This window comes from Lygodium microphyllum, chromosome 13 (genome assembly GCF_053477565.2).
Source record: "Lygodium microphyllum isolate KBCC chromosome 13, Lygodium_microphyllum_v1.1.10, whole genome shotgun sequence".
In the NCBI taxonomy this organism is placed as follows: domain Eukaryota; kingdom Viridiplantae; phylum Streptophyta; class Polypodiopsida; order Schizaeales; family Lygodiaceae; genus Lygodium; species Lygodium microphyllum.
This window is the reverse complement of record NC_141147.1, coordinates 131,345,588-131,417,676: the sequence shown is the minus strand read 5'-3', so window position 1 is coordinate 131,417,676 and position 72,089 is coordinate 131,345,588. Positions and strand designations below refer to the sequence as shown.

Below are 72,089 nucleotides of genomic sequence, written 5' to 3'. Positions count from 1 at the left end.
GTATTGGACTTGAGCATAATCTACCAATATTTTTAGTCAAACCATAAGAGAACTTAAAGAGACTTTTAGGTCATTAATGGAACCCCTAAATTATGGACCATAATGTCTAATAAGAAATCTTCTCATATTAAATCTATCAAAATTGCGGATCTAGAGCATGGTAGGAGCTATGGGGGATAAAAAATGAGTATATAGCTCATGATGACATAGACTTAGATAGACTAACTATTACACAAGTGAATTAGGTTCCAAGATAGATTAGCTTGGACTCATAAACACATTCTTGTGTAAAATGGACAATGACACTAACAATGACTCAAACAGATAGTACCATTACCTTATATGAGTGTCAACCAAGTATATGCCTTAATAGCTAATTGGATACTACCATTCTCCTCACAGTGCATATGGGATTCTAAACATCTCTTCCTAGAGCATACATCAATTGTCTATCTTCTAGCCTCTCCAAGGCATAGATTTAGCCTCTATGGGCACACATCTGGCCTCTATGGCGAAGCATCATTTGCTATTCTTAACACCCCCCCCCCCCCCAATGATGAGTTCATACACCTGCTAGCATTTGCCCCCCTACATGCGGACATGGACCTGGAGACTAGCTCTTTGGTAGCCTTAGTCAAGTCAAGCTTGAAACTTTAAATTTTTGGTAGGGTTTGTTACATCCACTATGGGAAGCAAATCTACTAAGGGAATATGAGATCCACTATGGGAATATTCTTTACTGTCAACAATGGATATTTCTTTATCTTCTTCATGCTTCTTTGGCATCCTTTACTTTTCTCGATCTTCTGGGTGTCTTTGATCTTCTTGGGCTCCTTCTTGGTCCTCATGCTCTTCATTATCTTGTGCTCTAGTCTTGTTTGTGAGGTCTTCTTTCTCAGTGAGTTTGAGATGGGTACATTGCTGTGACTTGATATGACTTGTTGAACTATTACATAAATCTTGGGATACGTAGCTTTTGGGATTTCATATGGATTTGACTCATGGCTTGACATTACATTGGATTTTCTTCTAAGATCATACAACATCTTATCCCTCATTTTGCTTGCTTTGTCACTCTTTACTTTGCTTGCAGCTTCTTTGACTTTGACTTTGCTCTTCTTGTCCCCCTCAAGCAAAGATACCACCAACTTTGAGGCAATAGAAATGTCTTCAAAGTCTTCAAATAAGATTATTGATTGCACTTTAGTATGGGTAAATGCATTTCTTTCTACAAGTAGGTCAATCAAGTCTTCCATGTAGTTGAAGTGAGTAACAATGATTTTGTCACTTTTCACGAAAAGCGTCCTTATAAAATACTTGATTTTGGTCATTTCCATGATGAAAATTGTCTCCAAAAAACTGAGAATATTTTTAAAAATTACACTTCAATGTGTCAAGGGACACAGGCAAAATAGTATCAAGAGATACTAGCTTGATATCAGGTTTGATGTTGCCTAATTTCAGGTGGTCTTCTTGATCTTCGGGTGGGTTGCTCCGAATCTTCTTCCTGAAATTTGACTTGTTGGAAACTTCAGGTCTCAGCGGTAGGAACTTGGTTCAAGTGGCAGGAGTGAGAAAATCTAAGAAAATATGAGCTTGAAGCTTGAGTGGCCATGGAGTCCACTGTTAGGGTTTCTAAATGTGACTAGTTTTTCTTCTGATGCAGCTTGTAGGAGAAATTTTTCTTGAAGATATTGTCTCGAGAGAGAGCTTACATAGTAAGCTTTCAAAGCCCTATGCTCACAAGATACATCACACAGTGCAGGAGACGATTCGTTAGTACAAACATCATGCAAGCACAAACAGGGTAGCGATGGACAATCCATGCAATGCTGGAGTTAGGGAGGCTCAATGTCATACTGTGATGTACCAGGAAGGAGTGCCCTAAAGTGATGAAGAGATCCACAAAAGAAATTGTGAGCTGAAATGGCCTCTACTGTGAGATCGAAGAGCTCAATTGACTTTAGGTCATGTTTGGCTATGGAGGACACATAGAGCAGAAGTTGACACAGTTGACAATGCTCGCTACAGATGACCTAATGTTGAGCTCTAAGGTGATTGAGAGGAGCTCTAGGAGTAGGAGTAGAGATCTCCAGAAGAAAGTTTGTCAAGATCTTGTTTAGTTGAAGATATCTAAGAGCTTCAAGCAGGGTAGGAGAAGAAAGAGTAGGAAATGGGATTCTAGACTTGCCCTAATCTAGGGACTTGAGCTCAAGCCGAGCTAGATGAGAGTGAAACGAAACTAGAGGAGTAGTGCCATGTCCCACTGAGCTCTGATACCATGTCAAAAGTGAGGATCTAGAGCATGGCAGGAGCTATGGGGGATGAAAAATGAATATACAACTCATGATGACATAGACTTAGACTAACTGTTACACAAGTGAAATAGGTTCCAAGATAGATTAGCTTGGATTCATAAACACATTCTTGTGTAAAATGGACAATGACACTGACAATGACTCAAACTGATAGTACCATTACATAATATGAGTGTCAACCAAGTACATGCCTTTATAGCTTTTTGGATATACCATTCTCCTCAGTGTGCATATGGGATTCTGAACATCTCTTCCTAGAGCATACATCAATTGTCTATCTTCTAGCCTCTCCAAAGCATAGATTCAGCCTCTATGGGCATACATCTGGCCTCTATGGCCAAGCATCGTTTGCTATTCTTAACAAAATCTCAATCAATGTAGAAAGGAATTAAGATTAAATTGGCATGTTCCTTATCACAACTTAGTAATTTTCTAAACTATATTGTCTATAATCAATTATATATATATATATATATATAATCCAAATAAAGCAAAAAAACTATAATATTTTATGTATTTCTCTCTTTCACTAAAGTAACCAAACCATCATTTCTCCCCTCTTTTCCCCTTCTTGAAGGGAGAAGCCCAAGTGGAACCACGAGCCAGCGGAAATAAGAGAGGTGTGAGCTATGGTGGATGGAGCAAGAGAACAAGAGAGAGAGACTTAAGATGTGGGAAATCCAACCATCACAATGTGTGACTAGCATTCCCTTTATTCAAACATCACTGAAAGAATAAATGATGAAGTAACAATGATGGGCAACCATCACTTGCAATGTGCAAGTGCAGATACTATCAGTGTAGTAATACACAGACAGCTAGGCACATGTGCCTTTATCCCCAATAACCTCCTAGTTAAAGGCAAATGTGCCTTGAGTGAATAGGAAATAAGAAAAAAAAACAAAGTATAATGTGTACATAGAGTATAACAGGATGAGGAATAGAGGTCAACTCATTCAACGCCCACCAACTTCATAAGAACGGAAAAACACTCTACTAAGAGACTTTTTGTGAGTAGATCTGTAGGATTTTGGTTAGTTGATATCTTGACAAGGACAACAGACTTGTCCTCATTGACCTCTCTGATAAAGTGGTACCGCACCTCAATGTGCTTCATCTTCGCATGGAAGATTGGATTCTTGACTAACTAGATAGCATTCATAGATTCTAAATGCAGTGTAGGGACCATGTCAGTTATAACAAGGTCTACCACCAACGGCCTAACCAGAGAGTCTCCTTGCCATCCTCAATATGGTGGCAACATACTCGGTCTCTGGTAGTAGAGAGAGCAATACATTTTTGCACCCTAGACATCCAAAAAACAACACCCCCAGCAAAGGTAAACACATAGCCAGAGGTGGATTTTCTAGTCTACATGTCTTGTATAATCAAAGGCAGTGTATCCCATGACTCATGTATCCGCCCATTTTTATATATGAAAAAGGCTCATGATGGGAGCCGTTTGATTTTGACACTAGAAGATCTTTGACATGAAAGGCATGGGATAGGCCTCACATATTCTTGGGATGCGCATTACATGTGACCACTCTCAAGGGCTCCTTTACTTATCACAAAAGGAGTATATCCGAAAGGTCCTTGAGCGGTTTCATATGCAAGATGTTAAGCCTATTGGCTATCCTTTTCCTTCTCATGTGAAGACAAGCCAAGCCGATTGTCCCCCACAACCTAATGAGCAAAAAGCCAAGATGGCCAAGATCCCTTATGCATCTACAATGGGCATTTTGATGTATGCCATGATAGCCACTTGCCTTGACATAGCTTTTTCAGTGGGAGTTGTGGCATGCTATATGGCTACACCTGGTAGGCGGTATTGGGGTGCCATCAAGGGTATCATGAGGTACCTGAAGGGCACAAAAAATATGTGCATATGTTATGGTTTTCCACTTGATCAATTGATCTCCTCTTGTAGCAGTACTATTAACTTTTAGATTGCAAAGGAGGTGTGGTTTGGAAAACCTCCCTCGTATGCTCACTTGTGTATCTTTGGTTGTGAGGCTTTCTACCATGTACCCAAGGATGAGTGCACAAAGATGGATCCTAAGTCCATGAAATGCATCTTTTTTTGTTATGGCAATGTGGATGAGATGGGCTATCACCTATGGGATCCACAGGCGCTCGAAAAGTCATCCACAAACATGATGTAGTTTTCAATGAAAAAAATATGCATAAGCAACCTAAGCAGATAGTTGAGATATGTAGGGTTATATTTCAAGAGGAGCCTCCTGCTCCCATACAACCAACTAGATAGCCTGCAATAGTATTTGATGCTCCAATGGCCCATGACCATCATATTCGACAAAATGTGCAACCTCATCATTCTTATCTTGAGATGCTGTGCTAGAGCTAGATGTCCTCCTAAGCGGTTTGAGCCCTCCGTTGATTATATGACAGTGACAAATGTAGGCGAACCTCTCACTTATGATGAGGCCATGCACCATGGTGATAGTCACTCTTGGGAGAAAGCCATGCAGTCAAAGTTTGGCATTTTACAAAAAAATCATATGTGGGATTTGGTTTCTTTGCCTAGTGAAAAGTGTGCATTGCCATGCAAGTGGGTGTACAAGTTGAAGAGTACCCTTGGATGTCCCAAAATTGCCTATAAGGCTAGATTGGTTGTTAAGGGTTTTAAACAGGAGTATGATGTTGAATTCAAGGAAGTCTTTTCTCCTATAGTCAAGATAACTAATCTACGCGTCATACTAGCATTGGTTGCTCAATTAGATCTGAACCTTTATCAGATGGATGTTAGGGTAACTTTCTTACATGAGGACTTGCATGAGGAGATTTATATGTAGCAACCTAAGGACTTTGAGGAAAAAGGTAGGAAACACCTAATGTGTAAATTGAGAAAGAGCCTTTATGGGCTTAAGCAGGCACCTAAGGAATGGTACCACAAGTTTGATACTTTTATGCATTCATAGGGCTATACACGTAGTGGTAAACTGTTATGATGAGCATGTCTGTCTAAGCATACTATGGACCCTTTCCTATATTGTTATACTCATACATTCAACCATACCATTATGGGGTGGGGTGTATGGGATGGTCAATTGATGCTTAATACCATTCTAGAATGGGGTGTATTGGATGGTCAATCATACCATTCTAGGGTGGGGTGTATGGGATGGTCAACTAATTAAGCATTGGTTGCTCAATTAGATCTAAACCTTTATCAGATGGATGTTAGGGCAACTTTCTTACATGGGGACTTGCATGAGGAGATTTATATGTAGCAGCCTAAGGGATTTGAGAAAAAAGGTAGGGAACACCTAATTTGTAAATTGAGAAAGAGCCTTTATGGCCTTAAGCAGGCACCTAAGGAATGGTACCACAAGTTTGATACTTTTATGCATTCACAGGGCTATACACGTAGTGGTAAACCATTATGATAAGCATGTCTGGCTAAGCATACTATGGACCCCTTCATGTCTTGTCATGCTCATACATTCAACCATACCATTATGGGGTGGGGTGTATGGGATGGTCAACTGATGCTTAATACCATTCTGGGGTGGGGTGTATGGGATGGTCAATCATACCATTTTGGGGTGGGGTATATGGGATGGTCAACTAATTGAGCATTGGTTGCTCAATTAGATCTGAACCTTTATCAGATGGATGTTAGGGTAACTTTCTTACATGGGGACTTTCATGAGGAGATTTGTATGTAGCAGCCTAAGGACTTGGAGGAAAAAGGTAGGGAACACCTAATGTGCAAATTCAGAAAGAGCCTTTATGGCCTTAGCAGGCACCTAAGTAATGGTACCACAAGTTTGATACTTTTATGCATTCACAGGGCTATACATGTAGTGGTAAACTGTTATGATGAGTATGTTTGGCTAAGCATACTATGGACCCTTTCATGTATTGCCATGCTCATTCATTCAACCATACCATTATGGGGTGGGGTGTATGGGATGGTCAACTAATGCTTAATACCATTCTGGGATGGGGTGTATTGGATGGTCAATCATACCATTCTAGGGTGGGGTGTATGGGATGGTCAACTAATTGAGCATTGGTTGCTCAATTAGATTTGAACCTTTATCAAATGGATGTTAGGGCAACTTTCTTACATGGGGACTTGCATGAGGAGATTTATATGTAGCAACCTAAGGGATTTGAGAAAAAAGGTAGGGAACACCTAATTTGTAAATTGAGAAAGAGCCTTTATGGCCTTAAGCAAGCACCTAAGGAATGGTACCACAAGTTTGATACTTTTATGCATTCACGAGGCTATACACGTAGTGGTAAACTGTTATGATAAGCATGTCTGGCTAAGCATACTATGGACCCCTTCATGTCTTGTCATGCTTATACATTCAACCATACCATTATGGGGTGGGGTGTATGGGATGGTCAACTGATGCTTAATACCATTCTGGGGTGGGGTGTATGGGATGGTCAATCATACTAGTTTGGGGTGGGGTATATGGGATGGTCAACTAATTGAGCATTGGTTGCTCAATTAGATCTGAACCTTTATCAAATGGATGTTAGGGTAACTTTCTTACATGGGGACTTGCATGAGGAGATTTGCATGTAGCAGCCTAAGGACTTGGAGGAAAAAGGTAGGGAACACCTAATGTCCAAATTTAGAAAGAGCCTTTATGGCCTTAGTAGGCACCTAAGGAATGATACCACAAGTTTGATACTTTTATGCATTCACAGGGCTATACACGTAGTGGTAAACTGTTATGATGAGTATGTTTGGCTAAGCATACTATGGACCCTTTCCTGTATTGCCATGCTCATTCATTCAACCATACCACTATGGGGTGGGGTGTATGGGATGGTCAACTGATGCTTAATACCATTCTAGAATGGGGTGTATTGGATGGTCAATCATACCATTCTAGGGTGGGGTGTATGGGATGGTCAACTAATTGAGCATTGGTTGCTCAATTAGATTTGAACCTTTATCAGATGGATGTTAGGGCAACTTTCTTACATGGGGACTTGCATGAGGAGATTTATATGTAGCAGCCTAAGGGATTTGAGAAAAAAGGTAGGGAACACCTAATTTGTAAATTAAGAAAGAGCCTTTATGGCCTTAAGCAGGCACCTAAGGAATGGTAACACAAGTTTTATACTTTTATGCATTCACAGGGCTATACACGTAGTGGTAAATTGTTATGATAAGCATATCTGGCTAAGCATACTATGGACCCTTTCATGTCTTGTCATGCTCATACATTCAACCATACCATTATGGGGTGGGGTGTATGGGATGGTCAACTAATTGAGCATTGGTTGCTCAATTAGATCTAAACCTTTATCAGATGGATGTTAGGGCAACTTTCTTACATGGGGACTTGCATGAGGAGATTTATATGTAGCAGCCTAAGGGATTTGAGGAAAAAGGTAGGGAACACCTAATGTGTAAATTGAGAAAGAGCTTTTATGGCCTTAAGCAAGCACCTAAGGAATGGTACCACAAGTTTGATACTTTTATGCATTCACAGGGCTATACACATAGTGGTAAACTGTCACAAGGCTATACACATAGTGGTAAACTATCTGGCTAAGCATACTATGGACCCTTTCCTGTATTGTCCTGCTCATACATCAACCATACCATTCTGGGGTGGGGTGTATGGGATGGTCAACTGATGCTTAATACCTCTCTCATCATAGAAGTGCTCAAAGGCTTTAGAGACATACTCACCCCCATTATCAAACTGTAGGCATTTCAGTTTTTGTACCTAGATTGGTTCTCAACCAATGCAAGCCAACATTGAAAGGTAGCCAAAACATCAAATTTTATCTTTATGGGATATGCCCTAGCCTTATGTGAGTAATTATCAATGAATGTGACAAAGTAATTCACACCTCCTAATGACTGACAAGGCATAGATCCATAGACATCAAAATGAATAAGAGCCAAATTCTCACCCACGTGTAGAGTGCTAGACTTCTTATGCATACTATGTGTCTACCTACCATACAAACAATGATCACATGACTCAAATAGTTAAGGGGCAGAAGATATTACAAAATGATTATACATTTTCATTCCCTTTAAGGACATGTGCCCAAGGTGACGATGCCGAAGAGATACATGTGGAACTGCAGCCATAAACAAAACATGATCTACATATCCAAATGCAAACAAGGGACATAAAGTGCCAAACTTGGCACCACATGCCAGAACAAGATTCCCATGGGTGATCTTCCAAGAAGAATCCCCAAAGGAAATAAAGTAACTCTCATTATCCAATGTGCCAAAAGAGATAAGACTCTTCGTGAGAGCCAATACATGTCAAACATTATGCAAAGTAAACATATTGCTGCCTGAACCAAACTGTAGCTGGATATCACTAATACCAACTATCTACAGCAATGCCAAGTCATTCCCCAAACAGACAGATCCAACCATACTACAATAGGAGTGGAACCACTCTCTATCAGGGGTCACATGAAAGGAAGCCCCTAAATCCATCAACCAACACTGAGTAAAACTAGGCAAGGCATTAGTCAAATGTGACTCGTCCAAAGAAGAAGCTGCGAGTATGTAATCATCATCAGAGTTAGGTTGATGCACTACATTAATCTCTTCAATCTTAACACTAGACTTAGTAGGGACAATGCTACAATCGTCAGACTTGTCATGTGCTTTTCCTTTGCCCTTTTTCTTGTGCTTGTCAATGCACATTTTATGGCAGTGTGCCTAATATGTCTTGCTTTCCCACAATAATGGCATGTCAAATCAGACTTACATCCATGGGACTTACTATGAGACTGTCTACGGGACTTAGAATCACACTTCTACAAATCTCTACCATGTCGGTCATTCCTACTCTTGCCATCATGGCAACCCCAATAATAGTGAAAGCATGAGAAGTATGAGAAGGATCCACATTCTTTCTATTTATCTCCTCTGTTAGGAGTGCACCCTCTGCATCAGACAATTTCCACCCATTTTTGGGCATATTTGCACATACAGTAGTACAGAATGTGTCCCAAGACTTAGGCAATGTGACTAGCAAGAACAAAGGTGGAAGATTGTCCTTAAAGTCAATACCCTATGATGACAGTTGGCCAATGATAGCATGAAACTCGCTCAAATGCTAAGAAACACTAGTGCTTTCCTTCATACGAAGGTCCATGAGCTACTTTACCCAATACATTTGAGAAGGAGGGCTTTGATTATCATATAAATTACGAATTTTCTCCCAAAGATCCTTGCAGACTGCCCATTTGTGACAATTCTATAATAAACCGCTTATTGAGGGACAGGATGATCCTGGACCTACAAAGCTCATCTAAGTCATCCCATACATCTTGATCTTGACCTTCATGCTTAATGCTCTTGCATTTGATTGGCCAAATCTGAGATTTTTGCATCAAAACCTGCCAAATTTGGGTCTTCCAATAGCCATAATTGTTGCCATCCAACTTTTCAATGTTGAAGATGGCACTATCATTTGAGTGATCAACAATACTGCATGAAAAAGAGGCATAGTATAGACCAAACAAACTGTTATAATACGTGCAAAAAGCCCTAAAACCACTATCAAGACAAGCTAAAAACAAGAGGTACACACCAAATAATGAGTTGTCCACAAACTATGACCAAAATAGCATCAAATGGAGAGGATCGCTCTCATAAATAATACTACAGTCTTCTACAACATGCAAGTAAAATTGAAGTAGCTCAAGGTCAACTATAAGTAAAATCCAAAGCTCAATGTAACATCCAAGTGTCAAGTAAGCGGCTCTGCTAGAACAAAAGTTAAATGCCAGATGAGAAAACAAAGCTCATATCCTCATGTGAGTGGCATCCAAGCACCCAAGATATATCAAGTACATAGCTGGGAGCATGAGGCCCAATAAAAGCTTCAAGCCTGTAAGGTCATAGATCCCTAAAGCATCCAATGAAGTAACTAACGACCAATGTCAAATTCCCTAAGCTCAAATCAAATCTCAAATGCATTCAATAGCATAACCAAGCACAGAGCTTCAATGTCATGCACCAATATATCCGATAGAATGTCCGAATAGTAGGAAAGAGCATTAGGAATGGATTGTTCTTGTTAAAAGCTTGTTGTCCAGTGTATGTACAATAGTAAAATGACAATCAAGACTGAGCAAAAGTGACCTCAATTGAAATCGAAAAGCATTCTGGGAGCATGGCCAAGCATGTGGCATCAATGATAGACATCAATGTATCATCCTAAGTAGCCGGGAAGCATCAACAAGCAATAGGCATGTGCTTTCATTAATAAAATATCCTTCAACCCTGCTTATTATAGTTGTAAAAATGATAGTAAAACTAAGCCAAATATAGGCTCAAATCATTTCAATACATTGGCCAAACTTTCCCCATGTGTCTAGCATCAAATGATCATCTTGGGAGCATCATGTAAGCCAAGAGCATGACATTTCCCAAACAAATAACATTCAACCCTATTATGATAGCAGTGATATATTGGTGCACAATGCACACAATGGCACCAAGGGTTTGCTAGTTTCTAGCATCATCATTTATATTATATATTATTTCATTTTATTTTTAACTATTTAATTACTTACTATTTTCATTATTTATTTTATACATTCTTTTTAACCTATTTTTATAGAAATAATTATTTATTTTATTAATATTTTCATTATTTATTTTATTAATTATTTTAAAACTATTTTTGGAAATGAATAATTAAGATTTTAAAATATTAATAGTATAAGAGTAGAGTCCTATTACAAATCCTATTGTTATGAAGCTAGAATCATGATCATTGTTTAATTCTTCATATGAACAAGCACATAAACACATGCATAATCACATATATAGGCACACACATATGCACTTAAACATATATGCACCCCCATGCATATAGGCACTCGTGCATTTGTATGCTCAACCAAGCATAGTCACACACACGACCACCCACATGTATATACATAAGGCCTCATAAATGCATCAAAAAATATAAAACATTACATTATATATGTACCACCACACAAGAATGAGAGGCCATAAACATAAAATAGTATCTCTATCCTCACCCCTCAATTGATAAGATATATGTCTACACTCACCCTAGCACCTCTCAATATCTCTAGGCATGGTAATATATAATAAAGTCATTTTTAATACTATTGCCCAGATAGAGTTGCTCTTATCAAACAAGTAAGGTCTAAGAATTATGAATTCACTAAGTATCTTGATCACCCAAATCCTAATCATGTGGTTCTATGCTCAATAATTGAACGTTACAGGAAGTCTAATAGTGTCTATATCTTACTTATGCACTTAGGGGATTGATTTGTCAACATTTATGTTGAATTTACACTACCTATCTACAACTATCATGAAGTTTGAAGTAGTTTACACCTCATGTGAATGTAGAGTGATAAGTATTTGATTTGGGCAACTTAGTGGATAATTTAAGTGACCTCGTAAAAAACTAGAAGAGAGATTTCGAGTTTGAAAACACACTGGGGCTACCCCCATGAATTACATCATGATTTTAAAGCACTAACAAGCTTCCCTTAGTTTGTTCCCTTCAGTCGGAATACTAAAGAGAGTAGACTTAAGCTTTTTTTGTGCATGCAAGAACTTATCTAGGATCTTTTGGACCATGATGGACTATTCTAATCAGGGCAAACAAGCTATCAACTACTATTCATGAGGATCTACCTTGAATCTAAAGAGATTATTACTCTTAGTCATCCCAAAAAGAGGAACTGTCTAAATAGTTTTGAATTTTTCTTGTTCGATTGGTACAGTCAATTGAAAGTTGTGATTTTTAGGTTGAGAGAAGGGTCTTTTAATGCTTCAAAATAGGGTATTATTGGTCTATATAAGCTATATAGGGACAAACTATTCTAATGCAAGTTTGGGCTTGTTTTTTATGGTTCATCTCATGTATGAAAAACAAACACTAAATCATACAAACTAAATTAAATTGGGTTTTCACTGAGCCATAGCCTCAATTTTATAGTCTTGATATGGATGCATATATTGTACAGGGATTGAGCTCAAGCTCTTAATTGATAAATATATTCTATACTTGGGTTGCATATGTCTAGACTTGGATTTATGTTACTTCTTGTCTTCTTCTTCTACAAATTTTCTTTTCTCTATATTTCAAACTCTTCTTACTCGAGTTTTGACAGCTTTCAACCATACATGATAAATATCTTGATATCTTTAGTGAACTCAACGTAAAAGGCCAAAGGAATATATTTGCAATATGAGGGACTATAGGTCATCTATAAGATCATATCATAAGGTAAGGTAATTATCACATATTTTTATCATGTATTTGTAGCAACACAACAAATAACAATAGCTACATGCAATATTTTGCAAAGCATGTGTCCATCGTGACTAAAGCACTACTGGTTATTGAAAGCCAAGTTAAATTTTTTGATGGTCAAATATTTCCAATTACTTGAAGAGATAGGCAAAGAATTTGGATTTCTTTGGGATGCCTACTCATAGGATGAGTCAATATTTTGTGTGACTTGCAACCCATGCATTGAAGCCGTGCATAAACAAGATGCATGCAAAAAGGGCTACATGGGATGGATTTAAGAAGGCTCTAAAGGAAGAGTATTTCATAGAAGATACAAGATTGGTTACTTATAGAACTTTCATGGAGTGGATTCCAAAAGCTAGAAAGCATTGGTTGCTACTACACAAATTTTGTGCGAGTTTGAGTGCAAGTATGACCACTTGGAGAATACAAAGTAGTAGGCTTTAGAATCTAAAAATACTTAATTGGTTTTCTAGTTAACAAACTCTACATTGCAACTGAGCTTGGAAGAGCTCTTAGAAGATGAAAGGATTGAAATTTGAATGATAGGATATTAAAGTTGTTGTCTCTATGCTTGTCAAGTGGTAAAGAAGAAGATCCATGATGCATATTGGGCATATGTCTTTAGATTCACACAAGGTAGCTAAGCATGCAGATAAGCAATCAGTTTCTACAACTGCCCTTGTAAAAGATTATGTGATGGATGGATTGGTTAAGGGTATGCATGGCCTACGATTGATGCTTGCAAAGCTAGAGGAAAATGGATGGTTTACAATATTAAAAACATTGATTTGAGAAGGCTTTATATGTCAATGTATTTGGTGTAATAGGATTGAGTATGAACGCAAAGATCATGGGATGTACAAAGATGCACTAGACAAGAATTTCTTTTCCTTAAGGATGGGAAGATTCATCTTGGTGAGACAAGTTTATCACTTAATCCAAATTGTGGAAAAGCATAAAATGCAAAAAGTGATTGATGGCATGGTTGTAAAGAATGCATATGCTACAATTGAAGCTTCTACCCATGCTTTATAGATTGAGAAAGTTTATAGTTATATATTTATGCTTGGCAAGAAAGTAGAGATTAGGACACATATTATACGTACAACCAAAAAGAGAAAAATTCCTAGAGTAGACTTAAATGAGATATAAAAGAATATTTGGAAAAAGATAGGTTGGGATGCTCTGGTAGATTCTTTTTCTATTAATACTTATCTTGCTAAGTCTCAGAAAACCAAAGTTACTATGGAAGAAAAGAAAAAGAGACATGACGGAAATCTATGTATGTCAAAGAGAGGGCAATTAAGAGAAGTGGTAGATCTTATCTACCTTCGCCTCTTAAGGCCTTCACTTGAGCATAATATGAAGGATGTTTCAAAAGAAAAAAAGTGTGAACATACCAAACCAAAGGAAAAACAACTAGGATATAAATGACAATCAAATATAAAAACAACCAATTATTTGAAAAATATCGTAAAAGAATGCATCGTAAATAGTAACATGGAAATTATCCTAGGAGAGATTATCGGAATTTCTAAGAGAGAGTTTCACAAAGAGATCATTGAAACCATTAAGAGAGAATGACAAAAATTTGGAAACCTGACACATGCTATAATTGATGGAGAAGGAGAGCCACGATTGCAAGGTATTCATGTAGTGCATGATGACACTAAAGATGCTAAAATTGAATTTGTTGATGCTGAATGTGTAATTGCTAATTGTAAAAAAGTAGCAGCTAAGGCTAAAAAATATAGTGGTTTATAGCCATACAAAAAAGAGAGTGTGTCAAATGTACTATAGTGATGAAGAAGCTAATATATATGATACCTAGAAGTCATTATACATGAAATCATTGGGCTCATGCAAGCATTGAGAAAATAGTAAAAGTTGAGGATTTGAAATACATTTCATTGCTCTTATTGATTATAGCTCTAAAACCAATATTATGGTCAGAATGTTATATGAGAATGACATATGGCTAGTGGATCTAGAGCATGCATGGAGGATGCAGGCAACTACCAATGATCTAACAGATTTGTATGCAACTTGTCCCAATGTAAAGATTATGAGTGGGGATGTCTAAGATAACTACCACTTATTTGTGCAAGATTCCTCTTCTTAGCCTATTATCCTTGGATAGCCATATATCACAGGTGTATGCATGGAGAAAAGGTACTAGATGATGGGTTAGCATATGTAAGAATCAAAAGCCATGATGGCAAAAGAGTTGTATAGTTTCTTAGTTTTGTGTGAATCATCCAAGGAATCATGATATGCTAAGGGATTATCGTTTGCCACGAAATGTGAAATAATTCAAAGATTCTTATGAGCTAGGTTTCCAATAGGCATCACTATAAAGAAAGAGTACAATGGTATACAATGGAAGAAGCTCTCACCTCATATAGTATGTATAGAGACTTTTTCTACAAAGTTTATTGGATTTTTAGCATGAAGTTCTCTATCTTTTCAAAGGATTGAGACTATAAATAGGGTTGCAAAAAAATGTGTTTTCAAGGAATGGAAGAACATGGATTGTTGGAAGCTAAAAAATGCATGTATGGGATGTATGATAGGCTATCTTATATGGATACAATAGCAAATTGTTAGCTAGTAGCCAAACTTTTAACTACACTAAAATCTAAACTAAGATCTAAAAATAACATGATAGAGGTATGTTCTTTGGGTATGTACCATGTGATAGTAGAGTTTGGGAAGCATGATTATATATGCTAAGATAATAGGACTAAAGTTAAGATTGATACAAAGTATAAGACTGTGGATAAAAAGGTGAAACTAATTGCATTACCCTTGCCTCCAAATAGTGAGAAGATGATTGAGTTGGGTTATCATCAACTAAACTTGAGAGATCTAGAAAGGGACAGTTGAACCCCAATTTACTATTGCAGAACCTCTCAAAGAGATGAATCAAATGTGATGACTTTCTTTTACCTACAAAAGAAGCAATGTTTTGTGGATATATTTTCTAGGCATGGAAGAGCTTTTCCATTTCAACAATGATATGGGAGATGAAAATGCAAGCCTAGAAGGACCACAAAAGGGGCAAGATGCATGGGAGATGGGAAAACCCTAACCCTAATTTTCTTATAGGATGTGAAGCATAAAACATGCTATTCATGTGTATGCAAATTTTGAGTTCTTGCCTTCTTGATTTTCAACACACACACACACACACACACACACACACACACACACACACACACACACACACACACACACACACACACACACACACACACACACACACACACACACACACACACACACACACACACACACACACACACACACACACACACACACACACACACACACACACACACACACACACACACACACACACACACACACAAAGAGAGAGAGAGAGAGAGAGAGAGAGAGAGAGAGAGTGTGTGTGTGTGTGTGTGTGTGTGTGTGTGTGTGTGTGTGTGTGAAGCCTCCTTGTTCTTTTTCTTCAATAATCTCTCATGCTTATGCTCATGATTCTTCCTTGCATGCAAAGGATGTAGGGGTTTGTGAGCAAAAGAAGTGCACTTGTGGGTCAAGAAGATAATGGTTTTTACACATGGAAGATAAGAAACCATGTACCATCTAATGAGGAAAGATCTTTCAAAGATATTCCAAGAACCAAAACTCCTAATAATCTAGCTTGGAGAAGAAATAATAATAAAGCGCTCAGGATAATACCATGGGGGCTTGTGAGATGATGTTCTTCATCACATATCAAGGATTAAAAATGCAAAAGAAGCCTAGGATGAGTTGGATAAAACCTTCGACTCACAAGCTAAGAATTCAAATATATCTTTAAGCGAGCAAACTAACTCCCAAATTGTGCATATATTAGTGTAATTGTGATTAGAGACATTGACAATACTGGTAACAAAAACATGGTGTCTTACATGGCACAAATTTGCAATTGCAACATTGTATATGCATGTGAGTGGATTGTACCTTCTTGTTTATGTGTATATCCTTCACTAAGTAATGTAATTTTAATGTATATCCTTCACCAAGAAATGTTACCTCACAACACATGCTAAATGACAACATCATATGCATGATTAAAAGCTCACATTTTTCTCTCTTCATACACCATTTCTATGGTTGAGGCCCTAGGCCAAGCAGGGTCACTATTAGCCCCAAAGGGCCTATTGTGAGTTGTTGGCATCCCAAGGGACAAAATAGGAGAGGATATAATGGAGTACAAGCAACTCCCTAAAGGAGTTGGAGATGAGTATCCACAAACTACAAGAGACATTGATGCACATATGCCCAAATGAGGGCTCTTCATGAGATCCACATGCAAGAGGATGAGTACACAAGTTTTCAATATTAATTTACATAAATAATTGATTGTTTGCATATGTGTATAAAAGTATACCATTTCCTAAATCGTAACTTGTGGATCTAATAGGACTCCTTTTCCAAAGTGACTCAATACAACATAACAAGATCCTCCTCTAGGCAATGTCACACAATAGGACCTCACTACATGGTAGGACTTTATCTATAACTGCTTGGATATATAATGTTCTAAAAATTAATTTTCTAATTATCTTTTTGTGTGTCCATGTGAATAGCCTCCCCGATGACAACTATGAACCTCGACGACGGCACCTATGTCTACCACACCACAAACATCATCTTCATTAACTCCCCACATATCTGCCACACCCTCACCAAGGGCCTCAGATAAGCTCTAACCACCATTCAGTACCTACATCTGCTCATATGGAATCACATGCGACATCGACATGGATGGGAAAATCATACCCCTTGGAGACAAACCGATCTTTCATCAATGCATGGGACATTTAGTGGAGCTTTACATGCCTGCCCTAAGTCCATATACTTTGGTTGTACATACCAATGACTTCTTCTAATTGTTTGAAATAGTATCATCTTGTTCTAATCTATCTCATTACAATGCACAGATCCACTAGAGCTCAACAAAAGTTTGTGATTGCCTAGCTAGAATGAGAGTTTGGAGTGGATGGAGCCAAAGGAGACTACTAAGCAAGATGGTACAGCTTGTACGACATCAGGGGACAATGCATGGTTAGTGTCTCTTGCATGATATATATATATATATATATATATATATAGAGAGAGAGAGAGATAGAGATGAACTAATGAGAGAGAAATAACATGAAATGAAATGATATATGAACATCTGCAAAAGGCCAAAATGACATATGAGACCATGAGTTACAATCATATGCATGATGATATAATTGTCAAAGCAAAACATGTAGCACACAGAGCAAATAAGAAGGAAACTAACCAAGGCTATGTGAAAAACTATAGAACCCTATCTACTAACTAAAATAGAACTATAGATTTGATCTATAGGGAAGTGGAGCTTGTAATTTTGTTCTTCTAAGGCATATCTATCTATCTATGTGTCCCTCAAACCAACAAGGTATTTCCTCAAAGTGTGTCCTACATTTTTGAATATCTGCATAGGATCAAGAAGACGAGAGATTTTCAAATCCTTCCAATAATCTAAACAAAACCATATGGAGATAGAGGGAACTAGAGTGGATCATCCTTGATGGTGCTCATTATCACTGTCACATACAAGCTCTGACTTTGGATCAATGATTGGCCCTTCGGTCCACTTTCTGTACAAATCCATACTAGTCATCTATGTAGTACTAGACATCACCCATTATTGACCTTTCCATTGAAATGTCTAGCTTGTGTGTTGCAATGTAGCAAATGATCTTTGGGCAAGAATCAACTATGCTAAAGATAGATATTTTTTTAAAGGTGCTTACTATGCATAGATTTCAACCATCGCATATGGGACAAGCTTTATAACCCTTCATTGAGCATCCTACATCCATTGTAAAACATTGAGCATAAGCATAAAATTTTTAAAAACAGTATTACTTAATGACAACTTCATACTTACACAAAATCCATAACTAGAGAAGTGATGTATAGTCCATGCTAGAATTTCATGAACTTTAAATCTTCTTTCATCGCCTTGTTTTCATATGTCAAGCACGTCTATGTCTCTCCACAACTCTTGAAAATCATCAATAAGAGGCGCCAAATATACATTAATGTCTCTAACTTTGCATTTTCCTAGAATTATGAGACACAATAATAGGTGCTCTTTCTTAAAGAAAATAAAATGTGGCAACTTGTAGTTAACAAGAACCACTGGCCAAGTAGACCATCTATTTGAACACATAGAGAATGGATTTACATCACCCAAGCCAGCACCCATCTTAATGTGTGGTGGCTCTTGTTCAAATATTGGCCAGTTTGAATTGATATGCTTGAAGGAAACACAATCCAACGGAATTTACATAATCACATTTGTACTTGCATTCTTTGCTCCTCAATCCATTAGTCTTACTAAGTCTAGGGTCCGAAATATGTATTATATATGGGATGCCAATGAAAAATGTTGAAGTGCTTTGCGAGGAGTCTTTATGCTCATATCTTTATAACAAGATATTTCACATTTTTGGCATCTCTCCCCGCTTTCTTATTCACCTCTATACAAAATACAATCCTTAGGGCATGTGTGCATTATGTTCTAGTTGAGTCCAAGCTTGGTCAGCATCTTCTTCACCTCATCTCTTGATGTAGAAAGCACATTGTTTGCGGGTAAAAACTTTTGAGATAGTAACCTACAACATTTTGAAAAAACACCACATTTAGATTTAAATATTTAAGTGACTTCTTAGAGTAATATTACTTTCAAAACACTTTTAACATTTTCATCACATTGTGTCAAATCTGATACTCACAATAAGCACTAATAAAACACACGTGTGATAATAAAAAATTGGCATATTACATTGTTTCTTCTTGTATGAATACAAAATGGCAAGTATGCCATGGTCCCTGAAAATAAGAGACCTATGGGATTCCATGAGGAGTCCTATATCTTCTTGAATGAGAGATGTAGCTACAATTGACATTTTTACAACAAAGAGTATGCTTTTTGTCACTGCAATAAGTTGATTTGCAACTTAAATCTTGTATCAAATTATAATTATATTTATTCACATCTAATGTAACTTTCATGTCATTTTGATTTTGCCTAAAGTGATTTAGGAGGCAACATAGTCTAGGGTGGCAACAAGCGGTCTCTTATCTCACCTAGGTCTCATGGAGAAACATGGCTTCATAGTAACTACTTTTGCAAGTATATGCTCATAAGTTCTCATAGTATAGAGATACTAGCTATAGAATGGACAAAATGAAAAATAATAATAGCTTTTTACTTTGTACATGTTGACATTGTATACATATAGATTTATATTCACATATTCACCCTACTTTAGATGTTCTTGTCTATTTTAGTTTATTTTATTCAAGCGTATTCAAGTTTAATTTTTGAGATGATGAATACTAATTAAGTAGAAAAAAGCATGCCATGATATATCATACTTTTGTTTTTATTCAATCGTCCCCCTAAGTGTATTTTGTACGTGTGTCACTATACGAGAGAGAGAGAGAGAGAGAGAGAGAGAGAGATTTGTTCTCCGAATTTGTCACCCTTTTTTTTTTTAACCATAGCATCCTACAAGTGATGCCCAAACATTAAATGTCACATAAGTCATTTAAAAAAATTATTTGCATTGCTTAAGCAATGCAATAAATGACACTTAGGTGTCGCTTAAGCGATGCAAACATCATTAAGTACGTCACTTATGCAACATGACAATAATGACACCCATACCAACATGTGATACATCACCTAAGCAACAAAAATTAACATTGCTATGGCCATCCCCTCTAGTAGTGGTGTGAGGTGGTCATATCCCAATCCCTAGCAAGAATGGTATTTACTTGCTTAATTATTTTGTTTAATCATTTCCAAAGCTTCGCTCTCATGGTTGACACATGTGGAGCATACACCAACACAACATGTATCACCTCTTCATCCATTTTAATCTGAATTTTGAGCATAGCTCCATCTTGCTTCTTCCATAACACTATTGGCTATAACTCTTCTCGAACTAGCATAATGGTGCCTCCCCTTCCTCTCTACTCAACAACCGTTTTGTACAAATAAATCAAACACACCCTATTCTAAATAGCTTTTACAACCAAAAATAATATTGTACCTTTTGTAATAAATATATCAAAATAAATCTATCATACATGTGTGCATGCAAAGTCCTTCTGTTGATAGGCACATACAATATATATTGTTTCATATAATATTTTTCCATGCTGTGAAGTGCATAAATTCCACACATTGAAATGTGTACTCCAAAATAATAATTCCACTTAACTCCGTCTAATTATCTGCTCATCGCAACACAAAACACATTAGTATCCTTCCATCTATCTCCAGGCATAATGTGACCAATATCTTACACATGTGTTCGCACAATTAGTCACGGATTACACTGCAATTAAACAAAATCCACAATAATTAAAATCATCTAAATTTCATAAATTCCACAAATAAATATCATTCCATAACAAACCTTGCCCATGAAGAAAAATACACATGCAGTAAAATCAGCAAACCTCTTCTTGATTTAGCACCATTGCGCATGATGTCTTAGCAACCCAATAGGTCAAATAGATCGATCGGCATGGCTGTGTCACGCAGAAGAATCCTCCGAGTAGATGGTCAGTATTTAGTTTAGCATCAGCACAGTGGAGCCAGTGTTCAGTCTCAGCGCCATATCATGGGAGTCCATCATGATAATGTCAGCGCCCTAGGTACCAATCGATTAGCCACATCACTTGCGTCGCGTTGCGATGGAGGCTCAAACCTAAACAGGCACAAAAAGCTTCATACACAACAGATCGGCCAACAGTGCCTGGAAGCCAGGGATGATAGGAATGAATTATATGCAGGTAGTGTCTATCTGCAATTGCTCTTGCCGACATCGCTACCTCAATGGGCGGGCTGAGGCACCATCGGCTGATGCCTTTGCATCATGCCCATCATCAAGAAATAGGTAGATGATAAAGCCCGTATAACGGCTTTAATCAGAAATAACCTCAAAATGCTTTTATCCAGCAGGTCCTGCTAATCGAGAGCCATATCCATAATCAATTAATTAAGCCATATTATTGCATAGTACAAAAAGTGCTAAGACAATTTAAGGAAAACATTTTGTAACCCATGCCAGGGAGGAATATGGACGAGACGAGGCATGTTTACAGTCGATCTTCAAGCATGTTATCCACCATGATATACCAGTTTTCAACAAGGGTGTTTAGTTTAATGGTTAATATAGATATAGATTCACCCCGGCGGCATATATATGAACTTTAGAACTGTCTTATACGAGGTGATTAGCCAATGCGGTGGGAATCTGATCATGGGCTTTCAGTAAATTTAGAACTCTCCTCTATAAATGGATGGTGGATGGCGCAGCAGATCCAGCCTGGAGTTAATATCGAGCCGTTTCCATATGCTGAAGCAAAGCTTAGTGTGAGAAGATGGGACACCCAAAGAATAAGTCACCAGGCATGATTTGTGACTTGGCACCATACCCACCAGTGTGTATGTCGCAACGAAGCAGTAGCAATACAGACTAAGGGTAATCCATACAAGATATTGACAAGGATTATGATCATGCTTTCGGTATTCCATTGCATAATCTTGACCTTCGAAAAATGTTTCCATTAGAAGCAAGGCCGTGAAAACACACCCATGAGATACAAGAAGCCATTACACGAGTATGATGATTTGAAGAGGTTACACCTAGTACCTGCAAAATCAGCCAGGTAGGTTGTTAATAAGGACTGATGCATGCAAACCTATGTTATAGGTGTTGGGAGCACAATCCGATTGCCATCCCTGTCACCATGTCCAGCCACATACCTTGCTCATGTCGAATGGGTGATGCATCTCGCCGTCCCAACCATTAAGCCTTGTGTGCATCATAAGGACAGGGATAGCACCAGGTTTAATGTGAGGAACTGCCCCCTAGATCTTTGGGGCATATTAAGCTAATAATGGTACATTATTTGCTAAAAAGGAGGACCTGATATTCAGACATGATTGGAATATGCACGATTACCCAATAAAATCAGGAGAGAAGGAACATTAATAGAGTATTCAGGGATATGGAGCTCATAGAGAGACAACATAAGTGAGAATCCCATGAGAGAAGGAACATTAATAGAGTATTCACGGGATAGGAGAGCTCATAGAGAGACCACATAAGTGAAAGTCACCTAAGCTGCTTGCTACGGACAATGATTGCTAGTGTAGAGCTGGCTATCTTCATACGGGAGTGTGGGAGTGTTTCTACAAGCTTTGAGCCTGTAAACGGTACTTTCAAACTCCTTAGTGTTCTTACAAGGCGATACTTACACACGTAGTCCATATGCTGGTAAGGATAGAGTAATCCTAGTCTCGGGCTACTAATGGGATTCTCACTTATGTGGTCTCCCTGTGAAACATTCCATTTGACTTTTTGGGGTTTGTGGTACTCTGATGTATCAAGGGATTTTGTCATGATCAACAAAGGGCTCCACTTGCATCCAGATTCCAAAGGTCATGAAACTTGAAACTTGAAATCCTTCTTATGCAGCTTGTTCACGTTCTTTTGACACGTTGTCCAATACATGGATCATAGTGGGTAAAGTGAGATTTGTCTTCTATGAGTTTCACATATCATAAAGGTATGTGCTGAGGTGATCTTAGATGGTGATGGAATTGTTTCGTTTGATGCACATTATGCCAAGGATGCTATCCACAAACCACTGGAAGCACTTTGAAGGGAGATCACATGCAAGTCTCTAGAATCAGTGGATTATCTAGATATGGTTGAAGATCGCATGTAGGCTTCTAAACTTTCAATTGAGCAAGGAGAAAGATTTGATTGTTCAAGTATGTATTGAAGGGCAACATGAGACCCTACAAGAAGTAGATGTCTCTATGAAAATATATAAGACTATATTCACTTTGCTATTGTGAATTCTTATGTTTGTGATATCTTTCTAGATGCCTTGGCAAGTATTTGTTGTATTGTCTTAAGAAAGATGCATACATGCACTTTTGTTGTCACTTGGAATGCCACTCAATAAAGTACAAAGATAATGCCTTCTAAAACATAATGTCACTTTATTAGTTTTTCTAGGAAGAGCTATCCATGAGGTGTGGTTCTTGGTAGAATCTATTGAAAACTATTCGGTGAAGAACATAAGTGCATACTTATGTTAATATCAGATTGATTGTTCAAAGTAATGTATTTTTGGTACTATTCATTCATTGTATATGTCTCATCAGTAGTTGGGATATCTCTCTTTAATAGCCACTTTGACTTGCTACCAAAGTAGCAACAACTAATTGTTCAAGCTAGTGGTGCTCTAGTATTATGGTAAATCCCTTATCTGTGACCCCACATATCATTAACAACACAAATTTGCAAAATGTTGTAATGGCTAATCAAGTGACCAAGCACCTCTACATGAGTTATTGAAGCATGTTAATTGGCATACTTTCTCGCTTTCTTCTTTTGATTCTGATGCTTTCACCTATTAAACACTCAAGCTCATGGAGAGTGTGTATCTCAATCACCCCTAGTGATGTCATGAGATGATGTGCTTAAATTGTGGTGATGCGCCCATATATAGATAATATTAGCATATATATCCACATAATTGAGCAATCATGAATGTCTTAACATAATGTCTCACCTTCTACACTTACATCATAAGATTACCATTCATTTGACTTCTTTCCTAGTTTGTTATTCATGTGGGTATCATTCTCAATACAAGATTGCTATGTACTCAATTGTTGTCTCTATGCATGCACCCCAATTGCTACTTTCAATCTACATACTTAACCACAACAATTTGGTACCTTGAACTTGCCCTTGTGGCAAATTATGTTGAACAATACTATCAAGGCACAAGTTCAAAGACAAAAACATTGTGCCTAGTTATGCAATGTTGTTAAAAAAATTTGTTGGAAGTTATTGGCAATAGACTACTTGACTTTAGTATATATTCTTAAATAGACAGTAAACACACGTTTAGACCTTGTACTAAACAATAATATGTCATTTTGAACAAATTGCTATTAATCCCATTCAAAGATTTAACCTTGGATTTGGGATGTGATGACTTTCCACTATACATTCACTTCAAATGCATATAGTAGTTGTAATTACCCAAGGTCATTGTCACTATTTCATGGCCAATTTTTCTCCCTCTTGAAAATATACGATTATTTGGTTTCAGCTTAAATAATGACCTATACATCATTCAAACATTTTATTCAATGAAAGCAAAAGCACATGTCAAAGCCTTGTGGCCATATATTTCGCCTCAAAAGAAGATAGATTTCCCATATTTAATGAATTTTTGGAGTATAGTCTTTGATAACAATTTACTCAAGGCATTGATATGCAACTTCTTTTGCCATTACCATAGTGAAAGGACACCTCAAAGACACAAAACATGATTGTTGCAACAAGTGATATTGTTGGATACACGGAAAACATACAATATGTTGTTGAAGATTTCAATGTCAATGACTCAAACTAGCTTAGCTTCTGTTTAACTATAGTAAACACAAGATCAGCCCTTGTTATATTACCTCTCCATTTACAATAACTTGTAGGTGTATTGAAGGCTCTATGCAATCTTTCAAAAACAAAGAGAAGATTTTGATTGATATCGTCAATGATAGTTTCTATAGAAGGTTGAAAGATACAATAGCTATAGTGAGTACGTACCAGATAAGTTTTAAAGTTGGAAGGTAATGTATCGGCTCAAAGTTGGCTAGAGCTTAAATATACGAAATGGAAGACATTTGGATAATACCAAATTAAGTTGTAGCCTTCTTACTCACAATTATTAGCTTCTTTGCATAACACTTCATCTCAATGAGATCTTTTTCAAGCACTATAGCCCTTCCCTCGCCTTTGATCCCTTTCATTGTACTATCATTGTTTTAATTGATTGTTGTTAATGTTAATTTGCAAACCATGCCAATAAATTTTGGCTTGTCATGGCACCTTTAGGCCCAACAAACCATTGTTCCAACCCCTAAAAGGTAAGCCTTTTATTGCCTTTAATCCCTTTCATTATTCAATATTGCAAACCATGCTAAGAAATATTGGCTTGTCTTTTCAATCTACATAAGCCTAGCAAGCCATCACGTCATCCTCCAAGATAAGCATCATGCAAATTACCAAAAAGAGAGTTATTTATAATGGGTAAGAGGGCCACAAGTTTACTTCTACTAGGAACTCAATGTAGCTTTTAATTAGATATTATTACAATGTGATCCATGAAACTTTGCCCTGTCAAAATGAGTTCTCCAAGTATCATTTAATAGTTACAAACCTAAGTTTGATTTCAAAATTATTAGACTTCGCAAGAAGGATTGAGTGTGTGGTGTGCACAGGAAGAAAGGGAAGAAACTTGTGTAGTTGACAATACTAATTCACACCAAAACAAGATACAACTCCCTTGCTACAACCACATTGATTACTCGTATGTGTGTGTGTGTGTGTGTGTGAATGCAATCTGTGAACCCCCAGGTAGTCGCAGTACAATTCAATTATTCCACAATCTCAAGACATCCAATTCTCATACAAGTTGGCATTTCACACCTGTCTAGAACTCTTATCATACGGACTCACTGTCTGCAACATTTCTTACGACAAAGAGAGTATTGCAGTGTTAGGAATTTTCTTTTTCTTTAAAGCTTATTCCTAGCTAGTAGAGCACACCAAATTAACACACAACCATGGAGTAGCAGACCATGCTAGAAATCAGGCAATGCACTGCGAGTAATTCTGCATGTTTCTGTAGGAAGCATTATGCACTTTCACATGTAAGTGCAAGTTTATGCTCAATAGGCATTCTGAATTCAAATCCTTCACAAAGACAATACATCTTTTAGCATCTGTCTCATTATTCACAGCACACATGCACTAGCTACAACATTCACTTCCTTTCCAGAAGCATTATTCATATTTTCATCTCCATCCTTAATGATACATTGATCCTGTGTAATATTAAAATAGAGCACTAGACAAGAGATTGATGGAGCTCTGAAAGAATCATATTTTATGATGTATATAGGTTGAAGAGCAAAGTGTATCACTCCTTGAATATTAAGATTTGAGGAATGAGAATATGAACAAAACAGCACCCCGGTAGTGGGGAAACAAAAAATTACAAAATCAAAGCCTGAAACTTGCTTCTTACAAAATCCACAGCCATATTGTACAAACCTACTACAGGAAGGACTCTACAGGCTACAGGAAGCAACAACCCTTGCCTGCATCAGCAACCAGCTTTCTGGTTCATACACAGGACAACACCCTGCACAAGTACAACAGTAGATCATTTGCATGTACATAACAAGCACATGTCAGTGTCGCACTTAAAGACTTCAGCTGAATTTATCATGATACAGAATGGATATTAGGCTGGGTGAGTGGAGGTAATTCTCTAGTCCACCAATACTCCGATAAGATTTGTTACAATATTGCAACTTCGACGAAAAAAAATTGAGCCAGGTAAGTGACAATGACTAGTATAATAGCCAACATATTTGCTAGATTTAAAAAACAGTTCTTGTAATCGTTTACAAGAGTGAATGTCTGAGCTCAAGCAGGTGAATAGAAAGCCACATCCATAGCTCTTGTTACCAGGAGGAACCTCACTCTCCCACAACACAATGTCTAAAGTCAAGCAAGGCGTAGAAGGCCATATCCACAGCTGATATCAGCAAGAGATCCCACTTCCATTGAAGGCCTCATATGTGTAAGAAGATCCATTTTGTACCAAATGAGACTCCAATTTTCAGTAGGAGCTAGAGGAGACAACCTTCCCAAGCAATGCTCAAGGGTTTGTGAAAGCTATAAACCAGCTGAAAATGTTGTGTGTTGCCTTCCTCATTGATGAAGCCATCCTGAAGATATGGTCCAACGTAGACAGGTTCTCTTGAACCCAACCTGACTTAGTGCCCTATCCAACATTATCTGCCAAACCCCCAAGTTCCATCTTGGGACAAAGATCATTATATACCTAAACTGAAGATATGGTCCAATGTAGTGTGGTTCCTCTTGACCCCAGCCTGACTTAAGTGTCCCATCCTATATTATCTGCCAAACCCCATTGTCATGGATTTAGCAAATACGAGCACATTGCTTCCATTGGAGAGCAAATTCTGTTGGCTGGCGTTAGCATGCACCATTACACTACTCTTGAGCCTTGGTATATGGATTCCATTTCCGGAGTCTATTCTCTGAGAGTGCTTTGTGTTCTTACTGTTCTTTTCTGTTCATTGTGTTTACAGTAGATATATCAGCAGTCTGCTCCACAATTTTTGACATAAGTGAACATTCATGCTCAAGAAAAGTAAATAGCTCGACAGCATTTGTGAGGGCTGTCAAACATCATAGCACATAGTGATTCATGGATCCCAACAAAGTGGAGGTATATCTTAAGTAGATCTTGGTGGCCTATAGCAAGAAATAAATACATTGATAGAAGTAGTCAACCAGCATTTGATGTGGGCCAAAAATATCAATCGGTGACACTTAATGCATCAAACTTGAAAATGAGATGCACTCTAGCTACAGGGTTTCCGACACCCAAGATATGTACTCTGTTAACACACTCTCAGATCATGGGTGATTAGTACAATAAAGCATGTAGCAATTGTGGACTCACAATGCATACAACAATGGCAACCAACTAGGACCATGGATGGGTGGTCAAGCCACCACCAAGGTGTCTTGGAAAGACATTGATGTTGATGTCAATTATACCAAGCCTTAACCACAAGGAATAGAAATAGCTGAATCTCAATGCCTATCACAAACCAACTCCATGAAAAGCACATCATGACCATGGTTCTCCCAAACCACTAAAGTGTCCTCTCATGAGAGAATAGACTAGGAGCAAAGACCGCCCTTTCTCAAACATCCCTTCAAAAACTTGAAAGATAAACTAGCTCCACGATTTGAAAACTTGGTTAGACTCTGGAAAGCTGCACTTAGGTCCATCACACCTGTGTATGGATGAGGCTCAAATGGCCCACCACCATCACCCTTCCACACTCTTCTTCTGGCATTGGAGAGTCCTAAAGGATGGCAATACCACTAGGGCTAGAAGCTGAAGAAGTCGGCATGGCCTTTGCCACTTGGCTCGAGTCTAAGTCCAAGTCTGAGAAGGAGGACTCCTAAGAGGAGTTTTTACCCTTCTTCTTCTCCTCCTTCGACTATGCCGTTAATTTCTTGCAATCCTTTTGGAGATGCCCCTTCTTACCAAAATGGTAGCACTGACTTTTCTTCTGTTGCTGCTTCTCACCCCTCTCTGAAACAGCAAAAGCATCCATCTTGTTGCCATACCAAGATGGTAAGCTCCCCTATAAACACAAAGAAGTCTTATTATCAAGCAACATAGAGGTCATATGATCAAAATGGATAGGTGTCACCAATGTATAGGGCATTAGCCATACCATGAAACTCAAAGTGGCTTGTAGAGAACAATCCCTAGAAGATGGGACTTCAAGAAGGGCGAACAGTAAGTTGCAAAGCTGATCCTGTATCTATGTCACCTTGAGAAGAAATGGCAAAATCATACAAGTTGCCTCAAATTGGATAGTGTGTAACTATCCATAAAGGGTCACATCTCACATGGCCGACAACCCAAAAAACATAAGCTGAAGCTTCTCACAATCTCTGGAGAAGTCTTATACAAGATAATCATTTGGAGTTTGAGATGCATAGAAGGAGAGTTGACTATGCTCAAGCATTGTTATTGTCCCAAGAAAGAATTGCTTCCCAATAGTTGTCTTCATTCCAATCAACTAGAATAGGAGAGGACTTCGGAGAATGCAAGGCCAAGCTTAAAATGATAAACTAGAGTCACTTATGCACAAACCAGGCTTTCATAATAGCACTCCATGTGAGATACTTGGGTCTCTTAAGCTTATCATCAATGTTGCGACAACGAAGAGCCATTTAGGTGAGATGCACAAAAGATAAAGAAAGATAAGGGGTATGAGAGAGAGAGAGAGAGGCGCTATCAATGGAACACCCCAACACCAAGAGTTCAACAGTTCAATCAAAATAGTTCAAATGAAAACAAAAATAGAAATAGATGTAAACAGTGTGTTGTTATAGAAGCAGCACAACCAACACTCATGATCCATCCCTTGACTGTATCCGCCGAATCAGGCTGAAAACACAAACTGGCTGAAAATGTAGACTGATAGAGATCAAATCTGCGCAAAAGCAGCAAAATGTCAACAGCAGAAGCAAAAACTTTAGTTATGCAAGCAAAACATAAGCTGGACAGTCAAAAGACACAGGTGGCAGCAAAAGATGCAGGCTGAAACAGGCTGACTGGTGGCTGGAAACTGCCTCCCAGCTGTACGGACTGTCACATGAACTTTCCTCGATCAGGACAACATCAAACACAAGTTTCTAGATCAGTTTACATGGTTTCAGACCTGGAAACAGCAGTCAAACACAGCAACCAGCACCAAAACCAAGAGACACCGACACCATGTCCAAAAAGTGTGGAGCAACAGAAGCCAAGAAACGGTGCCGATAGATCTGCTATAAAAACAATGAGCTGAAAAAACAGTAAGAACACAAAAGAACTCAAAGAGAATCCATATACCATGGCTCAAGAGTAGTACGATGATACAGACTAAGGACAGCCAACAGAGTTTGGCTCTCCAAGGGAAGCAATGTGCGCATATCTAATGAATCAATGATGATGGAGGAGGGACTATGTATAAATGGGAAGAAATAACTGCATCTATAAATGCTGTTGGCAAATGTTTAATGTGGGCCAAAATTACCAATTGGCCACGTTTAATGCACCAGACTAAAAAAATGACATGCGCTCTGATTGAGGGGTTCTAGCACCCAAGATACACACTCTGGCACCTAAGATGTGTACTCTTCAAACCCTGCATATGCTAGAAGACTTCTCAATTCTTTGGAGAAGCCCTTTACAGGCTATTAACAGTTCATTGGGTAGCTTGCCCAATTCCATTAATATGTATACAATCCTTGCTAGTCTATCTACTTAAATTTTTGTAGTTTTTTATGAGCATGTGGAGTTTCAAGATACACTCAAGAACCCATCATAAGCCATAGGGGAGAATCGCTCAAGAGCTCTGGCAGTTCTGAACCAGGTACACCACATCAGAGACCTAGTCACAAAATTACACAACTCTTCACCATCCTAAATGTGAATCTGCTTCATCTCCATGCAGAGATCCAGAACCCACCATAAGCCATAAGTGAGAATCACTGCGAGTTCTGGGAGTTCTGAACCAGGGATGCCACATCAAAGACCTAGTCATAGGAGTTTACTATTCTTCACCATCCTACATCCTAAACACACATCAGCTTTATCTCCTTGCAGAGATCTACAACAGCCACTGTGCAACACCATGTACTGGAATGGTTGATATGACAAAGTTATCATTCATGCACTCACCTTGAACAAAAGATAAGACTTGGACATTCACGAGGCATCAACCACAGAAAATCTTCCAACTCATCACCTATATTTGAAGCACGAGTTCCACATTGGAACAATAAACTATGGGTTCTTGCTAGGCCATAACAGGTACAATGTTTGGAAGCAGATTGAACAACAAAAACATACAGCTTAAAGAGCAACCCCTGCTCCCTCCCCAACCCTCTGCGGTCCCTTTAACTTCTTAACCTTTTCCCCACTAACTCAAACCTTCACATGAGACATAACAGCTAGATGCAAGGTCCAAACATGCAGGTCTCAAGATCTTTACATAGGGACAAAAGCAAACATCCACAGTAGCTGATGATAGGCCAAAAGCAGCCTTTTCAGAGCCAAGGCTTCTCTTCAGAGAGGGCTTGTGAATCTTGCATAAGTGGCTTAAAAAGTTAGTTGCAAGCAAACCGATATGTTTTTTCTTCCCTAAGATAAAGAACACACACCTGAAAGTCGTGTTAGTCTGCTCTCCACTTCTGAGTGAACTTTTCTGCAGCTTATTGATTTCCAAACAGATTCCCAATATCATAATTCACTGCCTAACTGGTAAACGGTTAATGGTTGCTAGATGTGTTAAAAGGCACTACAGGTGGGATAACCCTCTGGCACAGGTGGTTTTGCAGGGAGCTCCTGAGCAGCTCGTTTCAGGTGAGGGTATAGAGATGATAGGCACTTGGGATGCAGTTGCACACCTCTTCCTCACAGAGAGCTCTAAGATATCTAGCAAAGAGAAGGGCAAGAGACATGCTCTACTGTTCCTCTAGGCAAATAGATTTTCTTTTTTGCAAGTAAAATGTGGCTGATTATATTACTCAAAAAAAACTGATTACAACGGAGTGCTCATGCTCAACAGACTAGCTGGAGCTGATGAAAGTCACAAATACATCATGTATACAAGCCTCCCAAGGCGGTCAAGGGGGGATGGGGGCAAGAAGCCATGGAGGGGGGGATGTATCGCCATCTGGGGCTGCCTGCCTGCATCACGAAAAACAGGTCCTTGCCGCCCCAAGTGCGCATGAAATGACATCGGAGCTCCTGATGAGCCCTTAACTTGCCCTGCACCTGATCCCATCGGCCGCAGAGGGAGTGGATGTTGGAGGTCTAGAGCTCTGCTAAGGTCGCCTATATTGAAAGGCTCTCTCCGCCGAAAGCCTCCTAACACCGCACCTTCCAGATATGCCAACCAGTAAGACTCCCTATGATCTCCCATACCTCAAAGCGGTCTACTGTGGACTCCAGTACCTGGCGGATGGGTAGAGCCTCCAAACCCACCACTACGCACGACACTGCCTCGATAATGAATATCGTATCCTGAATCCCAACCTCATACAAAAGGTGACGGCCCTTGCTGAACGCTTGCCAACAGAAAGCTCCCCATGAGACACATCCAAGGCTGGGTATTACACAACGAAGGATGCGGCATGCTTCTCTCCACACGAGCTGTGCCGCCTTACACGACCAAAGGAAGTGCTTTGGGGTTTCCAGAGGCTGCTGTGTGCAGCGCTTACAACCTCCCTCCTTTTGCATTTGGGCAAGCCAGCTTCCTACTGCCAAGCCTCCATGTGCCACCAGCCTTTAAAAATACGATACCCTCATCGGTCTCTAGCTATCCCATAGGCGGCGCCAAAAGGTCCGTCAGAAAGGCTCCATGATGTTGTCTGTCAATCCTGGCGGTGTACTTGCCCAATCCATATCCTCCTGCATCAATACGTGTCTGCCAATCCTGGCGGTGTACTCCAAGAACCTCGGTGGCTTCTTGGCAACCGCAATGACCGGCCATAGCCACTCTCCTGGATCCCACTCCAGCTCATCAAGTGGCCTACCCTCCCAGATCTAGAGACACCACTCCTTGAGCTCCTGCCAAAAGACAAAAGGGTCCAGCCGCCATGTCTTCCTCTAAAGGCCAATCACCCGGATCCTCTTCCATGAAAGGGCAGCTATCCCCTCATCCTGCTGCTCTCTATCAAGAGCCAGGCGCCCCCCCTCCTGTACGGTGAAGGTCCCACGCGGAGCATTGCCTACTCTACCTGCCACCTATAGGGGGATGCATGCTGGTAAAAACCTAGTGGCCCATACCTCCCCGGACTCTATTGACTCTCGTATCGGGGAAGCAAGCCACTCCTAAGGTATTGTTGAATCTATCTCCCTTCTCCTCAACTCCATTCCTCTCTGGCAGCCTGATACTCACTACAGCACCTCCTCATCCACCATCCTGTACACTTCCCGCCATGTCTTGATGGTACGAGCCGGGCCAGCCTCCCAACCAACCCACTGAATGTGGGGGTGCTCGCCAATCTGTGCCCCTTCCCGATCTTTGACCTGGGGGTTCCAAATCACCGGCCAATGTTCAATCTCCTCCTGGCAGCCTGGGGTGCTCTGGATTAGGGCCTTACGGAGGCTTTGCCACACGCGGAGCAAGCTGCATAGAAAAGTTGATCTAGGGGGGGGTGATCTAAGTTGACACGAAGATCCATCTCAGAGACGGTCTCCACTCACCGCCAAGTCTCAGTCTACAATCCTAAAGACCCTCCTACAATAGGACCTTCCAAGTCTGCCCTCCTGGTGTGAGACCGCGGACAACTAGCTTACCCAAGAGGACTATACTCTGATACTCTGGGTCTATGATCCCAAGCCCTCTCTCTGACCGATGCCGTATGATGGTCACCCACACCATCTTGGCCCTGGAATCCCAGGAGCCGTCTGACCCGGACCAAAGGAAGTTCCGCACTAGACGGCGAAGCTGCACTATGCAGGATGAGAAGCACCAACACAAGGCGATGTACCAAGCCATCGCTAGAACCTGATTAACCACCAGGGCTCGGCCAGCTTGTGAGAGGCGAGCCGTGCTCCAATAGGCTAGCTTCCTCCAAATAGAATCGAGGACTAGAAGAAACCTGCTAGGGTACGACCACAACAGAAACACAAAGAGACAGACACAGACACAGAGGGCAAGACTCAAACCAGGGCTCGGCCAGCTTGTGAGAGGCGAGCCGTGCTCCAATAGGCTAGCTTCCTCCAAATAGAATCGAGGACTAGAAGAAACCTGCTAGGGTACGACCACAACAGAAACACAAAGAGACAGACACAGACACAGAGGGCAAGACTCAAACCCTAAACACAAAACTCAAAACTCAAACACAAACAGAATAAGGGAGAGAGAGAACACAACTCTAAAGTGAATGAATGCTGTTAATGAATGTAAGAGTGCACAGTGTGCTCAAGGGCAGAGCAATGTCGGAGTGTGACATCCACCGGAGACGGATCCTAAGTCTATGACCACCAATCGGAGTGTAGGAGTACTAAATACTGAATGGTGGCAAGCTGGTCACCAAAATGCAGCAATCTGGAGGCCAGAAACTGGTAAACGCAGAAGTGTACCACCGATCGGAGACTGGAAACTGCGCACAGTCTGCTGTAAACAGCAAGCTGAAACAGTGTCTGATGTGGCTGGCGATGATTGGATGATCAAATCGCAGTAGATGATGATGTCACCAGCAGCTGACGTCAGCATGGATGAAGGCGCCAGTAGCAGGAGCAAACATGGATGGAGTGGCAGCAATCTCGAGGGCTGGACAGCCACGTGGGAGGAGGCTGATGGCTGAAATCTGCACATGGAGTGAGAAACCTGCACAGATGGGATAGGGCTGAATGGGGACAGCCTGTCTATTTATAGATGTGGAAGGCCACCCCAAAAATTAGGGTTTCCACTAAACTCTCTCGAACCGCTCCCCGTTTTAGGGTTTCTACTAAACTCTCTCGAACCGCTCCTTGTTTTCGGATTTTACTCTAAAAGAGCATTTTTTAATGTGTTTTGGGGATGTTTAAGAGGCTAATCAGCAAGTAATGCATGTTTTAGCTCAACAACTATTGGGCAGAAGTGATGTCAAGTCCCACCTGGAACCCTAGGTACTGGATGGTCTGCCCTCTGCTCACCCATCTAAATCCCAGGTGGACGCCCCACTCTGTGCTAGAGTCCGAGTCTATGAGGAAACCAACCGACTTTCGCTAGTTGATTTTCGCTCCCGCTGCAGAACAGAACAATCCCAGACCTGTTGTCTACATCGTTGTCCTCTAGCTAACGTTGTCTCCTGTTGGAAAAGATGTTTGTAGTAGTCGGTGGCAATCTCCATCACCTTGTCTAGGCTAGAACGAGTCCTCCCATACTAATCTCAAAGGCTGTGTATCTGCTCTCCTGAGATGTGAAGCTCGTGCACCTAGAAAAACTCCCTGCATATCGTGTTTCCCTTCCGCACCCACAAAGCTGCTAAGGTGCGGAAAGAAAACTCCAAGCGCCTGTCCTCTAGGCCAGCAATGGCTACTCGGCGCGCACCTCCTATGCGTGAAGGGTGGAATCCCTTGGGCCTCCTATAATAATCTCTACGTGGCTGCAAGGTCCCGCCGGAGTGCTCTCTCCTCCTCCCAGCTCTGCTGCCTAGCTTGTATGGCTGCCTCTTGGCAAATAGTGCTCAACTCAACTAGAACCTCTGCAACCTCCTCTGAGATCCGGTCCCTCCTACCCCACTCCCTAGTCCAAATCTGCTCTATCTATCTCGTCACCTCCTCCCTCCTATAGATCGAGTCAGAGATCCGACAGGATCGTGTGCTAGGATAAATGCTGGGGGATCAAGTGTCAGGAAAACCGGGCAATGATCGAACAACGTGGTGCCCACCAACTACCTAATCTAGCCTCCACAAGAGCCTCCCCACTCTCCCACATAAAACCTATCCAACCACTCCAGCAAGACTCCACCTAGCCGCCTGTATCCCCAAGAGAAGTCCAGCGACCTCTTTCACCTCTGCAAGACAAGATCTCTCCAAGCATCGCGTACTCCTACTGCCAGTAGAAAGACCTCCCATGCCTCCTACTCCTCCCCAACCATGCCCTGGTAGTTTCTACCCCTACCCTGCTAGTCCTCCAAAGCCTCCAGGTTGTTGAAGTCTCCTCCAACAATCCAAGAGTCCACCTCTGGGAGTCCATCCGCGATCTCCACCTAAAACCTGCTGCGTGCCCTAACCTCCATAGGGACATAGACATTGAGAACTCCAAGGCATGAGTCCCCAATATCCAATCTGATCCATAGAACCCTCCCTGCCACTATCATCCCATGGTCTCGTACACAAGCGGTGAGACTCGGGTCAATAGAGATGCATATGCCTCCACTCCTGCCGTGGGCACCTATGGTGCTTCCAGTAAGTGTGCGAGCTGCCCGAGAGTACCTTCCCTACCCGCTGGGCTAGGGTAGGAGTGAGCTTGTGCTCCTGTAGAAGTAAGATGTTGATCCGTCCGGCAAGGGCAAGCTGCAGCTCCTGCTGAACAATCAACTTCCTAGAACCACATGCCCCACTCTAGTGAAGACTTCACATTTCAAGATGCGAGGTGTAAGCTCATGAGAAAACCTATGACTGACCGAACAGGCATATGTTCAGTGTGGAGGCTGCTGATGATGAGGAGGAAAAATATGGGGCATGCAAGTATGCTTTGCCGCAGGTCTGGACGACGAACTCCGGTTCCCCATGGTGGCCCTCGACCGGACCATAGGGGTGATAGATGCTCCAGGTGGTACTATCAATGCATCTATCAGTCATACTGAGAGTCGTGACTCTGTACATTGGTAGAAACGGACCGCCTATGCCAGGGGCCACTCAATCACATCCCTCAAAGCTCTCCATTGTGGAGGGGCTTGAAAGATAATGCTCAAGTGTGGGACCTCGACACAAGCCCACCAGTTAATGTCCATCATGCAACCAAGCCACTGTTGTGCAAACAGTGCTAGTCCTTCTCCCATTCACTGGGAGATATGGTCCGCCACCTGACTCTTCAACTCCTCTATCTGTGTTATCATCAAATCTCCTAAGTGCAAGGACTAAAGGAAAAAAGAGTAGTTTGGTCCATCCGGTGGTACTAGTAGATAAACCTTGCCCCTCCTTGACTTAGGAACCACGAAGATCCCCACCTCTAGAGGTAGTGGGAACTCTCCGCACTCTGCAACTCTCAAGTAGGACCATGGACCACTGCGGAAGAACTCCTGTGGCAACAGTTGTGCCTATCTCGGAAAAATGTAATGGGTGGCAGGGGCAGATGAGCTGGTGGTTGTGTGGAAGAGGGAAAACTGCTAGTGCGAGGACGATGTAGGCGTGTGTGACTCATCACCTCCTGTGGGAGGAGGGGGGGTGGATCTGGGGGGAATCACCTAAACCGGGTGCAGATCAGGGGGGGTGCTCGGCAAGGGAAGTGGTGGGAGGGAAGAGGATCAAGAGATAGTGGGATGGTCGAAGGTAAGTAGCGGATGTTGGGGGGGGCAAGCGGCTATGGGCCAGGATCAATGGGAGGGGCATGGGACGTGGGGGATGGGTGTGGAGACTATGGGATCTCAGGTGAGGTAGTATGTGGCGCGGGTGGTGGATGTGGGGGACTGCGGTCCTGCCAATTGGGGCGAGCAAGGTGGGGCTGCAAAGTACTCTGCCGAGGGGACGTCGTATGCCCTCCTGCTCCCTACTGTCGAGGCTACGTCTAAGGAGCAGCTGCGACCCCCCTATCGCTCTCTCTTTGTCGTCTCTAGACCTGTGTGAAGCCGTCAGCGTCCACCTATAGGCCTGTCGGCGGAGCCACCTTGGCTCCAAAATGTGTATAATCTATTGCCTGATACCCAAAGTCGTGGCAGCGCAAGCACTCCCCCGGTTGCCCAATCACAATGACCTGCTGCCTAAAGGAGTGACCTCCTACCTCAATCTCCAAGAACTTTGGTATACTCTTTGTGTCTTTCACGGCCACTCGTACCTTTGGGACTCTTGCATTTGTCACTGCATCCGCGAAGGAGCCAGGAAGAACTATGCCAAAGAGCCGTTCAAAGTCCTCCACTAACTGGCCGTCCTCTACCGCCAGTCCGAGAAAAAGTAAGGTGACTGGGTGTCTAAGAAATCTGTTGTGGAGCACAAATGTCTCCACTGGAAGCTGCTATACCAGGGAATCATGTTAAATGGCCCCCTTCGTGGAGGCATAGGGTGAGCTCTCCACTAACTCACAAGCTGCATCTGCAAAGATAAGTCGAAGTATGAAGATGCCTTGGCCCATGAGGACTGCCTCCACGATCTGCGTTGTGCCAACGCACAGCATGGAGTGGAGCCAATCCCGCAGCTGGGCCCTCCATGGGAAGTGTCCAACAACCTGACCAAAGGTCGTTGTTTCTTTCAACTCCAGCTCTGTGGCAGTAAACCCACTTTAAGAGATGAAATACAGAGAGCTATATCAGGTGTAAGAGTGCAGTCCCTACAACAAAATTGCAGATGTTAACCAATTGGGATGCCTGTGCACACTTTGGAATTAACAGATTCAAAGATCCTTGTCTAAACATCCCAGAATTCTCAGAGACTGGTGACAAGACAGACCAAGGACAAAAGATAATTAGCAGCATGGTTGGTTTCAGGACTTTGAAGGCCACATGCAGATGGGTGATCAAGCCACAAAGGACCCTTCAACATTATTCACTTCTTGAGGGGCCATTAAGGTCCCCTTCAGGAGAGAGATCAGGCTTGCTAATACCAAGTAATTGTACCAAAAAAGAAAAAGAAAAAAAAACAAATACGTACAAGGGTTTAATAGAGTACTTTATTTTGCAGGTACTGCTTGTTAATACCAAGCAGAGACATAACTACCAAAAATAGTTGTGAACAACCACACTTTAAGCATGAAAAAAATGGTGCTTGCAACACTTTCCAGGGTTTTAAAAACGAGAATGCACCTTATATCACCTTGCAAAATTGTGATTCTGCTCTTCTCAAAAGATTATAAAGAGCCTTACGGAGTGACCATCGTCCACTCTCCGATGCTCATATATGAACTCTTTCTGCAACTTATGATTCCTGAATTCAATGCACAGCTCCATATGGCACAATCCATGGCCCCACAAGCAAAAGCTCAACAGTTGGTGGATGGGATGTATCAAGGGCTTCCATGTGAACGGTTGGATGAAGCTGAGTGAGCAGATAAAGAAGCTGTTGGGCTTCCAGGTGCCGGTCCTCTAGACCAGTCATCTAACAACCTATTAATAGAATCTTGAGCCATTGCAATAAACCACTCATTCTCTGGTAGAACACTGCAATTCCAGGTTGGTCTACTTTAGTTGAGATGAAGAATTTATAATAAATATGAACACATGGATCTGTTGAAGGGCGGCTTGCAAGACCTGCCTTGGAACAACAAACTCTTTTCATGCATACCTGTTTGGATCCACTCCTGTCCTGCCAAATGCTTCTACAGCTCTGGTTGTAATGTCAGTAATAACTGTTCGAATATGTCTGCTGCAATAACGGCCATAAAAAGCTACCTGAACAATGAACTGTGTATCCAGGACAAACTGGTTCACAGGTGAACCAAGTAATGATCAGTATTCAGCAGTGAGACCTACTAAGCACTTTAACAGCATCAAATAAAGTGTTCAGCAACTGTGGATGAGAACAATAAGCATACTTGTTGCAAACCAACTGGGCCCAAAGGCCTTGAACCCTCTTCCATATCCTCCCAAAACTCCTGTGCCTCAGATAACCACACCACAAAAGTTTCAACAAGCCTTTGAAGTAATACTCCAGTCATTCTCTCTCTTCCAGCCAAGACATCTGCTGCTACATGGCCCAACTTGTTCAACCTAAAGAACAGATCCTGTATGCCAATCAAGCCTGATGTTAGGAGAGAACATGTAAACACTGACAAAGCAGAAAACACTATAAGCATCCTGGCAATTTTTATGGGATCTCAAGTATGTACTATGTCCACATAAGAGGATTATGATTTACTGATGTAGAAAGTTGTACGCAATATTTCCACTTTTTCATGTTTAACTGTGTTAGGCCTTAATTAAATACATTTCAGTAAGCAGAAGCACAATTTTTTAACAAGTTATGGACGATACTTTCTCAGCTCAAATCACTTTATCTGGTCAGATTTGAAGAGTGACAAAGCTTTGTCAAGAGACTATGAGCTGCAAACCTCATCAGATGTCTTCAATACCTGTTGAAAGCAGATTGTGGTGAATAATCTACACAGCAGTAGCTGAAATTTCTGGAACCACTTGACCTATCTTCAAGAAAAATGGATGCACGATTTGTCTATAATAAAACTTTCCCAGAGAAGGGGCACTTTGAATTGGTGGCTTTTTCACACTTCATGTGTTTCATATGTTTGCATATCCAACTTTCACACTGTAGTGAGAAAATTTGTACTCAACATAGATCATGCAAAGTCCAACCAGAGCAGTCACTGGTCAAGCAGAAAGAAATGAAAAGGATGCGCATAGGCACAGGCACACGCACACACTTTCTTGTGGAGTGTGTTTCATGCAAAACTTGTTATGAGTCAGAGGAAGATGCCTCAAGGTGAGACATGAGTTGTAAAAGAAGTGTTAAAACAGCTCTATGCGATTCTTAGGAAAAACTTGAAGATCAATGCAGCAGAAAAGGCAAATCAGATTGTGAAAAAACAGTCCACTCTCCCCCCCTCCCAAAATACACACCACCCCAAAAAAAAAAACAAACAAACAAACAAACAAACAAAACCAAACACCCCCCGCCCCAAAAATAGGGGAAAAACAACAATAACTGATGTGCGTGCGTGCGTGCGTGTGTGTGTGTGTGTGTGTGTGTGTGTGTGTTGGTTGGAGGCCAAATGGCCTATCAGACCAAAGTATTATAAATCCAAACGACTCAGGGAAAACTAGATGTCCTAAGTAAAAATATAAAAGTATGAATTAAAACCAAATGACCACTTATCCTTCATATTCACTTGATCATCTAAAGAGTGGGTACTTTTATCTCACGGAGAAATGGCAAACTAGATCATGTGGCCAAAATGTGATATTGGCCAAACACAATTGCCAAATAGAATGTAACCATAGAAGTAGGTGTTGGGTATGGAGCTCACATGTGTGAACAACAAGCTATGGCAGATGGAACTCCATGGAGAGAGAGAGAGAGAGAGAGAGAGAGAGTGTGTGTGTGTGTGAGAGAGAGAGAGAGAGATAACTCTTGCACTTACACAAACTAAAAGATAGATCGATAACAATAGATGAGATATATGAGATGAAAGTACAAGCGATAGGGCCTAAATATATAGGCTAACATGTGTAGCTAACCCTTCGACCCTTATTTAATGCTAAGTGGTGTAAAAGTGTTTACACCTAAACATGCACACATGGGGATAAATGAAACTAACAAATCCCCCCTTTGGATCATGGGTGACAGAACCCATGACATGAAACATATAGACAAAGAAAAGGGAAGTTCTTACCTCGAAGAAGCAATGTCTAATCCTATACAATGATTCTAGAAAAGGAGTTACATAAGTAAGAGAGATACAACACAATGTAGGTCATGACATAGTCTACCAACCAGCTCAGGGACCCGATGTAAGACATGGTTTAGAGGTACATGCGCATGACTCTAAGGCTCACCAAAAACCAATGTGGCTCAAAAGCATTGGGCAGAGGCCAAATAAAGTGATGGAACATCTTAGCCCATGGATGAGCACGGCCACTCTCTAATTCCAACCACTTTTTTTTACTTTTTTAATTTTAAATTTTATTGGGATAAAAATCCCCCCTCAATGTTGATGCCAAGGACATCACGATTAGAGGCTTCATTCGATGCCGGACAATGCTACCATGAAAAGCCCCAAATTTTGGTGATGAAATTGGAGAAATTTGGATGGAAATTTAAATGCCTAAAATTTTGATGGAGAAATGTGAGAATTTCAAAATCCCCCAATTTGCATGCAATCTGCCCCTAAAGAAACAAGAATTGCACTTTAATTTATAACCGTTTAAATTAAACCTTATCTTCTTTGGGAATGATGGGCTGAAATGCTGAGGACGTGGACCACAAGGTAACACATGGCTGGTCAGTGGCGGTGACTCTTCAAATGTGGTGCTGAAGAATACACATCGCAGGTCTGTTGGGACTCAGTAAGATGACAGGGCAAGTCAGCTCAGCACAAGCAATCGACATGAGGCAATCAACGGTTTGAGTGTTGGAAGGCAGTCGAGAGGAGGCACAGCATGTGAGAGATAAGTGAACGGGTTGAAGACGATGACCTAGCAGCAGTAACAAACATGCCAAAGGCTGCAAGTTGCAATCAGGCCAGGCAATGCTGCACAGGCATGGTACAACTGGACAAGGCAGCTTGCTTTTCTTCTTCTCTTCTTTCTTCTTCTTCTTCTTCAGCTATTGCTGCTGCTGTATTATGAACAGCAGGTCATGGAGTGTGTACACAGGCTGCTACTTCACTTCACACAAACAGGTCAGATGGACTGCTCTGATACCATTGTTGGGTATGGAGCTTGCATGTGTGACCAGCAGGCTATGGTGGATGGAACTCCATGGAGGTGCATATGAGAGAGAGAGAGAGAACTCTTGCACTTACACAAACTAAAAGATAGATTGATAATGATAGATGATATGTATGAGATGAAAGTACAAGTGATAGGGCCTGAATATATAGGCTAACATGCGTAGCTAACCCTTTGACCCTTATTTAATGCTAAGTGGTGTAAAAGGCACAAACTTTTACACAAAGTGGAGTTTCCCTTCAGGTCGAAAACATTTCTCCTAGTGTTTCCCACTTCAATTGGGATTCGGAATGCCAAGTGGCAAATTTGTGGAAATGAATACAAATTATGGCAACATTAGGCCTATACATTGCTATCCCTTCAAGACATCCATACTCTTTTTACTTTTCCTCCCTTAGAAATATCTCGTTCCTTTCTCTCTTTACACTTTTTCCCCCTCCTCACCCACCCCTTAATGGCATGGGGCTTCAATTTCCTTCTTCTAAGACATTACCAATTTTGTTTCCCTTTCGGTTTTCATTTTTGGAATTTTCCTCAACTATGATGTAAGCGCCTCATACAATGTACACCAAGTTGCATTCCATTCACGTGAGGTACATTTTGTGCAGCACTATATTGTACGGGTTTCGTGCATTCGAACAATATCTTTAAAAAATTAACCATTTTAAACAATCTGTTGGTGTGTTTTTTTTTTTTTAACAATAGTCTTTTTTTGTTGTTGTAACTTCAAACTTCTAAGTGGTCTCTTCGTTCAAACCTCATCTACTCTTTCACACTTCTCCCTCGTCTCTTCTCCCTCACCTCATCCCTTATACAAGGGCAACCCCCCCAACTGATCACACAAATCAACCTTCTTTTAATCAAATGTGCAAGGTTGTTTTGCACATGTGATGCACATGGCAATTATTTCATGGTAACAAGCCAAGGACCCAAAGAATGCAGTGGATGTCAAAGGCAAAAGTTGGGATATGTTATGCCTGCCAAGTACTAGTTGGTACCCGGTGTAAGATTTGGGCCTAGATCAATTTATTGGCCACTAAGGTCAATGGTGACATTAGAGATTAGACATTTATTAATTAAGTAGTGCTAGTCTAAGAGCTAATAACTACTAGGGGATACTTGAAAGACAAATTAGCCTAGCTAATTTAACTATTGACATGTGATTTTTTTTTGCACTAGAATAATTATTTAATTAATTTTTAAAATTAATATTTTAAAAATGAATTTAATAAGCTTGAGTAAATACCAATCCCCAAGCAAACCAAGGGGCAAATTGGTTTGGAGGCTTGCTAGTCAATCATGATAGCAAGAGGCACTTAGATTAGCAGAGAATATCAAAGGATCTTAGTTGTAATCCTTCCATTTGCAATATAAGATTTAAAAATACCATAAGGGGTGCCAATTTTGGGATCAACATGATCCCCAATGTCCAAGATTAAAGTGATAAAGTGTGCATTTTCAATTTATGTGAGTTTTAGCTTGTTGTAATTAGTGCTTAATTAGGTTATTTACCACCCTATCCAAGGAGAAAGGATGGTTTCATGGTTCCATCACCGAGACACCATCAATTCCCTCGAATTGGTGGGCTTAAGACACCTGATTGAAGGTCAAAACATAGCATCCATAAACGTCAGAAACCTTTAGAAACGAAATGTTAGAAACATATTTCATAAGTTTCTTTCAAAAGGGGGTAAAATAAGAAACACAGGTTTTTTTATATAGAGATTTTTAATAGTTTTGACTAGGGAAAGAGGTTCTAAACCTCTATGGAACTCTCTCTTAAACAAAGAATGGCCAATTGAGCTTGACTAATAACAAAGTCAATTGAGAATAATATGTTTCATATCCATGATCCATTATTGACTTGCCACTTATGTCAAAGTTAGTCTTTGGACAAGCTATACTATGGTTTAGAACCCACACATTATAATTCATTCATACCATACAAAGAAAATTAAAATTAATATGTAAATAGCCTATCTACAATATGGATTGAGTGAAGTTGCAACATCACAATTCTCATTTCAAAACGAACTGACAAAATGTCAAAATCGAGAATGAATCATAATATATCATAAATAACTAATAAATGAGACTAAAGTCGTATAATATTCAACTCTCAAGACAAAAATAGATACTAGACTGACAAAGTCCAATAACTATAGAAAAAATCACAAAAACTCAATCTCTCATCTGAAATCTTCAGCCCTCATGAGTCATTACACATCATCATCGTCATGTTTAACATTGCCCAATAGTTTTTGTCCAAAAAAACATGTTTTGAGTTCAAACTCACCAAAAATTTAAAAAAGCCCACGTTTTTTAACTCTCAGAAACATTTCATACTTCAAGAAACGTTTCGTAAGTTTCAAATTTAAAGAAGCATGTTTCTTAGCTACTATGGGTCAAAAGCTTTGCTCTAGTGCTGAAATTATATTCAACTGAGCATTACAGCAAGAATGTCAACAAATAGTGAGATGGGATCAAGCAAGCATGATGCCTCTCAATCTGAAAATTCACAAAGTGTTGGGAAAAATGCAATGCTTGACCTTGGAACAAGCTTATAGCATGGACAGCAAGCTGATAATGTTGGTTTATACCAAAATATAGGACCCTCTAGGCCTTTAGAAGCTGATGATCGGCAAGAGAAATAGGAATTTGATTATCGATTTAAAGACTAGCTAAGGACAGCAATGGAAATGTTTATTCAATTGGCAAATGATCCTCAGTTCATGCATTTTTTGTACCCTTAAAAGAGAGTAGCAAAGGCAAGAAGAGGAAATCGTCTTCAAGAGCTTCAAGATAGTAAGATGCACCGAAGGAAGAGCCAATACAGCACCATGATATTCTAAATGTGAGTAGTGAGCATAAGCAAATAATGCCAGTGGGGCAATTGATGCATATGCAAGGCCAACTTAGAAGAGCCAATCCAATGCTTTTTGGACAGCAAGGCATACATGCAATCATAGAGCCGCCAGGTTACTTTGGTAGCAGCACTAGTTTCCATGCTATGGTGGATCAAGGACCACATACAAGAATATATGACACAATCCGTTATCATATGCAGCAACAAATGCATGATGTGCATGTCCCAATGTATCGGAGTATGGCTGGTAATATGCATAACCCCATGTATAAAAATGTTGATATGGTGCTAGGGCACAAAGTAGCAAGTTTGGCAATGCATATATGCAACTTAGTGTATTTGGGACTCATGGTATTAATGTTAGTCATGCAAATGCTCCATACAGTGTTGGTCATGAGGAAAAATGCAACTAGTAATACATGCAATGTATGGGAAAATGTATCTTGGTATGGCTAGTAGTATGCAAATCTCCATGCACAGTCACATTGCAATGGTCCAAAGTATGCAAATGAGAATGTTTTCTAATGTATCTGGTGCTCCTAACATGTCAAGTACACATGAGGGACTAATCAACCGAATGCAATGTTGCATATTAGTTTTAGTTGAAATTGCAACAATGTGAAAGTATAAAGCATCGCGGTACATAAGGAGAAGAAAGGCCTACAACCTAGTGGAGATTTGAGGCAAGTAACATTAGAGATAAAGTTTCCATATGCTTTGGGTCACTTGGAGCCGACTTCCTGCTCAATCAGGTTCACCAGAGCAGGGATTCAAAGCATTGCCTGATGCTCAAGGGGGAGGTAGCAATTCCACTCTAGTTGTGGACAGCTTTGGTATGTTGTGGATCTCGGATGTATTCAGCATGCATCCAAGATACTGTGCTAACAATATGTCTACCATGGAGTTACTACTCAGTGTACTAGTCATTGTGAGATGTATGCATATGAGTATGGTTGTTCCCATGGCTCTGAGATTATACTTTTGCATCAATTTGGGATCAGTTCATGATCAGTTATTCATGAGCTTTTGCCTTAGTTTTGAGATCAATTTCTGATCAATTTCAACTCAATTTTGGTTAGTTTGAGAACTGCTTATGGTCACTTTTGGGATTAGTTTTGCATCTATTTTTGCAATCAGTTTGGGATCACATTTGCAATTGTTTGTGATTAGTTCTCAAAGCAACGAGTGATCAGTTTATGCTCAATTTCCAATGATTTACAACTACTCCATGGATAGCAGCATGTGAGTAAATGCCATTGATAGTTTCAGCCTAGCGTTTTTGCATTTTCTGCATTTTGCGTTTAGGATTTGCAGCCCCAAAAAGGGGAGCCATCCTAGACTAACTATGCCTATTTATAGGCCACTCTCTCATTCATTCCTCACGGCTGATTCATTCAGTCCGTCACCTCCTCTCCAACCTCTCCACTGCCCTCACACCCCTTCAAGAGGACATTGCGGTTCGTGGTTCGTGGCTGTCTTCATCATCTTCCTTGTGCTACAGGACCCTTGTTCCCTTCTAGCACATTCACTCCATGATTCAAGTCTTCATCATTCCATTCATCAGAGTTTCTTCTCTCTTCCCTTCTCTTCTCCATATTTGCCGAGTTCACTCCGTGTTCCTCCCCGCAAACCCTACTATCTCGCTGGCACGTCATCTTTCGACATGGTATCAGAGCTGGATCTGCTCAAACAACGGCAAAGATCCTCCTCTGCAGTGATGGCAAAGACCAGTGGCAGGTTCCGACATCCACTTCTCTTCTTCTTCCGCTGCATCAAAATCTCGTTTTTGCAGGTTTCAGGTGTTTTCAGCTTGCTGCCCACACCCCTTTCGCGGAGGACGTCACAGTCTCAGCTATCCCTTGCTGTCATCTACAGTTTGGCGCCCGTTTTCCAGCCTTCCACCCGCCATTTGCAACTGTTTATAGCAAAGCGACTACTGCTGATCACTCTCCATTCAAAAAACAATCTCGTTTTTGCAGATTTCAAGTATTTCAGCTTGCTGTCCACACCCCAGACGCAGAGGACATCAGGGTTCAAGCTAGCCATTGCTGTCTATAACAGTCTGGTGCCTGTTTCCAACCTACCACACACTGTTCAGAGCTAATTTTAACATACTAATTGCTACCGCTGGTTTTTCCTGCGTTTTAAGTCTCTCTCTCTCCTATAGCCTGCGTCTTTAGTCTTTCTATCTCCTCACCTACGTTTTCCTACTGGTTGCAACCTCTTACTGCCGGTAGCATCCTCATCCCACTGGCAACTCACTTCCAGCCCTTCCACTGCCCTCCCACCCCTTGCAACGAACATTGCAATTCGTGCTTCACACTGCCCTCACACCCCTTGAGGCGGACATTGCAGTTCATGGTTCGTGGCTGACCTCTTCCTTCTTCAGCAAGGCACACTGGTACCCATGGCTTCTACCCCAACAGATAACCAGACTACTGGGTGCTTCTACTGTGGCATCATCGGATACACCACCGATGCTTGCCGACTTCGACCTTTACTCCCCACCCCCCGAAGTATATGTGTCTCCCATCTGGCACTTCCTGTGCCACCTCTCCTTTCTGGGCCACAGAGATCATTGTGTATCGGCTATCAAAGTATTATGCTCAAGGCAATAAGCCGCAAACGATGCGCACTAAGTCCTTTCGAGCACACGGAGACTCTAAGACCTTACGAGGCGATAAGCCCTCCTAGAGACCACCCCACTGCGCGGAGGTTTCCCCCACCCACTTTCGGGTACATTGGCTTCCACGGCCCACATCTCCTCCACAATCCACTTTCTTGAGAGCCCATGACTGTTCCCCACTCCTGGCTCATCCTGAGCCTCCATCTTCTCCACCCTCTTTCACTCAGGTTTAAGAGGCCACTTCTAGGTGCTTTTTGGCTTCTTCTTTCGAGCCCCGGATACCTTCTTCGGCACGATCGGTGACACTTCCTTCGTCATCAAATACTTCGCAGTCCGTAAGCCATGAGTGATTGGATTCCCTTTCTCTCTCGCACTAGGATTTTGAGGGGGATTTTCTTACTTCGCCCTTAGAGGGGGCTTCCAACTCTTCTTCGGCTTCAGAGGAGGCTCCTACTTCTACTCCTTCAGATTCAGAGAGGGACCCTATGAGCCATGAAGTTCTTCACACACCACCACCTTTCACTTTCGAGGAGTGGCTCTCCTTTGAGCAATCATTTCCTCTACTCATACCCGGAATCTAGAGAATCTACCTAGATCAGGGCCCTTGGGTCTTCAACAGCGACTTGGTGGCTAGACCTTGGTATTCCTTGCAGTATGGAGTCACAGAGCTAGTGACTTCTCTCCCGAGGTTGAGTTTTGAGTTCTACAACTCATCTAGTCTCCTGACTATCTTCAAAGGTCTCCTTTCAGGTGGTATTCTCAGATTATAGGGTGGATCTTCTTTGTCCCTTGGTCAGTATGGAGCCACCTCACGAGATCGTATACGGGCATATCCTTATGGTTCTCGACACCACACAAAGTCTGGCATTCCTCCTATGCATTGCATGTTTTCGTCATCTTTGTACTAGGGCACTTGGGCAAGTGAACAATTTTCCCACGAGGGACATTGTCCAAGTGACACCTACTGTATGAGCATTCTTCAGCATGTAGCATTATGTCTCCACCTCACTTTTCTCTTGTTTTCCATTTTGGGCCTGAGAGAAGCTGTTGAGAAACCCTTCACCCGTAGTTTACGGTTTTGCGTTTTTGCGTTTTGCATTTAGGGTTGCAACCCCAAAAATTGGCGCCATCCTAGACTGACTATACCTATTTATAGGCCACTCTCTCATTCATTCCTCATGACTGATTCAATCAGTCCGTCACCTCTTCTCTCCAGCCTCTCCACTACTCTCACCCCCCTTCAGGGGGACATTGCAGTTTATGGTTCGTGGTTGTCTTCATCATCTTCCTTGTGCTGTGGCACCCTTATTCCCCTGTATCACATTCACTCCATGGTTCAGGTCTTCATCATTCCATTCATCAAAGTTTCTTCTCTCTTCCCTTCTCTTCTCCATATTTGCCGAGTTCACTCTGTGTTCCTCCCCGCAAACCCTACTGTCTCGTTGGTACATCATCTTTTAATATCCAATGGGTTTCTAGCAACAGTTCTAGACTGTATTTTAGATTTATATCATGTTTATGCTAGCTGAAAATTTTCAGCAAGATTTGGCGCATTTGGCATGGTTGGACAACAATTGCTAATGTTGTGACTATGATGCCTTGTGGAAATTCTAGTACAGTATCTTTTTCTTTTGGCACAGTGCAATGTAGTCCAAGACGATTGCAAGGATTTCAAGGGGAAGGTCTGTCACGGGGACGTGAAACTTTAAGATGCTTTAATTTTGCCAATAACATTTGATTAAGTTATTAATCAAATATACAAGGTTGTTTAGGACATGTGATACACATGGCAGTTATTTCATGGTAACAACCAAGGACCCCAAGGATGCAGTGGGTGTCAAAGACAAAAGTTATGATAAGTTATGCCAGCTGGGCTTTGAGGTCACTAGGTATTTTGACCCTAACACAATTGTTTCACCAATAAGTGTCAGTGGTGACACTAGGGACTAGCAGTAATTAATTAATTAATTAATGTCAATCTAAGGGTCAACAAAGGTTGGAGACCACTCAAGGTTGCAAATGGCCTAGCCAATTTAATTATGGATCGGCACATTTATTTTTGGGCAAGGTTAGAAGGGCTGAAATTAATTTTCAGGATGATTTAATTTTGAAATTTAATTAAATGACTAGATAATGCTGAAAAATGGGTTTAGAAGTCTACCACTTAGCAAAAATGCCCATGCAAACTGAGAAACGTCTTTGGGGGTTGGGTCTGAGCCATTCAGTTTGTTTACAGCCTGGGGGACACAGAGAGGGAGTTGCTAGTCCATTTTCCGATCAAAGAACAGCAATTTGTTGCTATAGACAGAGGATAGCAAGGATACACCTTCCAAGGGCTAGCAATAGCATTGTTGATTAGGTAATAGCATTTTGAAGGTCCTTGGCATTAAATGCAGGCTGGAGCAAGCAACATGCAGATTTTAGGGTTTTCTCACAAAGAAAATCATATTTCTCTCTTGTCTTAGCTTTCTCTCACCTTCTCCAATAATTTCTCCTTGTAAACCCTAAATTTCTACAAAAATTAGGATTTGACAACCACCTCGGTGAAATTTGTGTAATTGTCAAGGAATTCAGATACTAGCCCATTCATTGTAAATTGGGGCAACATTTGGCCAGTTTGTGGTTTCAATTGTGCAAATCCTAGGTGAAAGTCAAGGGGCAAATGGCCCAAAGTGCTTGCTAATTGTTATTACAGCAAGGGGCTTTTGGAACAGCAAAGGAGATTGTGGAATCTCAGCTTGTACTCATTCCTTTAGAAATCAAATTTCAAGAAATACCGAAAGGGGCATCAGTTTTGGGACCAACAAATTTTCCAATGTCCAAGATTATTAAGGTAAATTGTGCATTTCAATTTGTGTTTATTTGATGATTGTTGTAATTGAGTGCTTAATCAAGAAGGAAGGTTGGTTTCAATCACCCTTCTCTCCCTCTCCCTCTTCCTCTCTCTTTCCCTCACTATCTCTCTTCTTCACCCCATCCCTTTTTCTCTCCCTCTCCCTATCCCTATCCCTATCCCTCACATTCTCTCCCTCTACTCTCCCTGTCCCTCTCCCTCCTCTCTCTCCCTCTCCCTCTCGCTTTCCCAAATCCCTCATCCCCTCTCCTCCTTTCTCCTCATTCTTCTCCATACTGCCTAGGCCTCTTCAAGTAGAGCGCCTAAGTAGAGGATGCTCCAATTAGAGAGCCTGAGTATGATGACACAAATGTTATCAATGATGGTGACTTTGTTGAGCCATTTGAGGCCTCTTCTCGTGAAGGTGGCTCTCCACCTTTCAATGTATCTAGGCTTGATGATGAGTCGTCCTCATGAGTCATGAGTCATTTTGTATTTTTTTCATTTGTTGTATGCCAAGGAACCAAAGATATGCTTGTTTTGTAATCTTATCTAGTATTTTTGGCTCCTAATGTCCTTTTAAGTTGGTACTAACCCTAGCAAGACCTACCGATTGATCAAAGCAATGACTTGGATTGTTTGGCACTCATTAGCTTAATTGCCCTTCCTTGCTGGGGGCTTCACACTCTGGGCCAGCAAGGAGTCTTTTCCTCGAGACAAAGTTCTTGCCTGCATTAAGGCAACCTTGGAGGCCATTCATTTCATAGGTTTTCAGCTGGACATACATCTCTCTTTTTTTCTTTAGGTGCTTCTCCTTTCCCCCATCCACATAGACATCTTGGAAGGCAACCTTGGAGGCCATTCATTTCATAGGTTTTCAGCTGGACATACATCTCTCTTTTTTTCTTTAGGTGCTTCTCCTTTCCCCCATCCACATAGACATCTTCGGGAGAGAGGAGGTGCTTACTTATCCTTCCATCGTCCAATGGTGAGATGGAGCGATCTTCTTCTCTTACTGTCTACATAATTTTGATTAGTTCAAAGACATTATTATTTTTGTACTATTGTATCATTATCCATATCATCAAGATAATCATGATTGTAAAAGGGCACTTGGACAAGTAAACAATTCCCATGTGTCAGCATTGTCTAAGCAGCACTGTTGCATAGCGTTTTACGTAAGCATCACCTATTGCATTGCCCTTTGCATCATCCCATGAATTGGATTTCTATTCTTATAAACATACATCTATACGTATCTATCCCTTTTCAGTTAGACACTAGTCAATTCTGGATCCACCATATTCGTGGCAACTCATATGGCAATCTACCTAGGCAATTTCTTTAGTAGCTCTACATGCATGTTCTCCATATTTTCTTCTTAATCGATACCTATGTGCAGTCAAGATAACTTGTCTTTTTGTGGTGTGCCGGATCTAGGGATTCCTTGTATTTTTACCCTAGGACACAAATACTCAATAGAATCAAAAGAATCTCCCAAAAAAAAACCCAAAAATTGTTCAAAGTGGTTCCATCTACCTTTGCAAGTCTTGGTAGGCCATTGGGGAGCTGACAAACACCCTTTGTCCAATGCCTTGGACTCTCTAAGCTGGCCCTTTGGGCTCCCTTGGTAAGTCGCCTCTATAGTCTCGGTAGGTCACTGCGCAGTCGATGAGTACCTCTATTGTCCACACCCCATCTTTGGAGGATATCTCAATTCGAGTTACTGTCCACCAACCGGTGCCTACATCTAGCCCTTCTTCATTAGCTGGCAATCAGTCCACAGTCCCAAAGATCCTACATTTGCTTCTTGATAATCGTTGTTGCCAGTTGTTTCCAGCCATCACCATCTATCACAAGAGCTACCGCCCTTTGTATTTGCCATTACCTATGTTTGTTACATGGGTGTTGATGTCATTATCCACAAAGGCAACATACTACTACATTTTGCAACTGCCAATTGTCACCTTCCGCACTAGTCCAAACTCTCCAAGTCTATGTTTGCTGCTGCCATACACTTTCGGAGGCTATCTGCTACGTTTCAAGGATCCGTCAAAGTCCAACACGCCCTTCAACTCATACTCTCTAACCCCATTCCTAGAGATAAGGGAGTTCAATGTTCAATATTCACCTTCCATAGTGTGTTTGTTGCATGAGCATTGTATTTATTCATTATTCTTCATTCATCTTCAGAGTTCATTCCCTTTGAGTTACCCTAACCCTACTAAGTTCTTTTATCAATTTGTGCTTCGTCATATGACTATGGTTGCTACCTATAGACGAGTATTTCTTTACAAATACTTCCCTCAACCCGCTCCCAAGTATTTATCTACAAACACCTCCTATGGGGGTTAGCATAATAATTGTGGATGGGCACTAGCCAGCTCTTGGGTAGGGTCAAAAGAATAATTAATTGATTTTCAAAATATTAAATTCTAAAAATTTAGTAGTTAAAGCTAAGAATTACTTTTGGAATGCTACCAAGCGGTAAAACACACAGCCACTTGTCAAAACTTCCCATGCAAACTCGAAGAGGACTATTTAAGCGCTAGCTGAGAGTCATTCCAGCATCCAAAGGATGAGGGAGGAAGGAATAGCCATCGAATGAGCTCCGAGAGATGCAACAGCTGATCCCGCACCAGAACAGGATAGAGGCAATAGGTTTCCTTTTCCACCTTAGTGAGAGACAGTGGTAGAAGAGAAAGGCTCACCAATCATGCTAGAGTTTTACCCCCCTTTTACCCTAATTTACAGCAAAAATTTTGGTTTTCACAACCACCTCAACATTGATGCCTGATTACTGAAGACCCAACACTTGTGTTGTAAGCTCAGCTTAAGGCAAAGAGATTTGCAATTGAACCAAGAGGTAACCCATTCACCAATTATTGTGGCCCACATGTAAGAGATTGAAGACCCAATCTGACCTAGATTGTTGTACAATCAAGGAGCAAATTGTGCCCAAGCAATGCCGGTTATTTTATGACAACCAATGTATTGAAGATTGAAGGAGATCAACTTATATCTCATTGTACTTCAACCTTAGAGCAATACAAGATAAACAAGAGGGCACTAGCATGAACAAGAGCATTTCCCTTTTTTCCTACACGAGAGAGAGATAGAAAACACCCTTTTTCTTTAATTATTTAAAATAAACTCGAAAAGAAAAATGTCCATGTATTTCAAGGCGCAATGGACCACTGAACAGAAGTTAACAATGGGTAGTTTTTTTGGGACCTGCACCACCTTGTCACCACACCATTTTATAAGCATATGCCTTAAAGGGTAATACTAACAAATACCACAAGGGATGCCACTTGTTGGGACCAATCAGGTGTCAGCTGTCCAAGATCAAGCGGTATAAGTGTGTGTTTTCAGATTTGTGTATTTAATGCTTGCCGTATTTTGAGTTAAATCAGGTTATCACCACCCTTTCCAAGGAGGACGGCTGGTTTCAGGTCGATCCCTGTTTTCATGGGGCCTTTCTTGGGCCATGGCATAATGGCAGTAACACAGCTGAATGTGCTCAGAACTAATGTTCTTGCACCCATCTCAATTTATAGCATAAAAAACATCATTACTGGTACTGTATAGCAAGAAATGATCAAGTATGCTTCATCCAAAAGCACAAGACATGCCACTGAATTCCTCAGACCTAGCAACAGAAAATAGGAAATACCTTACGTACAAGAGTGAAATTGGTCTGACCTGGAAAACTGGAGAGGGCAAAGGTTCCACAATATCACCATCATTATCCAAGTTCAGATAATATTCAAGACTCAAATTTGCATGGCCATCTTCATTGTAAATGAGTCCAACAACTTGTTGCCTGCAGTAAAAATCACGTAGTTTGTCTGCTGCCCGCTGCAACCGCCGCCTCCACTCCCTCAGTTCTTGCATACAAGAAGGCACAGCACTGTGCCGATCTGTGGTTCTCCTTCGTGGTTCTTCTCTCCCAACATTAGGCTGAGCTGGAAATAGCTTTGCTGCTGCTCGGGGCAAGACATCATCTGCAAGGGCAAATGCATTTGCTAGAAGTCCCAGTTGTTGATCATCTGTTTCTGCCAGTTTAACAGCTCTAGAATCCACTTGACTTTCCCAGAAATCCTCTGCACCAGGTAGAGCTTTTACAAGAAGAAGAACATAAGTTTCAAACAAGTTCTCAAGGCCATCAAGCATAAGGCCTCCTAATTGCATGCTTATCAAAGGAGCCACATCATCAGAAAAGTCCTGCAAAAATGAGTTAGAAAGACGTAAATAAGAACAATCAAAGGTAGCACAATGCAAAAAATGTGCAGACTGCACATGCTGCTCAGCCTCAAGATTATTTAATCAACAAAAGAGCACAGAAGGAGCATTGCAGGCAACTGCAGATTACACATCCTACTCATCCTTAAGATGTTCAGCTTAGACCGCAGAGTGAAATTGCCCACTCAGCACGTTCAACATGCTTAAATATGTTTGTTCGGACTAGGACACAATGATGCTGTTTCTCAACAGACTTGACTTTCCTTTTACCTTATATAAATAAGTGTGTCATGTATGGCTTGGTAGATATTTTAAATTTGAAGGGAGGATACTGACTGAAAACAAGATTGCCTTATAGGAAATTAACCCACTTCTTCCCCTTTCTACTGCAATTTGTAATATGTACCTGTACCAAAGCCTGAAACCTCTGACCACTGCTTGAAAGCCTCACTTGTGGCATCAAACCACTAGATAGATGAGCCCTGCTTCCAGATCGATTAGAGCTTCCTGGATGATTAACTATCCAATCATCTGCAGCTGCAAGAACTGCTACACTGTCTTCTATGTGTTTCAAGTTGGCTTTGAGGGCATTCTCAACATCTGGTCTAAAAAGTTTCAGCAAAGAAGGACAAAGCGCCAAGCCCTGAGCTTCTAGCAAGGAACAGTATCCTAAAGCGATTTGCACACACTCTGCTGCTGCACGAAGGCCACCAGCTGCTGCAGCAGACAATAAGACATGCCTCTTAACTAGAGAAGCAAAGTTTGTCGTTTCATTTGAAGCCCAAAGAACAAGTTCTGATGCATATGCTGCTTGATCTCCAAAAACTGACTGGGAATCCTTCGCAGCTTGAGATACTGCAGAGAATACAAGCTGTGAAAGGGCCGCAGTGTATGCACCACCATATGATGTGCCAGATGAGCGCAGTCCTTGAATATTATGCTGAAGCTTTTGACTATGAGTATTCAAGAGCAGTGTATGAGCCCGAGGGCCATCACCAAGTCGATAAAGGGCAGATATTGCTACACGAAGTTCTTGTCCACTCGTAGAAGGTTGGCGTGCAACTTCAACAAGCTGTTCTGCAAGTCTGGCTCTGCGCTCAGAGAGCAACACTTGGAATGGAGCCACATAGAAATTCCCTACATTCTCTTTCTTACTTAAAACTGAGGCTACCTTCTCACCCTCAAACAAGGCATCCAATGCTTCATCTATCCTTCTTTCAGCTATCAAAACATCAAGAGCATCTGTTAATGCCTGAATTTTATTTTCATCTTCTGAAAGTGTTTGGTGCTCATCAATGTGGAATGCACTTTCTAAAGAGTTTTCCAGCCCATTCGGTAATGAATCTAGCCTTACACCTTCTGCCAATCCATGTATCAGGGCAGCTTGATTGGAAAGAAGATTTTGCATAGCCAATAGTTCACCCTCCAGATCTGATATTTCCTGAGAAGTCCTGTTGATCAATAAACCAGGACAGACAAAGCCACTAGCCTTAGTTTCATAGGAAACAACAAGATAACAAACTTAAAAGAATGACATTGTTTTGAGATTTCATTGCTAAGTCACCAAATCATAAAGGAAAAACCAAAAATGCTTCCCAGTTGGTGCAATTTTTTCTTGTAACTGGAAAGGATCATTTTATTAATTGAAACGGCGGACTGGGCTACAGATGTTCCCTACAGGTCTTAGGTACTAAAAGTCCAAGAGGGCGATGAGACTTCCCAACATGGCTACAGAATCCAACACTGGCCACTTTTAATTGGCAGTTATCAAAATATCTTAGCTGCTCAAGCTCCCAAACTTTGTCTATTTACTCAGATGGGAGCATGATTTGACCAGCAACTTTCATTTTAAACAACAGTAGAGAGAATTTCCTGAATGCATCACAAAAACTTCACATACTGGGCTTCTGCTTCACATAGGTACTTAGCATGAAAACAGACACAAAACAGGAGGGATATGGGTTGGGTCCAGAATGGCATTCCTATATTCCAAGGCCCTATCTAGCCTGTCCCCTTTTCAATTTTCAAGTGTCTTCTAAGGACTCAATAGCATCGAACCAAAGATAGCTTCTAGAGGAGGATCGTCTTTCTCAAATTATGTGTTTTGATCTATTCGCCATTGTTGAGAATTTTGGAATATAGTTGCCCAGCATCATGATTGAGAGACCTAAGGCAAAAATGGCTGTTTCTTACCGGTATGGGCTGGGCCCTCCTCCCTTAATGCCTTAGTTTTGGGCCTTCATTGTCCAGATTATCCTTACAGTTATGTGAGTTACTGAAAAATGTAATTTAAAGTGATATATTTTTGTCACACAACCCCTAACAAGCTTCAAAGAATTCCCTCATCATCTCCGTCCCTCTCCCTTATGTGTCTCCAAAAAAGTCTCCCTCTATCTCTGTCCTTCTCACTCCTCTCCCTTGTGTGTGTTCAAAAACACAATGGCAAATTTCCAATAAAAGCAGCAGGTCTTTGGACAGCAAGCAAGCATCCTAGTAAAAAGCTCATGCAACCAAGCAAGAATAAGAGAATGATAGATCATAGATAGATGCTTTCATTTTCAGTCACCTTGAAAGCAAATGCAGTGATGCACCCAGAAATAGCAAACACACTCATTTGCAAGCAGGAAACTCACAGAGAAAAATTACTCAAATGAAAATAGTTGAGAGTAAACAAACCCCATTCAGGCATAGATTAATAAGCATGCACATCAACACCATTACATTGCTGACTTATGATTTATGTATGAAAAATCCTTAAAACAAACTTTGGATGACAAAGATTCCTGCACTGGGGTGTTATCTGTATATAATCCCTCATTCTCCAAACTCTCTCAGTTACATATATCGGAAAGATGCCCTTCCATTGAACATCTAGCCAAGACAACCATTTTTGGGGGATGTAAAATAGTGCATCAGCCACATAAAGGTAAATGTCATCAACTTGACCAACAAATAATATCATACCTGATAAAAGCAGCATAATTTGCATAGACACTTCTGCGCATTTCCTCGGCTGAAGCCTTTTTTAGCATAACAAGCTCTGAACATAAGTTTCTGATTCCCTGCACCAAAACACACAACTTCAACCCCACAAAATGGAACAAAATGGTCCCGAGATGGAACAAAATGGAACATAAGTTTCTGATTCCATACCAGAATGGAACTTGCTTATATTTCGTAAAGTAGAATGGTTCTTCCCACCACCACATAATGTTGACTATTAATAGAAGCTAACAGAGCAACTAGCTTACAATCCACTTGCTCTTTATACACATCAACTGTTGATAGAAGAATGGCCAACCTAATGTTTGTAGCCTCCTAAACAATAGGCAAATGCCAAATCACTGCCTCCAAATTGATCCTTGAAGCATGTAATGCTAACTGAAGGCTGCATATGCTACTCTCACCCATCAAAACCTGATCCAAGCACAATCTTGTCTACACCTTTGTTGTATTGCTGCATCACAGCTTGTAGATTGGTCCTTGGAGCATATGAATGCAAAGTGAAGGCTGCATATGTCACCCACCCATCACAAACTGATCCAAGAAGGCTCTTGCCTATGATCATTAAGGCATTGCACACATGCTCCTAAGGCCTAAGCCCACAATCCCCAACCACCTCTATCTGTTCCAGAGGCATCATGAATCTAACTCTAACAAGACAAAGCAAGTTTCTTGCTGATTTCCATGGCTCAATTACAGTCATTGCATGTTTATTACATCCCAAGATTCCAGAAACATGACTAAAAAGTGAGCGGAATTAAAGATGAAGTGGCCCAATGAGTTTGCATAGACGATTCATTTACGAGTTTTACTTATTGAAGTACTGAACTGAATTAAAGATGAAGTGGCTCTATAAGTCTGTATAGACTAGTCACAGCCAAGCAATATACAACTCCCTTTATCGCACACCATAACCTCAGCAGTCTACACGTGTTGAGAAACCCTTCACCCGCAGTTTGCGTTTCTACGCTTTTTGTTTAGGATTTACGTTTAGGGTTTGCAACCCCAAAAAGGGGCACCACCCTAGACTAACTGTGCCTATTTATAGGCCACTCTCTCACTCATTCTTCACGGCTGATTCATTTAGTCCGTCACCTCTTCTCTCTAGCCTCTCCACTGCCCTCACACCCCTTCATGTTGGAAAATGGCAGCCAGCTATGGAGAGAGAGAGAGAGAAGAGACAATGAAAACAAGAGAGTGAGTTGAAGCAAAAAGAAAAGAGTGTACTTGCTAGAATGAAAGATAGAGTGAGAATACAACTTATGTTTAGGTCAAGGGTTGACCTAAGCAGCCTTCGACCAACTAACTAGAGTTAGGTTTATTTTACTCTAGAGCCTAGTGTCACTACTTTAAGTTTCTAAGACGCTAGGTGTACACACCTTACATTGACACTTTAATAAGTGTCCACACAACACAAGTTACATTGGGCACTCCCCATAGAATCGGCAAATTCTAACACCCCCCTGCAGTGCCAATCTGATGAAGTACAAGGATGATCAATCACCAAAGGGTAACAAGTTTAAGGACTTTCGAAAAGCCTCAAACTTCTCACGTAGTAGTGCCTTGGTCAAAATGTCTACAACATTTTTATGTGTGGGTACATACATCAAGCTGATCTCTCCCACATAGCATCTCTCTCTCTAACATAATGGTAACGCACCTCTATGTGTTTCGTGCGAGCATGAAACACAAGATTTTGTGCTACTGCAATAGCACTGTGACTATCAGAAAGAATGGGTGTAGGACCCTCCAATGGTAAATGTAGATCACCCAAGAATCCGCGCAACCATACACATTCCACTATTGTCGTGAAGGCTGCCCTACACTCAACCTCACAAGACAAGGTAGCCACTGTAGGATGTTTCTTGCTTAGCCATGAAATGCATAAACAGCCTAGAAAGAAACAACGTCCACTAGTAGACTACCTAGTGTTTGCATCACCAACCCAATCTAAATCACTGTAAGCCTGTAAGTGCAAGTCTTCCCCCTTAGGAAATAATAATACATGTGACTGTGAGTACCTTGCAAATATTTGAAGATCCGCTTAATAGCTTGCCAACGTATGGTCCGTGGGCTATGCATATACCTGCTCACTTGAGATACTGCATATTGAATGTCAGGGCGTGTGTTGCAAAGATAAATAAGACAGCCAATAGCCGTAAATTGCAACATCGCACATCTCTTCACCATCATGCATAGACAGCTTTAAGCCTGGCTCCATAGGAGTGCACATAGGTTTGCAATCTTGCATACTAAATCTATGTAACAACTTATCCACATATTGTGACTATGACATGATGATACCATGCTAATTTTGGGTGAATTGAATCCCCAAATGATAGTGTAGACAGCCCATATCTAACATAGCAAATGCATGTTTTAATTCAGTCTTAAAATCTATAATTTTTTCTTCTGTAGGTCCAATGAGCAGCGTGTCATCTACATAAAGAATGATAATCGGCAAGTCCCCCCCCCCCCCCCCCCCATTCTTAATGTACAGAGTGGGAACAGTTGGACTATTTTTTAACCCTTTGCTAGCCAAATAAACATCAATTTTGGAGTACCATGCACGAGGACCTGTTTGGGACCATAAAGAGCTTTATGCACCTTGCATACCATGTGCTCTTTCCCTTTAACCACAAACCCTGGAGGTTGTGACACATAAGCATCCTCGTGCAAATCCCCATTCAAGAATACTGTCTTAATGTCCAATTGATGTACTTTCCAGCCATAATTTGCAGCCATAGCAATCACACATCTCACCATACTCATACGAGATGTAGGAGCAAATTCCAGAAATTTCAAGAAAACACCAAATCTGAAAATTAGGGTTTTTGCACTTTTTAGGGTTTGCAGAAATTGGTGGGCAGGACTGAGGAAATGGTGGGTAGAGCTGAGAAAATGGTGGGCAAAGCTGAAAACAGTAGCAGCTCTTCCAAAACAACAGCTCCTCAGGCTGCGTGTGGGACTGCGAATTGGACTATGTGCAGGGCTGCGCGCAGGCTGAAAACAGCAAATCTGGAGCAGATGACTGAGCTGGACAGATCTGGAGCAAATGGACAGATTTGGAGCTGATAGCTGAACTGGACAGATCTGGAGTAGACAAGAGACGGCTCACCTACAGCTCCTCCACTTCAGCAGCACCTCACAACAGCTGAAAACTCTTCCTCGAGCTGAGAACCAAGCTGGCAGCAGTAGGACCTTGGGCGGGATGGCACCGGCTAACGGTGGCTGAACGGAATCCGCGCGTACGAGCTACTCCAATACCAAATGTTGGAAAATGGCAGCCAGCTATGGAGAAAGGGAGGAGAGACAATGATAGCAAGAGAGTGAACTCAAGCAAAAAGAAAAGAGTGTACTTGCTAGAATGAAAGATAGAGTGAAAGTACAACTTATGTTTAGGTCAAGGGTTGACCTAACCAACCTTCCACCAACTAATTAGAGTTAGGTTTATTTTACTCTAGAGCCTAGTGTCACTACTTTAAGTTTCTAAGACACTAGGTGTAAACAACTTACATTGACACTTTAATAAGTGTCCACACCACACAAATTACATTGGGCGTTGCCGGCAAATTCTAACACTTCGAGAGGACATTGCGGTTCGTGATTCGTGGTTGTCTTCATCATCTACCTTGTGCTACGGCACCCTTGTTCCCTTGTATCGCATTCACTCCATGATTCAAAACTTCATCATTCCATTCATCAGAGTTTCTCCTCTCTTCTCTTCTCTTCTCCATGTTTGCCGAGTTCACTCCGTGTTCCTCTCCGCAAACCCTACTGTCTTGCTGGTACATCGTCTTTTGACATGGTATCAAAGTTGGATCTGCTCAAACAACGGCAAAGATCCTCCACTCCAGTAAGGCAAAGACCGGTGGCAGGTTCGGGCATCCACTTCTCTTATTCTCCACTACATCAACATCCTAACTAGCAACCGATCCCTCCTGCATTTGTTGTTTTCTAGCTTGCGTTCAAGGCTGCTACTACCACCTCCACCTCCCTACTCTGCTGGTAGCTCCTCCCTACTGGGAGCCTGTCACTACAGATTTTCTCTTTCCTCCTTGCTGTTGCTGTTGTTTTTCTCTCTCCTCAGTCTGTCATTGCAGATTTTCTCTCCTCAACTACATTTTTCTACCAGTTGCAACCTCTTACTATTGGTCGCATCCTCCTTCCACTTGTAGCTCACTTCCAGCCCTTCCACTACCCTCCTAGCCCTTGAGGTGGACATTGCAATTCATGGTTCGTGGCTGACCTCTTCCTTCTTCAACAAGGCACATTGGTACCCATGGCTTCTTTACCAACAAATGACCAGACTACTGGGTGCTCCTACTGTGGCATCACTGGACACACCACCGATGCCTATTGACTTCGACCTTTGCTCCCCCCCCCCCCCCGGAAGTATATGCATCTTCCACCAAGCACTCCTTGTACCATCTCCTTTCCAGGCCACAGAGATTGCTCTGCATCCGCTATTAGAGTACTATGCTCAACGCAATAAGACGCATCCAATGCGCACTAAGTCCTTTCAAGCACATGGAGGATTGATTGGCGCTACGACCTCCTGGAGAATGTCGCAATGCCAATGCCAATCTTCTCCCACCTATTTTCGGATACAATGGCTACCACAGCCCTAGGTTCTGTAGTCGACTCCATCGGGAGACAGTGACTATTTGATATCGTCTCCTTGTCAGTCCGCTCCTGAGAGAGAGAGTGGCTGCTTAACTCTTTCCTCTTCTTCAACTTCTCGGTCCGCTCCATTGAGAAGCAGCAAATGTTGCTCACTCATTGCTCAATCTCAGCCCCGACCCTTCACCCTCGCCTACTCAAGTTCGAGAGGCCACCTCTAGGAGTTCTTCACCACCCCAGATACCTTCTTCAACACAACCGGCAGCAGTTCCTTTATCCTCAGACATTTCGGAGTCCATGATCCCTGATTTTTTAAATTCCCTATCCACCTTAGAGGGGGATTCAGAGGGGGATGATCTTTCTTTGCTCTCCAAGGGGGCATCTACATCTACTGCGACTTCAAAGAGGACTCTTATTTCTCCAGTTTCAAAGGGTATCCCCACCCCCTGCTCAATCCTTCGCACACCCTAGCGGAGGCGTTTTACCTTCTTCTTCTACCCTTGGATGGGGTGGTTTCCTTCCAGCGGTCATCTCACCTATTGATACCCAGGATCTCGAGGATCTACCTAGATCAAGGCCTTGGAGGCTCAACGGCGACTTGGTGATAAGGCCTTCGTATTCCTTCTTGAATGGATGCACGGAGCTAGTGGCTTCTCGCCAGAGGTTGAGTTTCGAGTTCTCCAGTTCACTCTGTCTACTGTTCTTTACTGCAAGTTACCTTTCAGGTGGAAATCTTGGATCTTAGGGATCCTCTACATCTTCTTCCCCCTCTTCTTCTTACCTTGGTCACTTGATCAACATGGAACCAACTCTCGAGATCGAGTACGGGCATATCCTTATGGTTTTTAGCACCACACAAAGTCCGACATTCCTCCTCTGCATTGCATGTTTTCATCATCTTTGTACTAGGGCGCTTGGGCAAGTGAACAATTTTCCCACGAGAGACACTGTCCAAATGGCACCTACTGCATGAGCATTCTTCAGCATGTAGCATTCCATCTCCATTTCCCTCTTCTCTTCTTCTCCCTGTTTTCGATCTATCCTTCTGGGGATGAGCCCTGCTCCACTCCATGACAACCAATCTACGCAACTTAGCATAAGCCAAGATCTGCTAATGGCTGGAATACGCCCCGCAATCAATGCAAAGCGAGTATCATCACGAGGGCCGTTCCCCTACAACAAACACTGCATGGCTCACCTCACTGCACTCCTCGTCATATGCACTTAATAACCCACTGTGTAATCCCTTCCATGCGAATAGTTTTATCCTGCCTCATGGCTTAACCCTTGGTTCGCATTTTGCAGGTTCCCCTACGGTAGCAGTCATGGACCACATAGTGCAGTTGGCTTGCAAGGAAGCTCTCCGCCATCGAAGGAAGCATAAGGCACTAGCGCCCCCACCAGAACGCTACGTGCCTACTCTAAAAAGGTACGCGCCGAAAAGAGGCCCCAAACGACACCGCCCAGGACGCAGGCCGAAAACTCCCCAAGCCAAGAGAACGAGGGCTCAAGGGAGCACACGGGGCATGGTAACACCGACCGTGCAGGCCCCCACCAAATGCTTGGGCACCAAGTGCTCGAAAGAGGAGAGGGGAGCTCAAGACAAGCAGGAATTTAATGCAATGATCAAAAGCATTCTGGAAATAGTTTCGGCCAGGGACTACACCATTCAGGTCCCGGACGACATCTTCCCCACCCAGCTTCACAGGAGCCCCTCACTGGCACAACCTCAATCGCCCGACCACCCGAACTCGCCCCGCCTCGTACAAATAGAGTAGCTCCTATGATATATAAGCTGCTTAACAAAGGCCATCCTGCCATAACGTTTTGTCTTTAAATTGTTAAAGGGGCAGACTCCCCACCTGTATACACTTTCCTTACCTACTACTAATATATGCCACGTCTTTAACAAGCACCGGAATATGCATCGCGGTTAGTATTATAGAATTTGAATAAAGAAATATCTTGACGTGATTGCATCTGTTCATTGTACTTGATGCATGCGACTTACATCTACTCTCATGAAGTGACAAGTGGATGCAGGACGACGCAAGTCTTTGTGCGAAAGTGTTCAATGTCTAAGTCACCGCAAGACCACCAACCTCACAAAGAGCCGTGACAAAGTCGTGCTGCCGAAAGCGAAAATCACCCTTGCCAATCGCCCACATCGCATGGCCCAAAGCATAATCATAACCACTTTCTCTTTCTGTGTTACACTCTACACTGGGCACTCACAACAGCTGTTACCTCAATGGTACCAACATCGCACGTTCCAAGGAGGGTTGCAAAATCTCAAGTGTATCTCCCCATCTCAACAACTGCTTCTCTAACAACGAGGCAAAGGCCCAATCATCGTTGTAATATCCATTTCCTGAGCCTTCAAAGAAGCTCGACATTTCCCAACCCATTGAAAGGCTGATAGCCTCAACATATTGCAATGGTTGTACTCAGGTAAGTCCCAAAAAAAAAAAAAAAAAAAAAGAGACGAAAAGATAATAAGCACCCACAATCACAGCACAGCACCTAAGGGTCCTCAAATTAGGTATATCCAGTGACCTTGGTCGACTAGCTCCGTCCCTAGTCCCCTCCCCCTTTCGCATCACCCACAATTGTTCAGGGCACATCAAGGGCAGGACATACCCAGAAAGCCTGTCTTGCATATGGTTGGACTTGTCACCCTAACCCATTCACACAATTCCCTCTTGCACTCTGCCTTAGTATCATTGCAATTGATCGTGATAAGCACTGCACAAATGGCCATGAAACGTATACTGTACTCGTCAAGCAAGCCCAAATGCTACCAACCACTGAAAGTTCGGTGTCAATGTGTCCGATTATGCTACATCGTGCTATCACAATGCAAAGAATGTCTCATACACCTTCTTGTGTACTTCTCCTGAACACAGACAACTTTGCTTCATCCACATGTTGTTACGAGGAACCAGCCCGCGGTCTTCTAACTACATAATATCTAAGTATACACGAGCACTCACATAATATCTACACCGAAATATATACACAGTTTGGGTCCTCAAGTGCAGGACAATACTCTCAGCTTGCTAGAGTTCGACCTATCTCCCAAACTAATCAAACTACGTCTTGTGCATGATAAGAAGACTAGCACTAACCCCAGGGAGAGACCACATATTAGAGGTTTTCAATTGCAGGTATTGAAGACTCCACGAAAGTGTCGTTCGCTCTTCATCGACCCTCACCTTTGAATTCTTATCCTTTATCATCCTACAAGTCTGCCAAGAATCGTCATATGCAGAATCCCCAAAAACCAATACCTATGCCAGCCATCAGTGCAATCCCCAACAAAGAACAGTCCTATCACCACTTCAACAACCCTATCACCAGCCACCCAAGCCAACAACGTGCCCCAACGACCTTCCTCCGCACCACCACCAAAACTCCTCCAAGGCCAACCACAGCAATCCCTTCCACCCACGTCTTCGGTGCATGCCAAAGCCTGCTACCTCGATGATGAGTGCCATGGAACTAGCACTCGTCTAAGAGGGGGGTAATGTTAACCGTCAGACGAACAAGATGGAAAATCTGAAAAATCTAAAGCAAAAGACAAAGACCAAGGCAAAAGTGAAATGGAAGACGAAGGTGCGCCAAGAAAAATATGGAAGCACAAGAAGAGCACAAAAGTCATAAATAAAGGAAAAAAACGCACAAGAAAAAGCGCAAGACAATACTTTTGTAAAAGAGCACAAGCGCATCATGGTTTAATTTAAAAGGCGCTGGGTTCTCACCCGTGCAATTTGTAAAGGTAGATGGGAGGTAGAAAGGAAGCTAGGAAGATAGAATGACAATGGAAAAAATGACCTAGGCCACAGCCGGCCATGTAAAAAAGGGGATAAGGAAATGACCGCTCAAAAGGAATTTAGGGTTTTGTATATAAAGTTAAAAAGTGAATGAGAAGCTCATTCTTGTGTATGGCCAAAAGTAGCTCTCTTTTTCTTCTTCTTCTTCTTCTTCTTCTTCTTCTTCTTGCTTGCTTGCTTGAGCTTGTGCTTGAGAGAGGGAATGTGAGAGCGTGAGGGAGTGAGTGTGTGAGGATGAGGGACCGGGGAGGAGAAGCTCTCCATCTTCTCTCTTCTTCTCCTCTTCTCTTCTCTTCTCTTGCTCGCAGCAATGGAGCTTGGAGCGTGGAGCTTGAGGATGGAGCTTGCTTGAAGCTTGCACTTGGATCGTGGAGCTACCGGAGTGCGCGGGAGAGGAGGTAACTCGATCAGCATGGAGGTAAGCTCACTATACTCGTAGATATGGATGGCGCGTCGGCTATGTGAGAGGTAGCCATTAGTGCTCGGCTTGGACGCTTAAAACAATAAGCGATCCGTGGGTCTTAGCAATTGAGCGAAAGCTCCCACACACAAGTTCCAACTCTTCCTTAGTTGCTTCACAAGACCCCGTATCTTCCAAACATCAAGCGCATAGTGCCCCGACATCTTTGGTGAACCCGACATGAAGGCCAAGGTAAAGAGTCAAGTATGAATGCAGGTATGGGCATAAATGCACAGATACTTTTTGGGCAAGATATAGTGCAAGTCATGGAGTACCTGAAACCGCTACTTGAGCTTAGGTACATAGATGAGGCCATTGGAAAGCAACTTTTGGCTACATGTCAGATGCTCATTGCAACGTATAAGTCCCTGGTGACACAAGATGGTTCTAGGGATGAATAGATGCTTTGTATGCAAAAGATGCAGCAAGTGTTGGATGCCAATGTACAGATGAGTGAGCTTGGATACGTAACTTATGTCACTTATGAATTTTGGACAAAGCTTGTTAATCCATATAAGTATCAATATCAGCAATGGGAGAAACAAAGGGAGGAAAAACAAAGGATGTGGGAAGAGGAGCAAAGAAGAATGCAAATGCAGTCAAAGGATGAAGAACTTATAAAAGAAGCACAAGATTTTGTCCAAGTTTCACTACTTGCTACCGAGGCTGAGTGTAGATTTGCTACCAATGTTTCTAATGAGCCTACTGAGGTTATAATCATTCGCATGCCAAATACACATTCTCCCTAGGGTCAGCTCTACTCACAAGGTCAAGTGGAAAAAAAAAAAAAGACAATTGTGGCATCTTCTGCCAAGGCTGAGTATCGAACTCTCTATGACAGTACCACCAAGGCCATCTATCTAAGGAGTTTATTGGTAGAGTTATAGTTTCCATGCAAAATCCTGATAGTGATGACAACCAGAGCACCATCGTACTTCCTAGCAACCCTAGTTTTATTCAAAAACAAATCACATGAAGATTCAACGAGAGCAGGTGGACCTAGACACTATCCGCACAACGAGTTCGTGAAATCATCCAACAACTTCACTGATATATTAACCAAACCAAGTAACCGCTTGGTCCTCTAGTACCTCCTTCCTTGGATTGGCATTGGTACTCTCTCACCTTCAGCATCAACATAACGGGGAGAGGCCCCATAGCTTTCTCTTTTACCATCTAGTGGTGAAAAGGAGTAGCTACTTCTCTTGCTGCTTATGGGATTTTGACCTTCATCACTTCATTTTTATTATCCATATGTGCCTCGATTATGATGATTGTACAAGGGCGCTTGGGCAAGTGAACAATTTCACATAAGGGTACTATGCAAGTGGCACCACTACACTTTGCATAGTTTTCTATTTGAGTATGATACCTTGCATTAACTTTTACATCCTTATGCATTGGAATTATGTTTATGTACAAATAAGGAGCTTTGGATAGGGGGAAAACGTGTATGCAAGCACCCATACAAGGATGAAAACTCCTCGCACTATATTCACATAATTCCTTTTTACCTCTCCAAAAAGTTGTCAACTTTGAATCCATCATATTCGACTAAGACTAAAAAGCAAGTTTGCCAAGCACCTTGCCTACTAACGAATAGTCAACTAAGACCCAAGCGCTATTACAAGAACCCTAATCCTAGGCATTCTAATTGCCCCACATGTTGATGGGCTCATCGAAAGAGATGCCAAGAACACTACCAAACAATCCAACACCCCCCATGCAACTCAACTAGGAGATAATCAAAGAGGGATACTCATAAAAATGAGATTTATGTTCAAAATGTTTATACTATTATGAAAAGAGAAATGACCTTTCACTACTCTCCTTAAGGAATTGATACAATACAAAAAAGAATATTGATACTCAAAAATGTTAAATTTATACTCAAAATGTTTGTGAAGAAATTCAACTTTCCTCTGCTCTCCCCAATTTATGAATTAACATGACATTAAGGCTCACTCACACAAGGCAAAAAGCTACTCACATAAAGCAATAACATGGTTGATAAAAAATCACTTTGAAGAATAAAAACATGAGTTCATGAATAGAAGCATGCTTTTGAACTTGTTTCTATAAGCTTTGAACACATTGCAAGGTTGAGAGTGCCAAGAGCATGAGGAGAGAAGCAAAACTAAGTAGAAACATGTTAACGACTCCAAACATGCCTACTACCTTAGATGAATGTTCAATGATGGTCCTGATGATTGAATCCTAAGAATGTCTTGATGACATGGGCGTACACTGCACCTTGAATAAAAAGCCTTTTACACTCTAGTCTATCCTTTGCATGCACCCTATTTCCACTATCATAGTGCCAGTTTTCCTCAAACATTCATGGAGTTCATCTACTTCAACCACCTTGCTTACTCATCTCCATGAAAGCTGATTTCAAGTCAATTTTTTCTACACTGCATTCTCTAATAATCGGATTTTCCAGCCATTTTGCAATCAACCGCAGGACTATCAACAATCTTGTCTTTAGCTTAACTGAATGTACGTACTTGAGAGTACTACAAGTACGAGGAAAAGTGAGCCAAAAAATGGCTCAGAAAGTGGTCCCATGCACAAAGGCATTCAAGCAGTTTTACAAATGAGCTCTATAACTAGCTCACAGTTGATAGTTTCCATTAGAAACAACCTTGCTTGTTTCTAAGGACAAGCCAGGTGCATTCAATGGGAGATGTACAGAAAAATATGGCCAAATTTCATACATCTAGCGCATTGAAATAACTCTGTCAAATGAGACCCTTCACACACTCGGTTGGAAATAACTTCATGCAGTAGCCTGCATTGCTCACCACGCAAAGAAATGAAGGGCTTGTACCTGTTCACTCATCATCTGGCATCTAGACTGCACGTAGCTGTCAGGGTCAAAGGTGTCGACCTCAAAAGCCCTCCGTTCGTCTGTCAAAACTGTCGCCTCAAGATGTGGAACTTTTCCGTTGGCAAGAGCTGGAGCGTTAGCTTTAGAGCGCACAGAAGGCTTCAAAGAGCCCATACTCCCCAGACAATTCTTCTGATTGGATTGCCTTGAGTGGGATCAGAATACGTCTAAAGATTTACGACACAATCTTTGCTAGCAGTGTCGCCCCCACCTTCCTTTTGATCTGCTGAAAGGAAGCCTCCCTTGCGATCGCAACAGAACACGATCTCTGCACCTGTGCCGAAAACTTAATCCCCGTTGAATGGCAACCTTGTGAATAGCGATAATAGCTGAGAGGAGGTCGGCAGCATTGAAAATAATCCTTGAACAACGCTAAATCCGAGCTTCAATCGGCTCCAATACAGGAAATCTGCGTCGCCGGCTGCGCCAAAGCTTAAGCGCTGGCTATTATCTGGCTTCCAAGATCGGGGGAAACCCTAGAATAAACTTGCAAAGCTCAGAGGAATCGTCTGACGAACAATCGTCTGCAAAGGGGAGAGGTCCTCCACGGCGGGGGGTGAATAGGCGGCATGTATGTGGGGAAGCTGGATCCACGAGGAGAGTCTGGTCTGGGTATGGCGCCGATGCCAGTTCCGTGTGCGCGGGAGGGGGGGTAGAAGAGGCACAGAGACAGAGGGAGAGAGAGTATGGAAGGGAACGGGTAAAAGGAAGGAAAGGGGAGGGATCGAATGAAAGGGGAAAGTTTGGGTGAAGCAGAGAAGGCGTTATTTTAATGGAAAGACAGGTGACTGTAGTTTTGTTTTCGACTGCGCACCAAACAACGTCACACTTTTGGAACAGTCCAAGCGCCCACACGACTGCCAGCTGGCATGCTGACCAGACCACATGGCTGGAGACCCTCCCGCTGACGTGGAAGCTGCTTCGCAGCTTTACCCTGTCAACATATGAATCTTCCTTTTTACTTCTGGGCTTTTTGCTTGCAAGAGAAGGGGAAAACAAGCACACACCTAATGGATGGAATACCCCTTTGCAACACAATGCTTTGAAGGTCACTCAAGCATACAACTTTGTCCACGTCACACCTTGTATCTTAGGGCCAATTCACAACGGTCTGAAAGGACAAGGCACACCGAACATTCATGGGCACGCATCTTTTAGACTTAATTAGCAAGTTTTATTCCAAACAAAACCTCATGTGCACTCATCAATTGACTATTGGTAAGATGGAAAGACCGTTGAGTTTCTTTCAATAGCTCATTGGTGTAAGTCTTGATTTCAGCAAGGTGTCTAGTTAGCGATGCCTCAGGCGACTAAGACATGTCGATCAATTTTACTTGCCATGGACACTTTTGTGAGCCAGTTAGTTTTTGGCATGTCAAAAGCACACCTTGGATGCATCCTCAATCCACACATTTGTGAGCCAGTTAGTTTTTAGCACGTCAACAACACACCTTTGGATGCATCCTCTATCCAAATGTTTGTGACCCTAGTCTTATTCCTTCGCATTCTACAATTTTAGATTGTACTCCTACAGCTACTAGCTGGCCTAGCTAAGGTTGTCAATCAAGCCCCCAATCGCACTTCACTCTATTCGTATTATTGCAAAGCTTACGAGACTACGTCTCACTTATTTCACTATTTGTGAGCAAAGGGAAGCAACTGTGCTAAACTTTAGGCAAGTCATGTTAATAGATAGACAGAATTGCTAGAATAGAGACAAGGAACAAAGCCCTTTTTTTGGGTCAAAGTTGAAACACAAAGTGTCGCACAATTGCTTCCCTTTACTCACTAACAATGGATTTCACACACTCCACACATAATGATTTGTTTTTTTAAGCTACTTGAAGCTATGGCACAAATTCTTAGGTATTGAATATAAATGTTATGTGAGCCTAACAATTCATTATTTTGCATCTTCATTTTTGGTAAAAACATCAAATCATGCATCCTTTACTATCATCTGTTAGTCCCTTATTCTTAATTAGGCATACAACTTTGTCCACATCACACCCTACATCTTACTCACAGAAGAGTGTAATAATGAAGTGCCAAAAGAGTGACACTTGGGGATGGATTGTTTTAGGGGTTTCACAAAATCCAAAAATAAAGAAATTTACATAGCTCAATTGTTTGATTCACATTAAGCTTGTATGTAAGGCATCATTTTTGTCTTTACTTTAAGTGGCTAAAAAAAGCACCATTTTTGCAAAATTGTCATTAAATTGGGGTGGGGTGTGTTTTGCTTTTGGGGGGGCACTATTTTATTGGTCCATTTACCCTA

At 41.5% G+C, this 72,089-nt stretch overlaps 1 protein-coding gene across 3 annotated transcripts; it reads right to left on the bottom strand.

The window, feature by feature from the left end:
• Positions 1 to 26,632: 26,632 nt before the first annotated feature.
• On the bottom strand, positions 26,633 to 70,548 carry EXO84B (exocyst complex component 84B). 3 transcript variants are annotated; one of them, XM_087691767.1, is made up of 9 exons: positions 69,749 to 70,548; positions 57,964 to 58,061; positions 56,356 to 56,450; positions 55,406 to 56,220; positions 54,460 to 54,981; positions 39,561 to 39,749; positions 39,311 to 39,447; positions 38,833 to 39,186; positions 26,633 to 26,911 (listed from the first exon to the last, which is right to left on the bottom strand). In XM_087691767.1, the coding sequence occupies exons 1-8, from the start codon at positions 69,920 to 69,922 to the stop codon at positions 39,033 to 39,035; spliced, it is 2,184 nt and encodes a 727-aa protein (XP_087547893.1). In that variant the 5' UTR covers positions 69,923 to 70,548; the 3' UTR covers positions 26,633 to 26,911; positions 38,833 to 39,032. The 3 variants fall into 3 exon arrangements, with proteins under 3 accessions (XP_087547893.1, XP_087547891.1, XP_087547892.1); XM_087691765.1 differs by having other exon boundaries at positions 55,406 to 56,450; XM_087691766.1 differs by having other exon boundaries at positions 38,843 to 39,186; positions 55,406 to 56,450.
• Between the last annotated feature and the right edge of the window lie 1,541 nt (positions 70,549 to 72,089).

Bases quoted from the DNA above. Each gene is read 5' to 3' on its own strand.
- EXO84B (XM_087691765.1), bottom strand. From the start codon at position 69,922: ATGGGCTCTTTGAAGCCTTCTGTGCGCTCTAAAGCTAACGCTCCAGCT. The intron at 58,062-69,748 runs GTACAAGCCCTT...GTTTTGGTGCAG, and splicing joins GCCAGATGATGAGTGAACAG to GGAATCAGAAACTTATGTTC. The intron at 56,451-57,963 runs GTATGATATTAT...ATTGATCAACAG, and splicing joins AATTATGCTGCTTTTATCAG to GACTTCTCAGGAAATATCAG.